Genomic DNA, 72,089 nt, shown 5'->3' on the forward strand with positions numbered 1-72,089 from the left:
CGCTCCACGTCATGTGGGATCTTCCCCGACCGGGGCACGAACCTGTGTCCCCTGCATCGGCAGGTGGACTTTCAACCACTGCGCCACCAGGGAAGCCCTTAATGTTGTATTTTTATCATCTTTCAGTTCAAAATATTTTCTATTTTTTTTCAATTTCTTCATTGATTTATGGATTATTTAGAAGAGTGTTACTTAATTTCAAATATTTGGTTTTTTTTCCCCTAGAAATGCTTTTGTTATTGATTTCTCTTTTTTTAAGATTTATTTGTTATTTATTTATTTAATTTATTTTTGACTGTGTTGGGTCTTAGCTGCAGCACACAGGATCTTTGTTGAGGCATGTAGGATCTTTTGTTGCAGCACACGGGCTTCTCTCTAGTTGTGGCATGTGGGTTTTCTCTTCTCTAGTTGTGGCGCGTAGGCTCCAGAGTGCATGGGCTCTGTAGTTTGAGGCACGTGGGCTCTCTAGTTGAGGTGCGCAGGTTCAGTAGTTTTGTCGCACAGCCTTAGTTGCCTAGCGGCATGTGGGATCTTAGTTCCCTGACCAGGGATCAAACCCACGTCCCCTGCATTGTAAGGCAGGTTATTTACCACTGGACCACCAGGGAAGTCCCTGATTTCTAACTTAATTTCACTGTGGTCAGAGAACATATAGTCTCTGTGCTTTCAATCTTCTAATTGTGTTGAGATTTATTTATGACCCAGTATTCAATCTATGATGTTAAACACTCCAAGTGTACTTGAAAACAATGTATGTTCTGCAATTGCTAGATAAAGGGTCTATAAATGCTAGCTATGTCCAGTGGAGGAGAGTTGTTTAAATCTATGTGCTCTTTTTTTTTTTTTTTTTTTTCTGCTTGGTCCATCAATTACTAAGAAGGGCTGTTAAAATCTCTGACTTACCTATTTTACTATTTCTTCCTTTAGGTCTGTCAGATTTTGCCTCAGGTATTTTGAAACTCTGTTACTAGATACATGCACATTTATGATGATTATATCTTTATGCTTAACTGTCCTTTTATCATCATGAAATGTCCTCCTTGATCTGTGACAGTTTTTGTTTACTTCATCTGAAAAGACAAAGCCACACCAGCTTTCTTATGCTTATTATCTGTAGAGTTTACCTGTCGTTCCCCTCCATCCCCACCCCGCCCCAGGGCTCCTCTGGCCACTTTCATGACTTTCTACTTATCTTTAGTTTCTGGCAGTTTGATAATGATATATCTAAGTGTGTATCTCTTTTTGTTTGCCCTGCTTGGGATTTGCTGATATCCTTAGATATGCACAATGATGTTTGTCTCCAAAACTGGGGATTTTTTAGCCCTATGTCTTCAAATATATATATTTTTGGTTGGCCCATTCACTCCCTTCTCCTTCAGGAACTCCAATTATGTGTATGATAGATTATTTTGTCCCAGAGGTCACTAGGCTCTGTTCATTTTTTAAAAATATTTTTTCTTTCTATTCATCAGAATGAACTTTTTATTTAAGATATTGTTTCAGATACTGTTTTTCACTTCTAGAGTTTCCATGTAGATCATGTTTATAGCTTCTATTTTTTTTTTTTTTTGCTGACATTCTCACATGTTCCATCATTAAGACCAACCCTTCCTTTAAGTCCTTAAACATATTTATAATAGATTCTTTAGTCTTTATCTGCTAAATCTAACCTCTGGGTCATCTTGGGTCCATTTTTCTGGGTCATATTTTCTGGCCTTTCAGGTGTTTGGCAAGTTTTATTATATTGTACACTGGGAATTGTATATGACACATTGTAAAGAGCCTGAATTATGTTGTCTTCCTTTAAAGAGTTGGCATTTGTTCTTAGGGTACGGCCCTTTCTTGAGGGAACGGTTCTTATTCCTAGGATGTGGACTCTCTGTGATCTCAAGTGAATGCCCACGTTGTTCAGTGGGGTTTCCCCACCTCTGCGGTGGAACTCCCTCCAGCATCTCCTGGCACTGGGCAAACTCAGGTTTCTCGTCGTGGGCTTTCCTCTCCCCGGTTACACCTCACAGGAGGTGTATGTGCACAGCCCAGGCCTGGGCCACAGACCTCAGATAAACACCCACACAGATTTTGGGAACCCCTCTGAGCAGCTTCCTCTTCTCCAGCCCCTCTATCCACAAAGTTCAGCAGCGCCAAACCGCAATTACTGCCTCTCAGCTCAGCAAGACCACTGCTTTCTCAGGTTCCCCCTCACTTCTCCACAGTCAGGAAAGATCCCTGAACCCAAAAGCCGGGGCAAACAAGGGCTCCTGTCCTGTGCTTCTCTGCTCAGACTGTTGTCTAACACCTGCAAACAGCTGCCTCATCTATTCTGTCTGCTCCGTAGCTGTTTATGGTAGGAGGATTACTCTGTTGTGGTCGGAAGTGCAAATGATAGCCCTCAGTGTTTTTCTTGTGAGAACCAGCCCGGCCCAGGAATGTTAATGACTAAATGCCTTCGTCTCATTACATCTTGCTCCAAGAAGACTTTTTGGAGCCCTGACAAGTCAGCTACATTGTCTTCTCTCTGAGGGGTTCTGTGTTACACTTACTTGTGGCCAGTGAATCTCTTCTTTTTTTTTTTATTCTTTTTTTTTTTTAAAGATATTCAGTAGAAATGTTTTCTTTAATAATTATTTATTTATTTATATATTTTTGGCTGTGTTGGGTCTTCGTTTCTGTATGAGGGCTTTCTCTAGTGGCGGCAAGCTGGGGCCACTCTTCATCGCGGTGCGCGGGCCTCTCACTATCGCGGCCTCTCTTGTTGTGGAGCACAGGTTCCAGACGCGCAGGCTCCGTAGTTGTGGCTCACGGGCTTGGTTGCTCCACGGCATGTGAGATCTTCCCAGACCAGGGCTCAAACCCGTGTCCCCTGCATTGGCAGGCAGATTCTCAACCACTGTGCCACCAGGGAAGCCCCAGTGAATCTCTTCTGACTTTCCGGAGAGATCTCACCTTCCTTTTTCCTTTTGCTCTTGTGTTTGGGCACCATCACCAGTTTCCCAACTGCATATGACTGCACATGCCGAAGTTTCTCCTAACACCCTCTGGAGCTGAGGGATCAGTGGCTGTCTTGGAAAGGAACAGTCAGCATCAGATTCCAATCTTCCTCTCCTCTAGGGTCTGCATCTCTCACAAGAGAAGAAAGATGCCAGGTCCACCTAGTCCTTTCCCTCGTGAATGCAGCTTGACACCAAACTCTCCCAGAAGAGTGGAGGTGCCCACTCCACAGTCCTAGGCAGTTCTGAGACTGTCCAACACATACTGGGGTCTGGGATGAGCCAGAGAACAAGTGGTCACTGAAGTCCCCTTTATGACAATAAGGGGAGGACAGGATACACACTAAAATGCCCAAATTCTGGGCCTGAGGGGCTTTTGCTTGGAATCGAGAGTTCTTTACCTTCTTCTCCACTATGGGAACTTTCTCACTTATTACAGATCTGACTTTAGGAGGGTGAGTCATATCTACCTTAATTTCTGGTTCAAAAAGGATCTCATATCTGGTCTCTGTTAATCTGATTCAAGAAGGCTACTGAGTTTTCCTCCTTTTTTTTTTTTTATTGTCAACCCCAATCTGCTTCACCAAGAGCAAAAACTCAGGCCTTGCAGGTGTGTGGAGAAGCACAGGTTATGCAGTAAGTGAACTACGAATGCCTCTAGTATGGACCTAGTGCAAGCAGACACTCCAAACTGAATACACACAGAAAACCTTTCTCTCTTTCCTGTTAAGCAGCTAAAAAAAGTCCAGTGGGGAGGAGAACTGGATGAAGGCAGTCAAAAAGTACAAACTTCCAGTTATAAGATACATCAGTACTAGGGATGTACAACATAATAAGTATAATTACCACTGTTGAATACTATATGTAAAAGTTGTTAAGAGAAGAAATCCTGAGTTCTCATTGCAAGAAAAAAAATTTTTTTTCTATTACTTTAATTTTATACGTATGTGAGATGATGGATGTTCACTAAATTTACTGTGATAATCACTTCATGATGTATGTAAATCAGATCAAGATGCTGTACACCTCAAGCTTATACAGTGCTGTGCGTCAATTATATCTCAATAAAACTGGAAGAAAAAAAAGTCTCAGGAGTGCTCTGTCCTTCCACATGCATTGTTTTAAAGCAGAAACACAGTCTACCCCAGCAGAGAGGTCCTGCTAGCTTTGGTCAGAGGCTAAGAGCACAGACACGGACAGTCCCTGTCTACATCCGTGAGATCCTCTGCACAAACTGAGTCTCTCTCCCTTGGTCTTTTGTACATGCTTCCTTTCTCTGGGGTCTGGAAGAAAGCTGGCTGTACCAGTGCTTGCAAAGGCTGCCTAATTGCAAGCTCCACAAGAGTGGCCCTAGAAGAACAACTTCCTGTTGCTGGTACAGGGCAAAAGCCTGTCTCCAAGCATCCCCATGACCACATCCTGCATTTTCTCCTTCCTCCGGACCCCCTCACTCCCCCATCTCCTTCCAAAAGCTAGTTTCTAGACCCTGCCTGCTGCTCTTCCAGTACAGTCCATCTCTCTCCCTAAGACCACCCGTGTCACAGGCAGGACCTCTGGGGTCTGTTCAACAGTATCTCTCACTCCATATGGATTTGATCTGGAATTAATCTTGGCGAGCAAGTTGAAAGATGAGAAAGTTAACACTCATATAACCTTAAGAGTAACTTCTCAAATACCTAGATTGCAGGATTTTAGCGGTAAAAATGCAGATTTAAAACACTCCTTTAATGTGTGAAATACATTCTTTAAAACCACATTAATAATATCTCACTTGGACTGGCTGCTCTGAAAAGCCATCTTTGCATTGTTCCCTTGTCCGGCTCCCCACGCGCCGCAGCCGCCTCCGCCGCGGACTCCGGCATCTTGATTGCCAGAGTCGTTGAACTCCTGCTTTCTTCTGAATCCGCTGCGTCGGATCACCGGCGTGCCCCATCATTGTCAGACGCGGCCGTGGACACCAGCTCCGAAATCACCACCAAGGACTTAAAAGAGAAGAAGGAAGTTGTGGAGGAGGCAGAGAATGGGAGATAGGCGCCTGCTCATGGAAATGCTAACGAGGCAAATGGAGAGCAGGAGGCCGACACTGAGGTAGACGAAGAAGAGGAGGAAGGGGGGAGGAGGCAGAGGAAGGCGATGGTGAGGAAGAGGATGGAGATGAAGATGATGACACTGAGGCAGCTACAGGCAAGCGGGCAGCTGAAGATGATGAGGATGACGATGTTGACACCAAGAAGCGGAAGACCGATGAGCATGACTAGACAGCAAAAAAGGAAAAGTTAAACTTAAAAGGCCACCCTGACCTAGTCACTCTCCACTTCCTGTCTCAGAATCTAAACGCGGTCACCTTCAAGTAGAGAGTCCCGCCCGCCCAGTGCGGGCAGCGCCACCCGCAGATGACACGCGCTCTCCACCACCCAACCAAAACCACAGTGCGAATTTGCAACAGGGGAGGAAAAAGGAACCAAAACTTCCAAGGCTCTGCTTTTTTTCTTAAAGTACTTTAAAAAGGAAAATTTGTATTTTTTATTTACATTTTATATTTTTGTACATATTGTTAGGGGGTCAAGCCATTTTTAATGATCTCAGATGACCAAACCAGCCTTCGGAGCGTTCTCTGTCCTACTTCTGACTTTACTTGTGGTGTGACCATGTTCATTATAATCTCAAAGGAGAAAAAAAAAAACTTGTAAGAAAAACAAAAACACCAACAAAAAAACAATGTTATTCCGAGCATTCCCGTAACATTTTTTGTGTATATACTTATATGTACCATAAGTAGTTGATTTGTATGAGATGGTTAAAAAGGCCAAAGATAAAAGGTTTCTTTTTTTTTCCTTTTTTTTTCTATGAAGTTGCTGGGGTTTTTTGTTTTTGTTTTTGTTTTTTTTTTTGGCCTGTTTGATGTATGTGTGAAACAATGTTGTCCAACAATAAACTGGAATTTTATTTTGCTGAGTTGTTCTAACAAATAAATAAATAAATAAATAAAATAATAATATCTCATTTGCAACCCAGTGATTACTCCAGTTTAAATATTACTATGGTGACTGAGCTATGTTTAATGAACAAATTTAATAAGACTAGCACTAAAATTCTATCTAGGTTTCTTGAGGATAAACTTCCATAGGAGACCAATCTATAATTCATATATGTTGGGCAGGGAAAATGCAATATACTGGCCTTTCCTAATATGGGCCATCACCATTTTCGTACACTACTTCACTTCTTTAAACGAGCCTAAGGTTATAAATAGAAGACTTGGGCTTCCCTGGTGGTGCAGTGGTTGAGAGTCCGCCTGCCGATGCAGGGGACACGGGTTCGTGCCCCAGTCCGGGAAGATCCCACATGCCACGGAGCAGCTGGGCCCGTGAGCCATGGCCGTTGAGTCTGCGCGTCCGGAGCCTGTGCTCCACAATGAGAGAGGCCACAACAGTGAGAGACCCGCGTACCGAAAAAAAAAAAAAAAATAGAAGACTTAAGAGTTATAAGGAAAATTCAGTTTCTAAAGAGTTGTTTTTAAAAGCACAAAATAGCTCATTATGAATCATGGAGCTCTCTTTTTCCAAACTAATTCTGTCTTGTCAACATTGGAAGTGAAGAGAAACCACAGCAAGCCTCTAAAGGAACATCTCTCTGAGTACAGAGAAGGAAGTCAGCTCCCTTCCCTCTGCTGGAAAGAAACCATGCTCCACCCTCCTTAGACCTCAGCCTGCCCTGGAGCGGAGACTGGGGGTGCTCCCCTCCCCAGGCCTGCTGCCTCTTGCAGCTCCCTGCCCTCGAGTCATTGCATGAAGTTTCCACCTGCCTGGCTGCCTGTGAATTGAGATCTGGAATCCCAGAAAGGGGGAAGCAGGGGCAATGCTGCCACGGAGAGGAAGGAACTCACTTGGGGTCCAAATTCAATCTGTATGTGTCTGTCAATGAAAAGAGCTTCCTCTAACACTAGTTAAATTTAAAATCTTAGGCACACTTGATATGCACTAGGTTGTCAGTCAATTTAATATTTCAGCAAATGGATGCTTCTTTTATTTATTTATTTATTTGTTTGTTTATTTATTTTTGCGGTACGCGGGCCTCTCACTGTTGTGGCCTTTCCCGTTGTGGAGCACAGGCTCCGGAAGCGCAGGCTCAGCAGCCATGGCTCACGCGCCTAGCCGCTCCGCGGCATGTGGGATCTTCCCGGACCAGGGCACGAACCTGTGTCCCCTGCATCGGCAGGCGGACTCTCAACCACTGCGCCACCAGGGAAGCCCTGGGATGCTTCTTTTAAAACAGTCCAACACACCTTTGTAGGGCCAAAATGTGGAAGATCATTTCAATAGCCCCTTCTCCTAAATCTTCAATGCATTCTTCATAAGACAAACCAAGTCCTCTGAAATAAGGACAGTGTCTGGTATATAAAAAATGTTCAATACGTGTTAGCTATTACTATTAGGATCCTGTTGAATAACTGGAACCATCTGGAATGATAAAATTGAAACTGAGCTCCCTGAGTAGGAACACGGTCTTCTTCAATACAGGGCCTTATTACAACTGTGTATAAACTGTAGATGCTCAATAAATGCTTGTCAAAAGGCACACAGGTAAGGAGGAAGGGGAAGGGAAAGGAAGAGAGGGAGGGAGAATGGCAGCAAGCTAGTACCTACCAATGCGATTTCTACACTGAGTGGAAGTTGGGAAGGAAGTAGGTTTATTTTAAATACAAGTCTATGAGTCTAAAAGGATTGTAGCATCATCCAATCACTTTAGCCAAATTGTTCCTAAAACATGTCCTATCTCTGCACTTTGGCCCATGACGTTTTATAGTCCTGGAATGTTCACTTCTTCTTTCCCAACAATGAACACTCTACTCATTCCTTAAGCTCAAATGCAATTACCCTCACTCCATGCAGTGTTTCATCTTCCAATTGCATCTTCCAGAAGCAATCCCTTCCTGTTCTCAAATATAAGTGTTAGAGTGTACTAGACTTTTATTACTGATAACCAGTTTTATGTTGCTAGTTATGTTTTCATAAACTTATTTTGGATCACTTCAAATAAACTGTAAGTGCCTTCAAGGCAGAATCAATATGACATCCGAGATCACCAACCATTGTATATAATGTTCCATTTCCCTCTTGCTCTGGATGTCTTCCATGCTCCTCGAGACCCATGCTCCTCGAGACCCACACTGTCCATGTTTTTCCCCCCTGCTCTGTTCCCTGGAAGGCTGACTTGTATGGACTACATCATCCAGCTCCCTCGCCATGTGACGTCCAGTGGGTTAGGCCAGTGGGGAGCCCGTGCGGTGGACAACTTACTTCCTCAGTTCCATCCCCACAGAGACCCAAGGGCTGGCTGAGGCCCGCACTGAAAGTCAGAGCCTCTGTACAGCGGCCCTCTCCACCTGGTCCTCTCCATCTTTCAGGAAACTGGGTCCTCCAATTCAGGGTTTGCCTCTGTTTCCAGCCTTAAAGCACTATATTAATTTCCAAGGTTTCCTTACTCATCTCCTGCCCATATCTTTATAAATAGAACTTTTATTAAACTCTTCTCAGTTATAATTTAAGTACACCTCTGTTTCTTGCTGAGACCCTGATAAATACCTCTGCTTTATTTTCTTTTCCACACTTAATATCTGAAGTAATCTTATTAATTTGTTTATTTACTGAGTTTTGTACTCTTCCCCCCACCGAAAAAATAAGAATAAGCTCCACTGTCTTGTTCACCATTATTACCCTCAGCTTCTAGAACAGTGCCAGACAGAAAGGAGGCAGTCAATGAATATTCGTTGAATAAATAAACTATATATATATTCCAATTCAGAGTAACATTGCTACGTGTTTAAGAGATGATTCCAAAGCACTGTCAGTTATTAAATCATTTTTTCAAAGTTTAGAACAAAGTGTTAACTCAGCCTGAATACAGCATTTCTTTAAACCCAATAAAAATACAAAATGCTTAACCCTGTACATTTTTTTAACATCTTTATTGGAGTATAATTGCTTTACAATGGTGTGTTAGTTTCTGCTTTATAACAAAGTGAATCAGTTACACATATACATATGTTCCCATATCTCTTCCCTCTTGCATCTCCCTCCCTCCCACCCTCCCTATCCCACCCCTCTAGGTGGTCACAAAGCACCCAGCTGATCTCCCTGTGCTATGCGGCTGCTTCCCACTAGCTATCTATTTTACGTTTGGTAGTGTATATGTGTCCATGCCATTCTCTCACTTTGTCACAGCTTACCCTTCCCCCTCCCCATATCCTCAAGTCCATTCTCTAGTAGGTCTGTGTCTTTATTCCCATCTTGCCCCTAGGTTCTTCATGACCTTTTTCTTTTTTTTTCCTTAGATTCCATATATATGTGTTAGCATCTGGTATTTGTTTTTTCTCTTTCTGACTTACTTCACTCTGTATGACAGACTCTAGGTCCACCACCTCACTACAAACCCTGTACATTATTTTCCTGAAGTTGAACTTCTAATATTAGCAGAAGCAAAGCAAAAAAATCCCAGAGAGTGTAATACAGGATGAAGACAAAAAGGCATCTCTAAACAACCTTTTCTTGCCAAGGGAAACATGATACCTGCCAAAAAATTAGGCAGTAATTCAAGAAGTATCTCTGACATCACTGTATACTTGTTTCCCTACTCAAAACAAAAATTTATCACCTACTGTCATTGGCCTGCCATCCAAACACAACCTCCCCATTTCCTGCCTAAAACTGTGCTTTGAAAGTACTAGGACATTAATACTTACCAAGAAGGGGGTAGGCCTTTTCTTACATAAATGCCTAAAAATTAATTTAGGTATTCAAGATAGAGAAGTGAAGGGAAGTGAGACCCCACTCACCTCTTTCCTAAATGAGATACGATGGATGATGGGGAAAAGCAAGAGTGGATGGACAAAAGGGGGTGGTTTAGAAAGATCTGAACCTGCCACAGCGGTCACGCCATTGGGAAGGCAGCAGTTCTGCAGTGGGAGCCCTTTCCCAACAGCTGCCAATAGAGTGAGGTTGGGTCCACAGTTCCCACATGAGCTCATGTGGGTGTGGCAAAATGCTTGTCCCCTGTGCTTTGTCTCCAACAAGCTTTAACAGCTGTTCAGTTGCCTAACAAATGGCTATTTTCTTTCACTAAATGCCTTATCACTGAATTATCCTAGTGAGAATCGTGAGGTCCTAATGAAGCCATATTATCTGCAGATTAATAGATGAGGAAACTAAGCATAAAGATAAACAGTATTTTCAGGAATTTGCTATTAATTTGAGAGCATTTTCTATCACTTAGCAGGATTTATCTCTAATCTTTTATCTTAAATACTGATGACACATTTCATAAGTTGTTCTGATCTATGCATAGATTTCACTGCATATACGTTTGATTGCAGCCCATGACCCATTTGTAACAGAACTTCCTAACTTCTTCCTCATTTTCAATATCCTCAGGTTTCTCAGAGACTCAGCCTCTCCCACTTCCCAAGGGTTCCTGACCTCTGGGGGTGTCACCACATTATCACTTGGAAGCATTCCCCCTCCCAGATCTACGCTTGATTCGGGCATGCGCCAGAATCCCTCCTTACTCAGAGAAGCAAGCAGAGGCAGTATGAGATTACTCGGGTATTTATCACTTACTCCTGTACTGAGGGCAAGCCAGAAAGTCAGTGCTTTTAGCTAAAGATTCTCAAGTCAGTCGGACCCTGTATATTGGGGCACTGAGCTCCAGGCCCTGCACTACAGAAAGGGGAGCCAGTCAGGAGCTGTCGGAGGCTGTGAGGGAGGCTGTGACTATGAGACCAGATCAGATTCAGGCTCAGGTGCACTCCTGTCCAGCAGGGGTCTCCCAACCACACAGATGCACTCCAAGATTTGGCCAAGAGGACAGATGGAATTGTGGGAAAAAAACATACATTTATTTTAATAATTTTTTGACCTCTTCCATTTTTTATTTTGATATTTAAACATTTTATCTTATATATATTTTATATTTTATGTATTTATTTATAAATTATAAGTAAAATTGTTATTTATCAATTTAAATGTTTTATAATTTATTTATAAATATTTATATAATTATATATATATTTCTGGTATTATATAGATTTGTTTATAATTCCATATATTTTTACATAATTATATACTTATATACATAATTTTATATATATATACAAAATTCATATATATAGTCTATAAGGAAATAAATGTATGTTGGAGACGAGTATGTGACAATTTTTATTCACAGGTATATTCAATCAAAAAAGTTGGAAGGCTGATTCTGCAGAAATGAGATGCAAGCAGAAGGACAAGCAGGAAGGGGGTGCTCACTAAGACAGGACTAGCTCCGTGGGGTTTGGGGAACACCCACAGGACACAGGAGGAGAAGGGATCTGGAGACCTGGAGCCTGGAAGGAGGGTCCACCCTGCCGACACGGAGGACTGTGACCACCGGGAGGAGGCAGTGTCACTGCCTGCTGCCGGGTTTTCTATTTCCCGCTGGGATAAGAAGCCAGAGGGTCAGGGCTGCCCTCACAGCTCCGCACGTGGTCATGAGCAGTTGGCTGGCCAGGGAGGCTGTGTTCACCCCGCATCTTCTCTTTTCCTTCAGGCCTCTGGTGCTGTTCCCCACGCATGAGGAAATAGTCTCCCTTCCGATTTTGTCCTCACACTGAGTCCTCTTACTATTGCTCCCCGTTCCTGCCATCTGATCCTCGAATTCCTCCTTGTTCCCAGCTCTAGAGGCGACGTCTCTGACACCTCGACACACGCCGATTGAAGGCTCTGCGCGTCCCACGCTCTCAGATCACACGGTAGCTCCACCCACTTCCAGAGCAACCAACTTACCACACAGGGGAACTGAGGAAAATCAAACTTAATAAACGTTTATAAATCTCGCCAGTGTTCCCATGTGTAACACTGTGCTTTCTCTGTTGTTTTTTAAATCTCAAAGCTGGAGGCCGAGAAGAGGGAAGGCAGTATCTGCTCCAGTTCCTCGCTGCACCTTCTTACACAATCTTGGCAAAGGTTCACATTTGCAGTCAGCTTCATTCATTTTATTTCCCAGATGATTTTTACACTCCAGGGCCAAAACCAACACACTCCTTCTCTGTCCACCCGGACTCTGTCTGTCCATCCCTTCTGCACTGCCCGTCCAGCCCCCGGGGGCAGGTTTATTACCATATTTATGCGCTTGCCTGGGCGGCCTCTGTCAGAAGCCACCACCTTCAGACCCTCATGACAGTCCGGAGTGCGTGGCTCGTCAGCGGGGTGGGGACTCAAGAGTCATTCCTTCCCATTTACACTGTGGACTCCCTGGTGTAACTGTAAGCAGATTTCTGACAGTTTGATGTTCGAGATGAGTAGCCCTTCCCAGACTTTCTTAGCTAAACTAGGTAACTCTTTACAGTCAAGCCAAAGCACTCTGTTCTTACCAATGGTTGCTGGACTTAACTCCCTCATAGCAACTGTGGCCCCTGTGAGCTTCTTTCAAGGCTGGAACTTTGTGATATTTTTTGGACCTCAGACAAGAAAAACCCTCAAACATTAGCAGACTGCTAACATTAACGTTTTAGAAGTCACATTGCTCCACACAATATTTGGAACATACTTATACTTTAAAAAATTGTTGTTTAGCTGAAATTCAAATTTAACTGGGTGTCCTGTATTTTTATTCGCTATATCTAACAACTCTACCATGGCCTAAAGAAAAATAATGTCCTAGACTAGGAGGACCTGCACCAAAAAAAACTCTGAATAGTAAAAACAACCTTAATAATCAGACTTTCAGTTCTCTTTCTATCTCCCACCACCAAGACAGAACCACGTGCTGTTTCCCAACTTTCAGAAAACAAAATAAGTTAATAAAAAGAATTTTCTCAATTTTAATCTTTTCTTTTGCAATATTTTCCCTAACCATTTCAGCCAGCAAACCCCAGTGGCTGGCAGAAAAAGTGAACAACTGTTAATAGGAAAAGCACCTGACCATTCTTGATTTGGGAGTTTGCCTTTCTCATGGTCAACTTCATATTATACTTTCAAATTTTCCGGTAGTAAAATTCTTCCTAGTAAACAGGATAGTTTTAAATGCATCTGTGTTTCATAGTATTTTTCCTGGGACACAGTTATTGGAACAAATGTGAAAAACATCAAAATAATCAAATCTATCACTTTTATTTTAGATTTGTAGAAAATGAGGCTCAGACACCTCTAAGAACTTGCCCAAAGTCAAGCAGATGGTCCTGGTGTATGTATGACCCAGATGCCTCAGTGCCCAGACCAGGGCCCGACAAAGGACAGGACACAACTTTTCCATCAGCTGAAGCCCCTTTCAGGGCTCCCCGAGTGGGTGAGTGCCTTTCATCCATTCACTGATCCTCCCTTTCCTTCTTTCACCATTTACAAAACAATGATTATCATACCCCTGAAGCTAAAACAAGAAAAAATATATCACAGATGTTTAAAAAGTATTTTATTAATGTGTCTATTTTAGAAAAGTCGATGTAACAGAATAAGACCCTATGTATTTTGACACTAAATACCAATGTTCTTCCCCTTTTAGATCCATGCCCTCCTTTTATAGTAAACATTTTGTAATACATATCCTTTCTATCTTTTGTAAAATCAATATAAATCTCCTATCTGTGATATAAAAGAAAAAATAAAAGGAAAGTAATTTATAATAAAATAGCACATATTTCAATATATAATGATTCAGGTATGACTATACAAGGACACATAATGAGGGAAATATGTGCACAAATTTTTTATTGAAGTATAGTTGATTTACAATGTTGTGTTGGTTTCAGGTGTACAGCAAAGTAATTCAGTTATACATATATATGTATATATATGTGTATATATATATATAATTTTTCAGATTCTTTTTCCATATAGGCTATTACAGGATATTGAGTAGAGTTCCCTGTGCTATACAGTAGGTCCTTGTTGATTATCTATTTCATATATAGTAGTGTGTATATGTTACTCCCAAATTCCTAATTTATCCCTCCCCCACCACCTAATGAGCAAGTATGGAATTATGAGAAATAAGACACCATTCAATATGCCTTTGTATATATTTTATAATTTGAAATAAGGGCTACAAAAAGATATACACACAGAGAATCAGCATAAATGTTGCACCTGAATGCTTCATATTTGACATTTTAAAATAAGGGGTAAATCAGTGCATATTCATGTGCACACACACCCACACAAAGTCAGCATGCACAGGCCAGCTACAAATGCAGACTGACACAGGCCTCCTGAATTGGTGGCGTGATTTAGCAGGCAATGCTGGCATCACTGATGTATTTTGCAAAACAGTACAGTTACAGAGACAACAAAGTATCACCTTCCCTCAACTTACATGGTAGTTGTATTCTTGGGTAATTCAGAGCATATTAAATCAGTGCACAAATGATTTTGTGTTTACATAGGAAAGAGTAAGGTTCTAGGCTTAGGTGATTATAAGTAGATTTTTCATCTACTTGAATATTGAACTGTTCAGTCAAAATTTATGAGGAACTCAAGCAAATTCTACACTGTGTGGGAAATTGAGAAAAAGCAATTATACCAAAGAGGGCAGGATGCATTAGGAAGTATGGACACGGCACTATAGGAGCAGAGAGGAAAGGAAGCAACCGACTCAGTCTGGACATGTAGAGGGGTTTCCAGGAGAGGAAGTGCAGTGATGCTTGAACCAAGTCTTAGAACTAGAACAAAAACAAATAAACAAAGCCAGAGAAGACAGTGTAAGTGGACAGGTATTTTGCTATGAGTGAATGTGGGGTGTAGGGGAAGCTGGGGGTGAGGCTGGATAGATGCAGGCAAGGAGGACATGACAAAGGGTTGAAGTGTATCCTGAAGTCTTTTCACCCGGGAGTCACACCCACTTGCCTTAAGAACACTCTGGGAACAGTGTAGGATGATGACTTGGAAGAGGGTAAGTCAGATGGGTTAGGTGACTGTTAGATCAACACAGGTGAGAAATAGTGAAGGTTTAAAACAATGGCCATGGGGGCTGAGTGAATAGGATGGACTTGACATCTACCATAGGTACAGGTAGACTCAATGGAATGGGGAGACTAGATGGAGAGGGGAGGGGAGGGACAAAAAGGAGTGGCTTGTGGGAGATTCTAGGGGGTTGGTAGCTATGGAGGGAAATTCTTTTGGCATTAGTGAGTGGTAGGTACTTACTAAACCTAATCCTTATCATTGCCTATCACTGGTAATTACTACTAAGTATAATACATATGCCACCATTATTGAAACAATCACCCCCAAATCACACCTACTGAAAGTGGGTTTAATAACACATTTCAGCAAAATTTATTGACATCTTTTGTATGACAGGCATTATCTAGATACTGGTAAAGCAGAGTGAAGACTAAGAACCTGGTCTTAAGGAACTTTAGCCACTAGGAGGCGTCATGGGAAGTAACCAATGGGCAGAAACTCCTTGTCTTTGCTATAACCCTAGTTCCAGTATAATGCCTGGCACAAAGTGAAAGCTCAGTAAATATTTACAGAATATGAAATATCTGATTAAGCATCAAAATACATCATTAAAGCATCACTTCTTTCCCTATAAAAATTTCCCCTTTTTACTAGACCCTTCTCATCAGTGTTTAAATATGCTTAAGTCCTTTAAAATGCTGACTTGAACCCACTTTTTTCCCTTCCAGCCACAGCCCTTTCTCTCTCCACCCTGTTGCAGCTAAACAGTTCAAATGAGTTTCCACACTCTTTCTACTTCCTCACTTCTCACTCCCTCCTTAATCTGCTCCGATCTGGTTTACCGCCCCATCACTCCATTGAAAATGCTCTTGATAAAGTCACAAAGAGCCTCCTTGTTTGCTAAAGCCAATAAACACTTCCATCATCATTATATGTAACCTCTGAGCATCATTCAACAGAGCTCCTACTCCTTACTTCATGATACATTCTCTTCTTATTTCACTGACCCATACTTTTGGTTTCCCTCCTATTTCTCTAAATACCCCTCTCAGTCTGCTAAGTTGACTCATCCTCTTCCATGCAACCTTTCGGTACTGGCATTCCTTAGAGGTTTGGTCTTCAGTCTCTTTTCATGCTATGTTCTCTATTGAAGCCATTTCATCTTCACCCATGACTTTAACTACCACCCACATGCTAACAACGCTTCAATTTCATCATCTGCCCAGAACACTCATTTGAGTCCTAGTCCTTTAAATACAACTCTTCAGCATTTCCATGTGCATGACCACAGTTCCCTCAAACTAAACATGTCCAACACTGAACTGATGGAGATGTACAAGTCAGAAACCCAAGAGTCATCCTTGATTCAGCCTTTTCTTTACCCAGTCCCACTCCATCAGTAAGTGTTGACTCTACATTCAAAACATATCCTGAAACATCCATGATTCCCCTCCACTGTGACCACATTCGTCCAAACACTGGACTATACAATAATCTACAAAGGTCTTCCATTTCCATTCTTGGTCCCTACCCAATCCATTCTCCACCCGAAATTCAGAGCGATCAAAAAAAAAAAAATCACACCTGTTCATTATTAAAGCTTTTCAGTAATTTTCTATTGTCTTAGCGTAAAGACCTTTACATCCTGAAGACCCCTCATGACCTGGGCCCCACCATCTCACCAGCCTCACCCATGACACTCTCCTCCCCTTGGCCCCTGTGCTCCGTCACACTAGGCTTTCAGGTCTTCATTTGTTGTGGAGTCTTCCTACCATAGTCCCCAGGCAATGCTGTTCCCTCTACCTGGAATGCTCTGAATCCCCCTGCCCTTGCCCAGGTGATTTCCACTCATTCCTCAAAGCTCCGCTGAAGGGACACCCAATCAAAGAAGCCTTTAGTGTCCAGGCCTAAAGCCCTCACTATACACACTCATAGCATCCAATACTCTTTCTCTTGGTCCTCCCCAAAATAATCGTTAACATTCTAATCATTATAATTCACATAACATAAAATTCACACCCATAAAATTCACACATTTAAAGGGTAGAATTCAATGGTTTTTAGTATATTCATAGATATGGACAACCATCACCACAGCCAATTATAGAACATTTTCCTCATCTCCAAAAGAAACATACCCTTTATCTATCACTGCCCTATCCATCCCTGGCCCCCCTCCCAAATACCCTTACTCTAGCCCTAAGCTAACACTAAATTACTTTCTGTCTCTATAGATTTTCCCTGTTCTGAACTTTTCATATGAATGGAATCATATAAAATGTGGTTTTCTATGACTGGCTTCTTTCACTAAGCACAAGGTTTCAAGGTTCATCAACGCTGTAGCATGTATCAGAACTTCATTCCTTTTATGTCCCCAAAATAATTTTTATAATTGAGTAATTGGTTGTCTCTCCTGCTAAAATGTAGGTTCCCTGAAACCAGGATCTATGTCTCATTCCTGCCTACATCATACAGAGAGATGTTTCAAAAATGATTTGTTAAACTACCAACAAATCAAAAAAGTGAGCTTGGCTCGAAGCCCCTGCAATATGTCTCTCTGATTTTGAAAGAGAGCTTCTTTTCATCACTGAGATAATAAAACTCAGTCTGTAATCTGTATTTGTACATGTTATCAATAATTTGCAAATAATTAAAATGTACTAATGCATCCTTAACGTTTTTATACACCACTGCACACTCTTCTTGAACTTTAAGATGTATGCAAATCACCTGAGGATACTGTTTCAATGCAGATTCTGGTTCAGTACATCATGGGCAGGGCCTGAGCCTCTGCATTTCTAACAAATTCCTAGGTGATGCCAATGTTACCACTCCAGGGACCACACTTTCGGCAGCAGAGTCTAAAAGCATTGCACTTTATCTTCTTCAAGCTTGATGGCCTTATAAAAATATGTTCAAATCATCGTTGACAAATTATTGTACTGTAGAAGCACATAGTAGGAGGTTAATAAATACTTGTTGAATCAATAAATGAGTAAATGGCATCCAACTATAAAAAGGCTCCTTTAGAAAAGGGAACCTTCCTACACTGTTGGTGGGAATGTTAAGTTGGTGCAGCCACTATGGAGAACAGTATGGAGGGTCCTTAAAAAACTAAAAATAGAGTTGCCATGTAATCCATGAATCCCACTCCTGGGCATATATCTGGAAAAGATGAAAGCTCAAATTTGAAAAGATACTACACCCCAATGTTCATAGCAGCACTATTTATAACAGCCAAGACATGGAAGCAACCTTAGTGTCCATCAACAGACAAATGGATAAAGAATGTGTGGTACATACAATGGAATATTATTCAGCCATAAAAAAGAATGAAATAATGCCATTTGCAGCAATATGGGTGGACCTAGAGATTATCATACTAAGTGAAGTAAGTCAGACAGAGAAAAACCAATATTATATGATATCACTTATACGTGGATTCTAAAATACACACTGGGCACTGGTGGGGGACCTCAGACACCTAAAGGGATGGGAGGAATCCCCACACAACCAGGTAGGATATGGGAGGGAAGGAGGTGGGGAAAGGGTGGAGGCAGGATGGGACCAGCACCCCTGAAGGGGGGCTGGGGAGAAGAGAGGTTCCCACACTCAGAGGGGCCCACTCACGAGAGGGTGTTGGCAGGGACAGAGAGGGACCTTCAGAGGATCTGGGGATCAGAGGGGAATGCAACCAGGGTCTCCCCAACCTGCATGGGCCCCAGTGAGCATGCTGGGTTCCCAGGCCTGGGCCCCCAGGGTCCCCTCCAGCCATGCAGATTCTGGGCCTGAGCCCCTAGCTCAGGGGCCCCCTCCAGCCACGTGGGTCCCAGGCCTGAGTCCCACCTCCATCAAGCCACTTCCAGCTGTGTGGGTCCCAGGCCTGGGCCCCCACCCAAAACCCCCTCCAGCTGCATGGGTCCCAGGCCTGAGATACCCCCCAGGGCCCCCTCTGGCTGTGCAGGTCCCAGGCCTGAGTGTTCCTCCATCCCAGGGACCCCTCTGACAGCGTGGGTCCTGGCCCTGAGCCCCACCTCTGCCAAAGCAACCTCTGGCATTGTGGGTCCTTGCAGTCCAAGTGCTGCTCCTGACAGGGCTTCCTCTGGCCATGAAGGTTAAGGAGGGATGAGTGCCGCCCCCCTCCAAGGCCTCCTCCAACTGCGCTAGCCCCTGCAGGCATGCCTGTGGACGCCTGTGCCCCAGCTGGCCTGCACAGGTATGTGTGCTCTGGACCACTTTCAGGAGCAGATGCGGGTGAGATGGCAAAGATGGGGCTGACACAACAGGCCCAGAGACCTACATAGAGGTCTTGGAGGGCCTTTTGGGAGGCAGGAATAGGGTGTAGCTCACCATGGGGGTAAGAACACTGATAGCAGAGGTACCAGGGAATTTTTTATTTTCTTTTTGCTTATTTTTTTATTCTAATCTTTTAATTTTATTTTTTATTTATTTTATTATTTTATTTTTTTGCTGCTGTGGTTCTGTTTGATATTTTTTTTGTTTTATTTTTTCTAATATAGTTTTCATTTTTCTAATTTTATTTTATTTTTTATTCCTTGTTATTGTTCTGCTCTTTTTTGTTGTGGCTTTTTTTTTTTGCTGTGTTGCATGTATTGTGAGATCTTTGTTCCCAAGCCAGGGGTCAGGCCTGAGCTCCTGTGGTGGGAGCACTAAGTCCAAGCCACTGGACTAACAGAGAACTTCAGGGCCCAGGGAATATTAATTGGTGTGAGCTCTCCCAGAGATCCTCATCTCAGCACCAAAACTCAGTTCCACCCAACTGCCTGCAAACTCCAGTGCTGGACACTTCAGGCCAAACAACCAGTAAGAAAGGAACACAGCACCACCCATAAAAAGAAAGAGACAACAAAAAAATATGTTACAATTGAACAAGCAAGGTTCAAAAGCAAGGTAAAGATGATCCAAAATCTCAAAAAAAGAATAGAGGCATGTATTGAGAAAATACAAGAATTGTTTAACAAAGACCTAGAAGAGCTAAAGAACAAACAAACAGTGATGAACAGCACAATAACTGAAATTTAAAATACACCAGAAGGAATCAACACCAGAATAATTGAGGCAGAAGAAAGAAGAAGAGAGAATGGTGGAAATAACTGCCAAGGAGCAGAATTAAAAAAAAAGAATGAAAAGAAATGAGGACAGTCTAAGAGACTTCTGGGACAACATTAAGTGCACCAACATTTGAATTATAGGGGTCCCAGAAGAAGAAGAGAAAGAGAAAGGGCCTAAGAAAATATTTGAAGAGATTATAGTCGAAAACTTCCCTAACATGGGAAAGGAAATAGCCACCCAAGTCCAGGAAGCCCAGAGAGTCCCATACAGGATAAACCCAAGGAGAAACATGTCAAGTCACATATTAATCAAACTAACAAAAATGAAGTTCAAAGAAAAAATATTAAAAGCAGCAAGGGAAAAGCAAAAAAATAACATACAGGGGAATCTCCATAAGGTTAGCAGCAGCTTTTGCAGCAGAAACTCTGCAGGCCAGAAGGCAGTGACAAGATACATTAAAGTGATGAAAGGGAAAAACCTACAACCGAGAATACTCTACCCAGCAAGGCTCTAATTCAGATCCAATGGAGAAATCAAAAGCTTTACAGGCAAGCAAAGGCTAAGAGAGTTCAGCACCACCAGACCAGCTTTACAACAAATGCTAAAGGAAGTTCTCTAGGCAAGAAACACAAGAGAAGAAAAAGACCTACAAAAACAAACCCAAAGCAATAAAGAAAATGGTCATAGGAACATACATATCAATAATTACCTTAAATGTGAATGGATTAAATGCTCCAACCAAAAGACACAGACTGGCTGCAAGGATACAAAAACAAGACCTGTATATATAATGCCTACAAGAGACCCACTTCAGACCTAGGGACACCTGCAAACTGAAGGTGAGGGGATGGAAAAAGATATTCCATGCAAATGGAAATCAAAAGAAAGCTGGAGTAGCAATACTCATATCAGATAAAATAGACTCTAAAATAAAGACTGTCACAAGAGACAAGGAAGGATACCACATAATGATCAAGGGATCAATCCAAGAAGAAAATATAACAATTATAAATATTTATGCACCCAATATAGAAGCACCTCAATACATAAGGCAACTGCTAACAGCCATTAAAGGGGAAATCAACAGTAACACAATAATAGTGGGAGACGTTAACACCCTACTTACACCAATGGACAGATCATCCAGACAGAAAATAAACAAGGAAACACAAGCTTTAAATGACACAATAGACCAGATAGACTTAATTGATATTTACAGGACATTCCATCTGAAAGCAGCAGAATAGACTTTCTTCCCAAGTGCACATGGAACATTCTTCAGGATAGATCACACCTTGGGTCACAAATGAAGCCTAGTAAATTTAAGAAAATTGAAATCATATCAAACTTCTTTTCTGACCACAATGCTATGAGATTAGAAATCAATTACAGGAAAAAATAACTGTAAAAAACACAAACACATGAAGGCTAAACAGTACGCTACTAAATAACCAAGAAATCACTGAAGAAATCGAAGAGGAAATCAAAAAATACCTAGAGACAAATGACAATGGAAACACGACGATCCAAAACCTATGGGATGCAGCAAAAGCAGTTCTAAGAGGGAAATTTATAGCAATAAAATCCTACCTCAAGAAACAAGAAAAATCTCAAATAAACAATCTAACCTTACACCTAAAGGAACTACAGAAAGAAGAACAAACAAAACCCAAAGTTAGCAGAAGGAAAGAAATCATAATGATCAGAGCAGAAATAAATGAAATAGAAACAAAGAAAACAATAGCAAAGATCAATAAAACTAAAATCTGGTTCTCTGAGAAGATAAACAAAATTGATAAACCTTTAGTCAGACTCATCATGAAAAAGAGGGAGAGGACTCAAATCAATAAAATTAGAAATGAAAAAGGAGAAGCTACAATGGACACTGCAGAAATACGAAGCATCATAAGAGATTACTACAAGCAACTCTATGTGGATAAAATGGGCAAACTGGAAAAAATGGACAAATTCTTAGAAAGGTATAACCTTCCAAGACTGAGCCAGGAAGAAATAGAAAATATAAACAGACCAATCACAAGTAATGAAATTGAAATCGTGATTTTAAATTTTCCAACAAACAAAACTCCAGGACCAGATGGCTTCACAGGTGAATACTATCAAACATTTACATAAGAGTTAACACCCATCCTTCTCAAAATCTTCTAAAAAATTGCAGAGGGAAGAACACTCCCAAGCTCATTCTATGAGGCCACCATCACCCTGATACCAAAACCAGACAAAGATACTACAAGAAAAGAAAATTACAGACCAATATCACTGATGAATATAGATGCAAAAATCCTCAACAAAATACTAGCAAACAAAATCCAACAACACATTAAAAGTATCATACACCATGATCAAGTGGGATTTATCCCAGGGTTGCAAGGATTCTTCAATATATGCAAATCAATCAATGTGATACACCATATTAACAAACTGAAGAATAAAAACCATATGATCATCTCAATAGATGCAGGAAAAGCTTCTGACAAAATTCAACACCCTTTTATTATAAAGACTCTCCAGAAAGCGGGCATAGAGGGAACCTACCTCAACATAATAAAGGCCAGATACAACAAAACCCACAGCAAATGTCATTTTCAGTGGTGAAAAACTGAAAGCATTTCCTCTAAAATCAGGAACAAGACAAGGATGTCCACTCTCACCACTATTGTTCAACATAGTTTTGGAAGTCCTAGCCATGACAATCAGAGAAGAAAAAGAAATAAAACGAACCCAAATTGGAAAAGAAGAAGTAAAACTGTCACTCTTTGCAGATGACATGATACTATACATAGAAAGTCCTAAAGATGACACCAGAAAACTACAAGAACTAATCAATGAATGTGGTAAAGTTGCAGGATACAAACTTAATGCACAGAAATCTCTTGCATTCCTATACAAAAACAACAAAAAATCAGAAAGAGAAATTAAGGAAACAATCTCATTTACCATTGCAACAAAAAGAATAGAATATCTAGGAATAAACGTACCTAAGGAGGCAAAAGATCTGTACATAGAAACTATAAGATACTAATGAAAGAAATCAAAGAGGATGCAAACAGATGGAGAGATATATCATGATCTTGTACTGGAAGAATCAATATTGTGAAAATGACTATACTACCCAAAGTGATCTACAGATTCAATGCAATCCCTATCAAATTACCAATGGCTTTTTTCACAGAATTAGAAAAAAAATTTTTACAATTTGTATGGAAACACAAAAGACCCTGAATAGCCAAAGCAATCTTGAGAAAGAAAAATGAAGCTGGAGGAATCAGGCTCCCTGATTTCAGACTATACTACAAAGCTACAGTAATGAAGACAGTATGGTACTGGTGCAAAAACAGAAATATAGATCAATGGAATAGGATAGAAAGCCCGGAGATAAACCCATGCACCTACAGTCACCTAATCTATGACAAAGGAAATAGAATATACAATGGAGAAAAGACAGTCTCTTCAATAAGCACTGCTGGGAAAACTGGACAGCTACATGTAAAAGAATGAAATTAGAACACTCCCTAACACCATACACAAAAATAAACTCAAAATGGATTAAAGACCTAAATGTAAGCCCGGACACTATAAAACTCTTAGAGGAAAACATAGGAAGAACACTCTTTGATATAAACCACAGCAAGATCTTTTCTTTTTTGACCCACCTCCTAGAGTAATGAAAATAAAAGTAAAAATAAACAAATGGGACCCTATTAAACTTAAAGGCTTTTGCACAACAAAGGAAACCATAAACAAGATGAAATGATAACCCTCAGAATGGGAGAAAATATTTTCAAATGAAGCAACTGACAAGGGATTAATCTCCAAAATATACAACGAGCTAATGGAGCTCTATATCAAAAAGACAAACAACCCAATCCAAAAATGGGCAGAAGACCTAAACAGACATTTCTCCAAAGAAGACGTACAGATGGCCAAGAGGCACATGAAAAGATGGTCAACATCACTAGTTATTACAGAAATGCAAATCAAAACTACAGTCAGGTATCACCTCATACTGGTCAGAATGGCCATCATCAAAAAATCTACAAACAATAAATGCTGGAGAGGGTGTGGAGAAAAGCAAACCCTCTTGCACTGATGATGGGAATGTAAATTGATACAGCCACTATAGAGAACAGTATGGAGGTTCCTTAAAAAACTAAAAATGGTATTACCATATGACCCAGCAATCCCGCTATTGGGCATATACTCTGAGAAAACCATAATTCAAAAAGACACATGTACCCCAATTTTCATTGCAGCACTATTTACAATAGCCAGGACATGGAAGCAACTTATATGTCCATCGACAGATGAATGGATGAAGAAGTTGTGGTACATATATACAATGGAATATTACTCAGCCTTAAAAAGGAATGAAATTGGGTCATTTGTAGAGATGTGGGTGGACCTAGAGTCTGTCATACAGAGTGAAGTAAGTCAGAAAGAGAAAAACAAATATCATATATTAACACATGTATGTGGAATCTAGAAAAATGGTACAGATGAACCTATTTGCAAAGCAGAAATAGAGACACAGACATAGAGAACAAACATATGGACACCAAGGAGAGGGTGGGCTGGGATGAACTGGGAGATTGGGATTGACATATACACACTACTTTGTATAAAATAGATAACTAATGAGAACCTGGTATATATAGCACAGGGAACTCTCCTCAGTGCTCTGTGGTGACCTAAATGGGAAGGAAATCAAAAAAGAGAGGATATATGTATACGTACAGTGATTCACTTTGCTGTACAGCAGAAACTAACACAATATTGTAAAGCAACTATAACTCAATTTTAAATTTTTTTTGAAAATAAATAAAAATTAAAGATAGTGCCAATGAACTTATTTACAAAACAGAAACAGACTCACAGACATAGAAAACAAACATATGGTTACCAAAGGGGAAGGTAGGGAAGGATAAATTAGGAGTTTGGGATTAACAGATACACACTACTATATATAAAATAGATAAACAAGGATTTACTGTATAACACAGGGAGCTATATTCAATATCTTCTAATAAGCTACAATGGAAAAGAAAAAAAAGGCTTCTTTTACAAGCAATAGTAGATAGGGCTGCAACAGCAAGTAAAAGCTTTGAGAATCAAAGCATTCAAGAAGAAGAAAGAAGTAAATTGGATCCTGAATAACTACAATTCAGGGCATAAGTAGAAGTAAGTCACTGAGCAAATGTAAACGATAGTACAACTGAACCAAGAAAAGAACCTGTGAACATATGAAGCAAATGTGTACAATATCTGAAAAAGAAAATGAAAAGCTTCACTAGTCTTTACACACTGATCATAAGGAGCTAAAGAAAACAAGAAAATACAGGCTGTGGAAAAATGAAAATTTACAGTGGATAGAACAAAAAAACATATAAGAACAGAAAATGAAGATGAAAGCAAGCTACAGATCTAAACAACTAAAATGAATTTTCTTTTGAGAAAATGAATCATGCAGGCATTAAATTGAATTACTAAATCAAACTAAAATCACTTAGATTTCAGGATAAACAGCCCAACTGCACATTGTGAAGAAATATATGTACACTGGCACTAAGGGTTTTAAAAGCTGCAACTTGTCAGAAACCTTATGAGCTCTTAGTAAATTCGTTACGCCTGCGTGCCTGAGGCTTTACCTCAAATCAGATGCCTCACGGAAACCAGGAAGGTAATTTTCCTTCAAGCCTGTCCTATTTAAGATTCAGGATTGCGTTATCTGCAAATACCACCTCCTCCTCTGCCAGGTAGTGAATGGTCTCTGGAGAATGCCCACAGTAGGACCCCTCCCTCCCCTGTGATAATGACATCTAGGATAGGTAGAGAGTCCAAAGATAACCATGGAACTCAATAATTCACTTTCGACAGCTCTATTTCCATTTTAATTAACAACTTATCCAAGCAGGAGAGAAGACCTCACTGCGCAAAGCAGATTCCTGATAAGCATACCTTGACAGTGGGAGATAAACAGGATCTCTGGGCTCAGGGACTCATGACCAAGTAACAGGTGACAGCAATTATTCACTGTGCTGTGCAACAGGGCCTGCTGGGGTCTATCATTTCAGTAAGGAGACTGACCACCAAAGTCATCCCAAAGTCCTTGAATGAGAGGACTAAAGACTTTTTGAAAGCTCTAGTGCCATCAGGGGGATAAGTAGTTTTGTGGTCCATCCACAACATGCAAATACTTGGAAACAGCAGTCCCAGCTATTGTGGTCCCTCAGGTGGACTTTGGAGGATGCCTCCCTGTTCAAAATTCCTAAGCTAAATAAAAGCTACATTTCTTCCAGATAGAATAATTTAATCGACCGACATCACTTGTGAATGTTGCTGAAAACCATCTAGTAGGAATACAAAATCCCTCCTCTATTTAGAAGCCAAATACCAATTAGCAGGTCCCCTTAATCATTAAAATTGGAACTCTGAAACTGACATGGTAGTTAATTTGGAGAACTTAGCATTTTAACACTTAGCAGGAACTGAATTTCCATTCCACCAGGTCTCTACATCCTATAATAGAAAATGCATTTCTGCTTCATCAGGCTCCATTTAACTAAGGCAAAACACAGAGCTGTGAGCTAACTCCCAAGGCCACAGGGCTTCAGTGAACCATAACCAATTGTTAAACAGGGGGCGAAGGGTAAGCTGTGACAAAGTGAGAGAGTGGCCTGGACATATATACACCACCAAACGTAAAATAGATAGCTAGTGGGAAGCAGCCGCATAGCACAGGGAGATCAGCTCAGTGTTTTGTGACCACCTAGAGTGGTGGGATAGGGAGGGTGGGAGGGAGGGAGACACAAGAGGGAAGAGATATGGGAACATATGTATATGTATAATTGATTCACTGTGTTATAAAGCAGAAACTAACACACCATTGTAAAGCAATTATACTCCAATAAAGATGTTAAAAGATAAAATAAAAGTAATCCTGTCGTCAGCTTCTCAGCCCACACACCACAGGCCACTCACCCCAGCCAAGCATGTCTATTTGCTTCTCCCCTGTACCCACCCACTCTCTGGGAGCCATTCTGGCCTTGGGGAAAAAATAAGGAGGGGTTCAGTATCCCACTCCACTCAACTAGTGAGACATTCTGCCATCGATACCCCACCTGCTCCCCTGGACTGGAACACCTTGGGGCCCAGGCAGGGGCAGGGGGATCCCTGGCCCTTCCTTTGATCCCCAACGATGCCTTGTGTTTCAGTTTCCTTCCTTGGTTGACCTCGTGGCCTCTGTTTTCCTCAGGATCAATGTGCAGCCTGCCTAGATCAAAATCACATGCCAGACTCTTCCTGGGGCCCCAGACCTGCCTACCCACTCCCAACCCCAACCCCAGTTGGCCATCCAACTCCTCCTACAACAACAAGGGAGAGAAATTCTATTTTATCTTATCTCGTCTAAATATACACTTCAACTTTAATTACTTCTTGGTGGCAGACAGTGAAAGGTAGTTGTGAATAGCTAACAGAGAACAGGTGTCCTTACTTGGTGACTACTGATAACACAGATCCTTTAAGACCACTGTTTTTACATTTCGTGTTCTTTGGATCAGGAAGCATTCTGTTCATCAGTGCTAATACCTGACAATGTAAGGGAAGAAGCAGGAAGTCACATATGACCCCTCACATGACCTGTATATGAAGGACCATAATGCAAAGTGTTGACCTATAAAAGAGATAAAACCCATGGGGAACCAGTGGTTACTCAGAGCTACAGTGATTCAAGAATGTTTCACTGAGAAGGTGGCATCTGAGTTGTCGTGAAAGATGGAGAAATTTCAGTCACATAGAAATAAAGGGAAAGGGGATTCCACACAGAACTGAAAACGCAAGTGCAAAGAGTTGGAGACTGTCCTGGAAAGAACAATGGCCTCGGAGCTGGAAAGACTCGGCTTGAAGCTCAGCTCCATCACTTACTACAGAGCGACCTAGGGAAAGGCTCTGTAAAATGGAAAGAATAAAACCTATCACATAGGAATTTTGTGATAAAATATATAGTTGAAGCCAATCAATCATCCTACACATTGTAAGCAGGCAACAGACAGAATATTCTAGAATATTCACGCCCAGATTGGCTGAGGGAGTGTGGATGAAGGTGGTAAGTGAGGAGCTAGGTTGGGGATGTGGTCTGGGGCCATATCACATGATGCTCTGAACTCAAGTTCAGGAACCATGAAGAGTAGGGAGCAAGAGAGCAATATGGCCTGAGCTGTACTTCAGAGGAACTTAATTCAGTAGCAGATTGGAAGAGGGAAGACTGGAGATATGAAATCCAGTTAGGTATAAAGGTACAAACATATAAGAAGCGTGAAAACAAAAAGAGAGGGACAATTCCAGACATTAGAAAATACAGATGTGTTAAGGTTTGGTAAATATCTGGTGTTGGGGTCCAAAGGAATGGGAAAGAGAGAACTGGGTAAAAGGACAACGCTGCTGATGTTTAGAGAACCACGCAAGTTTGAAAAGAAAAGCAAATGAATGCAATTAAAGTATGAGGTTCTAGCAGGACATCTAATTATGATTCTAAACATTCAGGAAACTCTTAGAGAAATCTTAGAAACATGCGGGCACAATCTGGCAATGGCACAGAACCAGGCATGGCACGCTAGTGCCCAGTGGGCCCCTCTGGGTGTGCAGGACTGGCACCACAGGATGAATATGCTCTAGCAGACAGGAGGGCTGTCGTGACTGTTCATCATTTTTTGGCTGCACAACATCTAAGCCCCCTTCCCCCCGCGGGGAAGCCTTCAGCTTGTGGGTTTGGATGGGAAGCCAAGTTCTACCTCGCACTGCAGAAGCCAAAGGAGGCCACATGCTCCCTCTCCTCACCCTTGGCAGATGGAACACACACAGGTGTCTGAGACTTGGCTAAATGGAAGTTTTCACAAGAAAACAAACTTTTGAGCTAGTGAAGCAAGAACGAGGGGACAGTTTAAAATGCAGCCTTGGCACGGCACCCAGAGCAGCAGATTCTCAGACCACTTCTGCAACGTGACCCAGCTTGTCTGGGTTTCTGCCCACTGTCCTACACTATTGTTTCCTAGACTTTGGATCAATTTGTTGAACTATCCAATATGCTTCCAAGAATTTTCATCTACTTAAGTGAGCCAGGGTCAGTTTCTGTTGCCATAGAACTTCAAAACTTCTCTTAATCAGTTTCTGCTGCATATAATAAAAAACTTTATCCCGTAGTGAGTAGCCAAGACTTTAGAACAGGATTCCCATGGGGGTGTCCCCTAGCTCTGCTCCTGACTGGCTGTGCGATCTCCAGCATATCACTTTACATCCTGTGCCTCAACGTCTACCACTGCAAAATAGGGATTCTAACAGTTACCCACATAATGGTGGTGTCTTGGGAATACATTTGATGATACAAAGTACCTATCATAGGGCTTGGCACATAGAAGCATAAATGTCAGCCATGATTACGATAATTTGATAACAATAACAGTGTAGGTGCCCCTCGAATAAGCCATGATCCCTGTCTTTAGCACTTTGGACTCTAACTAACAGGCAGGAGGCATACACAAAAATGCTCCATAAGCAGGAGAGGATGGCCTGGCATGCATGTAAAGGGCACAAATGGGAGCCTAAGGCCTGTTATGTCAATTTATGAAATGCTCTTTTTTTAAACTAGCCACGTTTATGCCACTGAAATATTAGGCCATACCCTAAGGCCCTGAAAAGTTTTCAAGGTTCACCTAAGAACTCACGACAGGCTAAAATTAAATACGAAAAGGAGAAAAGGACATTTGTTTTAAGCCTGGGCAGTGTCAGAAATTCAAAAGCACTCCCCAGGGAAGTCTGTTTCAATGTCCCCTAGGGGTTCTGATCAGATACTTGGAGATTCCAGGAAGAATAAAAGTAAGATGTGACCTCATAGAGAAATGGAGCAGGACCCTATAGTCCTTCCCGCCATGTCCTCCACCTGCCTTTTGCCTGTGGAAAAACTTTAGTCAAAGAATAAATTTAATCAGAGAAGTGAGAGAATGCAGAAGCAAAGGAAAGCAGTCAAAGAGGACAAAATAATAATAGTTTAGTCATTAAGCAAAGTCAAGGACCTTTAGTTCCTCCTCAAGGACTGTAGGTAATATTCTGAGCCACATCCTTCCAGCTGTTTGTAGAGACTGAAATCCTCACCAGGTGGAAGAAGTTAACTACATGCTGACCAGACTGTAGCCATGACATAAGCTCCACAATTCCAAGAACTGGCCTCAAAGAAATGGGAACAAACCAACCCTGGAACTGAAGATTAACTGTACTTAAAGCAATCAAGATGACACTGATCAGACCACTGCATGACCAATTTCAAGGTGACTGTCAGAGTTCATTGTGCTGTTTCTACTTGTAGCACCCTCCTTCCAACTATACACCTCAAAACTCCCCCTTTAAAAGCTCTTGCCCGCTGTCGGTGAGGGAGTCGGCTTGTGGACATGAGTCTGCCCTCTCCCCTCGTTGCCGGCCTCCAAAATAAAGCAAAATTTCCTTTCCGCCACCCTTGCCTCTCAAGTATTGGCTTTTGAGCGGCGAGCAACTAGACCCCACTTTCAGTAATGACAGTTTCCTTCCTGAGGACAACTGAGAACTAATCTCCCAGGATAAGGAGTTAACTATATAGTCCAATGGTCTCTTCCGAGGAGCAGAGGATGCTATACAATTCTTGGACCTGTTCTCGCAGCTACAGTCTGAATTATGGATCTTTTAACTCTAAGGATGAGCTGTGTGCTGTAGCATCTATCAATAGGCTTCAAAAATGTATGCATCCTTGTATCAACACAAACAACTACTTTTAGGGATTCAATTTCAGCATTATCTAGTACAACTGCTTTTGGGGGATTCAATTTCATTTTTTCTCTATAAATTTCCAATTGTCCCAGAACCATTTAATGAAAAAAGACCACCTTGCCCTGTGGCTCTGCAGTGCCACTGGTGAAATAAGTAAGTGTCATACGTGTGAATCTGTTTCTGGGCTCCATGAATTGATTTGTCCATTCCTATACCAGAGATATGCTATCTTAATTATTATGCTTTAATTATGTCTTCTTTCCTGGTAGCTCAAGGCCCCTGACCTTGTTCTGCAAAAGTGCCTCTTCATTCTTGGTGCTCTTCATGTTTATATGCACTTTAGAATCAGCTTGTCAAATTCCACCGATAAGCCCCACTGGGACTTATATTGGGATTGCAAAGAATCTACAGGTCAATTTAGGGGAGCATTAACATCTTTACAATATTGAAAAAGAAAGAGTGAACAGACCTCAGCTAGAGTGCATGGAGAGATTTAACACTAAATTACATTTTGAGTTTTGTCTATGATGGGAGACCGGGTGTTCTATTTACTGAAATAAGACTGTGTGTGCAACTTAAAGGGAACATGAGACCTGGTTACCCAAGAGTCACCAGAAACGATAGTGCAAGCTGCAATTCAGGTGTGGGGACAATCTCCTCTTCCTCTTTTAAGGGGAAGATAAGAGACAAAATTAAAGCTGCATTTTGACTATATCCTAAGTGGTACTTGTTCAACTTGTATCACTCAATACCAATTTGAACTTTTCTCAGAAATTTTCTTGAATATATTTTATTAGATATATTTTGTTAAAAGGTTAGTTATCTTCTCTTACAATTTCTCATTGTTTCTTACTGGTATATACGAATGCTTCTGAGTTTTTATGTCAATCTTGTACAGTTCAGAGAGGTCATCTAATAATTAGTTGACATATTTTCCTGAATTTCTCTATGCAGACAGTAACATTGATCAGCTGAATCTCTTCCAGGATTGTAATGGCATTTCAAGGCTCCTATCCCATGGGGACACTGAGATATCATATTCCCAACTTCAAAGCCCACAGGAAGCCTGGCTCCCTTTTTAGCCACCTGGCTCTGAGTCCCCAGGCTGCCTAGATCAACAGTCCTCTTTATCTGCAGAAGCTGAGCTCCTAGCCACTACTTCCTGCTTCCAGACCATCCCAGAACCAATGCCCAACAAGCCTAGGGCTTTGGCTTCAATTACCATCTTCATTTGTTCCACAGAGAAGAAGCTGTTCTTTTGAACATGGATATATATTTTTGGTTACCTATATTTAATATTTCACCGGCCATCATTTGCGTTTATAAAAGGAAGGTGGCCACTAAAAGAATAGGTGTGGAGAATAAAACTTTTAGGACAATAGGGGGAGTGATGGGATAAAAAAGGAGTGGGAGGGCTTCAATCAATCCAACACTTATGCCCCCAATCCTGTCTCTACATTTGTCCACCTTGCTCTGTGCCTTCAAGTCTCTCGTTGTACGGATCACATCCTGAGGCTCCCTTGCTCTCTGGACTCCCAGTGAGCTTAGCCAATAGGAGGCAGAGTAGGAGATGAGAGGGAGAAAGTGAGAGCGGGGCATCTATTCCCTGGCTCCATCTTCATAGGGTCATCAGCTTCTGAAGGGAGGCCTCTACAGAGCTATCCACCCCCATCTCTCTCTCTCTCTCCCCTGGCTCCAGTAACTGATTCCTTCCTATAGTGGTTTGAATGTGTCTCCCCAAAAGATATGTTCAAGTCCCAACCTCTGATACCTGTGAATAAGACCTTATTGGAAATAGGGTTTTTGCAGATGGAACCAAGTTACGATGAGGTCGTGTTGAATTAGGTGGGCCCTAAATCCAATGACTGGTGTATTTATAAGAGAATAGGTAATGGGGAAAAGACAGTCTCTTTAAATGGCATTAGGAAAACTGGACAGCTACAAGTAAAAGAATGATACTAGACCATTTTCTAATACCACGTGCAAAAGTGAACTCTAAATGCATTTATGACTTAAATGTAAAACCTGAAACCATAAAACTTTTAGAAGGAAACATAGGCAGTATGCTCTTTGACATTTATCTTAGCAATATGTTTTTGAAGCTGTCTCCTCAGGTAAGGGAAACAAAAGCAAAAATAAACAAAAGGCACTACATCAAACTAAGAAGACTTTGCACAGCAAAGGAAGCCATCAACAAAACAAAAAGGCAACCTACTGAATGGGAGAGGATATTTGCAAATGATATGTCTAATAAGGGGTTAATATCCAAAATATGTAAAGAACTCATACAAGTAAATAGCAAAAAACAAACAATCTGATTAAAAAAATGGACAGAGGACCTGAATAGACATTTCGCCAAAGAAGAGACACAGGTGGCCAACAGCCACGTGAAAAGATGCTCAACATCACTAATCATCAGGGAAATGAAAATAAAAACCACAATGAGCTATCACCTCACATCTGTCAGAAAGGCTATTATCAAAAAGACAACAAATAACAAGTGTTGACGAGGATGTAGAAAAAGAGAAACCCTCAAACACTGTTGGTGGGAATGTCAATTGGTGCAGCCACTATGGAAAACAATATGAGGGTTCCTCAAAAAAACTGGAAATAGAACTACCTTATGATCCAGCAATTCCACTTCTGGGTATTTACCTGAAGAAAACTAGAACACTAATTTGAAAAGATATATGCACCTCAATGTTCATTGCAGCGTTATTTAAATAGCCAAGATATGGAAGCAACCCAAGTGTCCATCAATAGATAAGTGAATAAAGACATGGTGTATATATATATATATATATATATATATATATATATATATACACACACACACAACGGAATACTACTCAGCCATAAAAAATAATGAAATTCTGTTATTTGAAACAATGTGGATGGAACTAGAGAGTATTATCCTTAGTGAAATAAGTCAGATAGAGAAAGACAAGTATTCTGTGTTATCACTTACACGTGGAATCTAAAAAAGAAAACAAATGAATGTATATAACAGAAAAGACGTAGGCTCACAGATGAAGAGAGCAAACTAGTGGCTACCTGTGGAGAGAGGGAAGGGAGGAGGGATGAGGTAGTGGAAGGCAATTAAGAGACACAAACTACTCTGTAATAACTTTAAATGGAGTATAATCTATAATAATATTGAATGACTATGTTGTACACCTGAAGCTAATATAATATAAATCAACTATACTTCAATAAAAAAAAATAAAATAAATTAAAAACCCCAAATCCTTTATCTTAAATGTTATACAGCAGAGGTTCAAATTTTATTTCAAAAATGACCCTCCTCAGTCCCTCTCTACACCAATATGTGCCCAGGCAGGCACCCACAGCACCCTCCTCAAGGAGACTACAGTAACAAGACATTTGCCCCTAAAATCACCTTGGCAGGTAAACCCAATGAAATGGTCATCCTTTGCCTGCCATATGTAATAGAGTACCAAACACTGAATTGATACAAATTGTGGTAGGAAGGGCAGATACCAGTCAAGGCTGGCTATGGCCCATTGTGGGTAATCATAAATGGCTCGGCAGGCTAACTGTGAGTCTCCAGTAGATAAATGCCAATCAATGACCAAGAGATTGTAGTGGATAGCCAACTAATTTCTGGCTTTCCATTCCGTTAAATGGGTCCTCTTGTCTAATCATGGGCCAAGTACTCATTATTTCCATCACTTAAATTTTAGAATTCTCTTTAATATCTGGCTGCCCAGGCACATGTTCATTATTCTTTTCAAGATTTCCTAAGCTATTCTTGCCTATGATTCGTATTCTTGCAGAAGAACTTTAGGATCATTTTGTCAAGTTTAATTTCCCATGGGTTTTGACTAGATTTACACTAAAATCTATACACATATATTGAATCATCCAAGTCAAGAATACGGTACATCCTCCATTTATTTGGGCTTTCTTTTATATATCTCAATAAAATTTAATAGCTCTCTTTCCACAAGTCCTGCACAGTTCCTGGTGGGTTTATTCCTAAGTCATCTCTATGTTTGTTGTCATTGTAAATGTAGTAATTTTCTAGAATTTTCTTCCTTTTAGTTAATTATGCAGTAGTACATGAATAAAAAGGTCAATGTCACAGAAGAGTAACATCAAACTCCTTCATCATTCATTCTGCCAACCCTGACTCCTCCCATCAGCAGAAATATCTATGAAGACTTGGGCTTGTATGCATCAAGACAATTTTCCATGCTCTCGACTTTGTTGAGTTTTTGGCTTTTTTATGTTCTAAATAAACAAGATTATACTACATATTTTCCCTGTGACTTTTCCTACAGCAATATGTCTTAGAAGAGTTTCCATGTCAGTAGATATAGCTATACCTATCCAGAGTTGCATATTATTGATACATCATTATATGAATTTGACAATGCAGTCAGTTAATTTCCCCACTAATGGACCTTTAAGTCACTTCTAGTTTTTCACAATGAAAACACTTCTTTGCCAAACATTCTTGTACATATATTTATGTGCATATATGCCAGTATTTTTATAGGAGAAATTTCTGAAGATGACATTTCTGGGTCCACAGTAATAAACGCATTTTAAAAAACTAAAAGCTACTATCAAATTGTCCTGAAAAAAGGATTTACCACTTTGCACCAACATTATGAAAGCGTTCATTTTCCTACACCTATTATACTTTACACCTTCACCCTTAGTTTTTGGCAACTTGCCAAAGTATTGTTAAATAATTGTTTTTTAAATTCATATTTCCCTGAGGACCTGAGAGATATTTTTATATTTGAATTGGCTATATCAATATCTTCTTCTAGAACCTGTCTTATCATAACACTTCTTTGATAAGCCATGAATTTTCTCCTTAATCCCATGAATCTTCTGTAGGAGCTTTATTTTTGTTATGAATATGCATCTCTTGTGTTATATATTTTCCTTTTAATTTTGTGGTGCCCTTGTTAAATAGAAGTTTTCAATTTTTATACAGTTAAATATGAGATTTACAAAATAAGGTAATTTATTAACATGTTAAATAACAAAACCTAGAGGTGGGTCTAGTAACTACTGTAATTTCAAAGTAGTTATGACCATAAACAATATTTCAAGATAGTGGCAACAACTATAATGTGCTATGAAAATATCTACATCTTTTGGTGAAAAAGTCCAGATACTGCTAATTCTACTGTGGTTTGCCACATCATAGTGGAAGGAAACAGTAAATTTCATATGGAGTTAATTGAAAAATAAAGACATAATTGTTTCCCATCCAAGTTCATAAACTCCTTGGTCTAAAGTAATTTCTTTAATCAATTGTTTCCTAACTACCTTCCGGCAAAGTTAACTATTTCTTCCTTTGTGATCCCACAGCTGTCTACGCTTGCGTTCATGCCAAGTGCTTTACTTTCCTTATCTCATTTCCCCCCAGAGAGAGTCAGCTGCTGGAGGAAAGGACTAGGGTAAAACAAAGCTGAGCCAGACAACACTCCGCTCAGAACCCTGGCATATAACTAGCCAGTGTGACTTTCTAAGAGGCTGATGTACTGAAAACTCAGTGTAAGATAGATGGTTAGCAAACAAACGAAATTATACTTGGAAAATATGCAATTGGAATTTATTTTCAAAATCTACCTATATTATCATGTCCGTGGTCCTCATTTTATCTTGGTACTGAGCTTCTATCTCCAAAGACTAAATCAGTGTTTCGCAACCTTTTTTTTTTCTTAATAGACCTTCACTGGAGTATAATTGCTTCACAATACTGTTAGTTTCTGTTACAACAAAGTGAATCAGCTATATACATACATATATCACCATATCCCTTCCCTCTTGAGCCTCCCTCCCACCCTCCCTACCCCACCTCTCTAGGTCCCACCCTCCCTATCCCACCTCTCTAGGTCATCTCAAAGCTCCAAGCTGATCTCCCAGAGCTATGCTGCTGCTTCCCACTAGCTAACTATTTTACATTCAGTAGTGTATATGTATCGATGCTACTCTCACTTCACCCCAGTTTCCCCTTCCCTCCTGCCGTGTCCTCAAGTCCATTCTCTATCTCTACGTCTTTATTCCTGCCCTGCCACTAGGTTCACCTGTACCATTTTTTAAAATTCCATATATATGTGTTAGCATATGGTATTTGTGTTTCTCTTTCTGACTTACTTCACTCTGTATGACAGACTCTAGGTCCATCCACCTCACTACAAATAACTCAATTTTGTTTCCTTTTATGGCTGAGTAATATTCCACTGTATATATGTGCCACATCTTCTTTATCCATTCATCTGTCGATGGACACTTAGGTTGCTTCCATGTCCTGACTATTGTAAATAGTGCTGCAATGAACATTGGGGTACATGTGCCTTTTTGAATTATGGTTTCCTCAGGGTATATGCCCAGTAGTGGGATTGCTGGGTCATATGGGAGTCCTATTTTCAGTTTTTTAAGGAACCTCCATACTGTTCTCCATAGTGGCTGTAACAATTTACACTCCCACCAACAGTGCAGGAGGGTTCCTTTTTCACCATACCCTTTCCAGCATTTATTGTTTGTAGATTTTTTTTTTTTTTTTTTTGCGGTACGCGGGTCTCTCACTGTTGTGGCCTCTCACGTTGCGGAGCACAGGCTCCAGACGTGCAGGCTGAGCGGCCATGGCTCACAGGCCCAGCTGCTCTGTGGCATGTGGGATCTTCCCGGACCGGGGCACGAACCCGTGTCCCCTGCATCGGCAGGTGGACTCTCAACCACTGCGCCACCAAGGAAGCCCTGTAGATTTTTTGATAATGGCCATTTTGACCAGTGTGAGGTGATACCTCATTGTAGTTTTGATTTGCTTTTCTCTAATAATTAGTGATGTTGACCATCTTTTCATGGCCCTCTTGGCCATCTGTATGTCTTCTTTGGTGAAATGCCTATTTAGATCTTCTGCCCATTTTTTAACTGAATTGTTTGTTTTTTTGATATTGAGCTCCATGAGTTGTTTGTATCTTTTGTAGATTAATCCTTTGTCTGTTGTTTCATTTGCAAATACTTTCTCCCATTCTGAGGGTTGTCTTTTTGTCTTGTTTATGGTTTCCTTTGCTGTGCAAAAGCTTTTAAGTTTCATTAGGTCCCATTTGTTTATTTTTGTCTTTATTTTCCCTACTCTAGGAGGTGGGTCAAAAAAGATCTTGCTGTGGTTTATGTCAAAGAGTATTTTTCCTGTTTTCCTCTAAGAGTTTTATAGTGTCCAGGCTTACATTTAGGTCTTTAATCCATTTTGAGTTTATTTTTGTGTATGGTGTTAGGGAGAGTTCTAATTTCATTCTTTTACATGTAGCTGTCCAGTTTTCCCAGCACTATTTATTGAAGAGGCTGTCTTTTCTCCATTGTATGTTCTTGCCTCCTTTGTCATAAATTACGTGACCATGTGTGCGTGGGTTTATCTCTGGGCTTTCTATCCTGTACCATTGATCTATATTTCTGTTTTTGTGTCAGTACCATACTGTCTTGATTACTGTAGCTTTATAGTATAGTTTGAAGTCAGGGAGCCTGATTCCTCTAGCTCTGTTTTTCTTTATCAAGATTGCTTTGGCTATTCGGGGTCTTTTGTGTTTCCATACGAATTGTAAAAATTTCTGTTCTAATTCTGTGAAGAATGACATTGGTAGTTTGATAGGCATTGCATTAAATCTGTAGATTACTTTGGGTAGTATAGTCATTTTCACAATATTGATTCTTCCAATCCAAGAACATGGTATATTTCTCCATCTGTTTATTATGTCATCTTTGATTTCTTTCATCAGTGTTTTACAGTTTTCTGAGTGAAAGTCTTTCACCTCAACCCTTTTTTAAAGTATCGTCCCTCTAAGGAGCTCTTTTTTTTGCAATTTTTTCTAATCCTTCTCTTCATGAAATATACAGATATTCTGTATCTCTATTTATGTACAGTGACCCTTTGAAAGGCCAAAAGAATTGTCATTTTTTTTTACTCCCCCCAAATCAATTTTTGCCTTTTGGGGCAAAACCAATTATCACCCCAGTTAAAGATTTAGAGACTAGATGAAATTCTGTGAATGTTTAAACATATTTGTATTCTGAGACACAGAAATCACAAATCATTCCATTAGTTGCCCACAAACAGTTAGGTTTTATCCTCCTTATTCCTACAGGCCAAGAAGTTATAAAACCAAAGAACACAGTATAAAGAGAAAATAGAGACATTTTAAAAAAATCACAATTGAACCCTGTTCTTGCCACATAATTCAGACTTTCTCTCTTTCATCAAATAATGTCTTTCACATGTTTATGACTCCATATGTCATTAGCAAAAAACATGGGATGCCTGGAGTTATAATGGGCAAAAGGCACACACATATATATCACCAGTTTGAAAGTTACTATGAAGTCTCTTTGAACTTTTCCAGCATTTTAGAAAAATGACTCACACTCTTGCTGGCAAGAGCAAAAATGAAGAGGCATTGCAGCACTGACAGTCGTTTGATATTTGGGTGCTTTTAAAAAGAAAAAATGCTAAGTCTTTTTTGGAATCATGTGCTAAAATAGAATGGAAAACATCAATGACTTAAAAGCTGGATGGAAATTGGTTTGATCATAGTTTAGAACTTTAGCCAAGAGTTCTTCAATATGTAACATGGTATGTTCAGAAGATTTCTGCATTAACAGTAGTAGTAACCTGTTGATGTTCTGAGACCCCAAAAGATAAGACTCTGAATCAGCTGTCTTAGAAGCAGAGATTATAATAGTTCATAAATTGATGAACATTTTTCTGTATTTTTCCCAGGTTACTTAATACATATAAAGTTCATTTTTAAAAATTTTTATTTATTTATTTTTGGCTGTGTAGGGTCTTCGTTGCTGCGCACGGGCTTTCTCTAGTTGTGGCAAGTGGGGGCTACTCTTCATTGCAGTGTGTGGGCTTCTCATCGCTGTGGCTTCTCTTGTTGTAGAGCACAGGCTCTAGGCACGAAGGCTTCAGTAGTTGTAGCACACGGGCTTGGGCTTAGTTACTCCACAGCATGTGGGAGCTTCCCAGACCAGGGATTGAACCCATGTCCCCTGCATTGGCAGGAGTATTCCTAACCACTGCACCACCAGGGAAGTCCCTAAAGTTCATTTTTAAAACCACACAAAGTACTAAATATATGTCATAAAATAAAACTGAAAAAATGGTAAAGCTCTCTGTATTTGCTAGCAAATAGTATCACATGCATAAAAGATTTTCAGAGAAGTTCTTTCTTACTTTCACTTTTAAGGTCCTTTGTAGCAGAACACCCCTTTTCCAAATTAAAAAAAAAACTATAAATACACTTATCAGAGTTAACACAACTTGATTTGCTTACAAATTTTTAAATTTGTACTGAAAGAATTACATTATTCTTTATCAGGCCGTTGTTTTCTACTTGAGAGTCTCACTGTTTATTTATAAAGCATTTTTACTTTATAAAAAATAGTTCTTTATTTACTAACAAACATAAATACCCTTGTATGGCCAACAAGTTCTTGTTTTAAGAGTTGGGGAGAGGACAAGACATAAGTAAGGGCCACAGCGGGTTGTGTCTGGGTGACATTCTCATGAGTTATATTTTTGGGAGGGAAGGAGTCTTGCTCCTCATTCTCCACACCTGATGATTAATAACCATTGGGTTAATGGGTGAGCAAATTTTACTTACTGCTAATCCAGACAGGTGGAGTCCTTACTTCTCCATCAAATACAGCATACTCACTCAATACTCCAAACATTTTTATTCTCTTCATCTGAGTGATCTCAGACTCATTATTGCCAGTAACAGAATTTGGGGGGCAGGTACACAGAATTCTATGTGTTCTGGTTGAGACCACTATTTATCCTTCTACCTCATGGTGCCCTGTGACACAGCATAAATGGCGGGTCCCATGGAGGATGCTAGAATTATCTGATCATCTGTCTCCTCTAAGCGACCTTCAGGCAGATCTCATTATCATGCTTCCCATGCTGACCTCAGTCCCCATAAGAAGGCAGAGCCTCAACTCCTAGACTCCCTTCCCCCACAGGGCTCTGAGCATCCCCTAACTGACTCAGACATGCCCTTCCTGGATCCCCCAAACCTAAAATCCCCTTGTGCTCTCACCGTCTTCTCTGAATGTTCCCTTCACCCTGGTGAAAACTGTATGCCTTTCACACCAGGACATGCACGCTTACCTAGGCCTCATTCTTATTCCCCTTATTTCTCTGAGAAAATAAGAACTTCTCTATCCTCCCACCCTCTTGAGTGACAGCTGTTTTTCTCCCACAGTCCTAGTGCCAGCAGGCTGGGGGTGAGACACATATCCCCTCTGCTGCTCCCAGGCTGTTTATCCTTCCTCCCTCTTAAAACCCGAGGTCATTTTGAGGCCATGTCTCCAGATACGCAAGCTTATTACAGAAGCTTATTACAGTTATCCACTATATCCAGAAATACTCCCCCCTTATTTCTAGAACCTTTTGCTATGGTTCTTTCTCTTGATCACTAGTCTGATTGAGTTTGGAAATTTCACATAAATTACTCTTCCAAAACCCAGATGCCAGAGTCCACACCCTCCTCACATCCAAAGATGCTGTCTTCCAGTGCTCCTCAGTATTCAGGTCTCTGGTCATCCTGTCACTGTGACTGCTGATGACCACACCGCCTACAAACATCTCAGCTTCAACTACCCCTGTCCTGACCACCACCCCCCTCCCTCCAGCCCACCCACTCCAGTATACCCACTCCAACCACCTCCAACAGCCACCACCTCCTCCCTGCGCCCTCACTTCCCTCCTCACAGCACTTAGATTCCATGGCCCACTGTTAAAAACACCTTGCTTGCCCAATCCCTTAATTTCATTGCTCCAAAGTTGGTTAAATCCAATTCCACTTATTATAGATGTCTCTATAGAACAAAATGACTAAAAACAATCACAATTACACTGGTTCATCTCCCTTAAAATGTATTACTACCACCTTAGTGGCATCAGAGCTGCCTGGCATCCAACATCTGTCTGCCACGTGGACATTCCCATTCGAGGAGACCCACTGGAGATCTACTCTCTTTAAATGGCCTCATCCCCTCCACGACCGGCACCCTGCTAATGACCTTCATTCTTATTTCCCTTATTTCTCTGAGAAAATAAGAACTTCTCTATCCTCCCACTCCAAACCCCCAACCCCTCTGCACACATGCCCACACTTCTATGCATTTCCTGCTGAGTTCTGGGTCCCAACGTCCCTCCCCTACTCCAGGGCTCTGCTCCTGCAACTACCCCACGCAACAGGCATCACTGATTGTCCCTTTTATCCAGATAATTCCTTCAGCATACAAACACGCTGTTAGTTCTCAATCAATCAATCAATCAATATCTCCAGTGAAACCACATTCCCGTGCACCTACCCCACCATCCCCCCTGTTCTGCAGCACAGCAAAATTCCCTGGATGAGTTGTATGTAGTTAGTCGTCTCTTCTCTTTATATTCTACTCCATTAAAACTGCTCATCAAGATCACCAATGAGCTGCTCACTGCTTGTGGCCAATGCTTAGCCTTCATCTTTATCCAGGTCCCATTTGACAACATTTATCACTTCTTCCTTCTTGAAACATTTCATTCTGCTTGCTTCCAGGACACAGCACTCTCCTGGTTTCCATCCTCCCTCTCCAGCTCTTCCTTCTCAGGCTCCTTGCTTACTTCTCCTTCTCTGGATAGGCTATCCCAGGGCTTAGAGCACACACTTCTCCTCTACCACATTCAATACACTGATGATGTGTCTAGACTAATAGTTTTGATGACCCTCAAATGCACATCTCCGGCTCCAATCTCTGAACCTCAGAAAAGTGTTCCAAGTGCCTTGTTGTCATCTCACTTTGATGTTTTGTAGGTATCTCAAACTTGACATGCACCCGAGTCAACTCCTTACTTCTTCCCCTAAACCTACTACTCTCAGGTCCCATAATTTAGCACCTGCACCTTTATTCACCCAATTACTCAGGCCAAAATCCTTAGAGAGTGCTTTCCTGGCACTGCCCACATCCAATCCATCAGCAAATCTTGTCTTCCCTACAATCAGCATAGATTCTGAATCTGAATTCTTTCCACATGGCTGAGCCACCACCATCTCTCGCCTGCATTATTGCAACAGCCTCCTAAGAGCTCTCTGTGCTGGGGATCTTGCCTTATCACCACTACCACCACCACCAGAGCATCATCCACACAATGCCTGGGGATCCTTTTAAAAGATAAATCAGATCATATTACTTTGCTGGTCTCAAAAGCCTCCACTCACTGTGGTTTACACTCAGGGTAAAATGTAAACTCCTTCCCATGGCCTATGAAGCCTTCCCTCAGCTGGCTCTTGACCATCTCTCCAAACTCATCCACGCTTACTTTTCAATCCTCATTCAGCTCCTAATCCTGCCACAGACACAGCAAGCACTCTCCTACCTCGGGGTCTTTGCACTTGAGGTCTCTTCTGCCAGGATGACTGGTCCCACAGAGACGGCCACGGCAACTGGCTCTTCCCTCCACTCAGGTCTCTGGTCAGTGTCACCTCCTCAGAGAGGCCTCCCCTGACCACCTCATCTGAAAGGGCAACACCTGTCTCTCCGCCTTCTCATCCTGCTTTAACTCTGCTCTCAGCGTTTGTCACTACATATCACTCATTACTTGGTTCTTTATTATCTTTCTCACCCAGTAGAATGGCTCCCTGAAGGAGGGGACTTGGGCCCATTGTTATCTCCAGGGCTTAGAATAGTGTCTGGAACCTAGCGGTGCTTCAATAAATAAATATCTGCTGAATGAATGTATGAATCTCTCTTGTCTTCTTGCCTGAGAAAATCTACCCCATGTAAACAGGAACTCCATTTCTCCAGGGTATTTGGGTTAGGAGGCAATGTCCCATGTCACTTTCACAAGTAAGAAAGGAAAACAGGTTGTATTTTTTAATACATATAATTCATTCTTCATGTTCCTCCCTGGATGCCCTAGGATGGCCTCAAAAAGCTGGTTGTTGTAAGCACACCTCCTCCTACAACAAAAGCACAGGCCACCTGCCCTTCTGTCTGAACCTGTCCATGTCCCACAAGGAGAACAAAAAACCTGACCATAGAATCCTAAATGAAAAAAAAAAAAAAAGCATCATCTCTCCCTCAAAGAGGACTCAAAATCTCTCGGTAAAATCAGGAAAAGAGATTCTTTACTAAATTCATAGAGGATACAAATATTTCTTAAATAATTGTTTCTACAATCTCATCTCCATTTTCCTGTCAGGAAGAACACCACCTTTTTTCCAAAAATCAGTCTAACTCTCCTATATCAGACAGGTGGTATCAGCTCTTAATAAATCACTAAGATTTCTCAGGAAATAGAAATGATCTAAAAGTCTAATCCATAATAGTTTACATTCAAAAGTTAAAGAGTTTATCTTTAAAGCTTTCATCACAGCTCTGAAACTGAAATATTTTATCAGGGCCAATACATCCCTGGGAGACAAATGTAGAGCTACACACTCAGATTCACACCAAAGCTTAAACACATACAACAGTTACCACAGACCTTCTGTCAAGAGAATGTCTTGCTTTGCACAGAGTGAAGCTAAGTGCCAGAATGTGCTTCTGGAATTTTCACTGACAGATGATAGTAACTTACACAATGTGCTATTTAATCCTCAGAACAACCTTGGAAGTAGGCCCTGTTGTCACCTCCGTTTTACAAATGAGGAAACTGAGTCAGAGAGAGGCCAAGTAGCCTGCCTGAAGCCACACAGAGCACAGGGGACAGGGCTGGGACCTGAGCCCAGGCGGTGCAGCTCCAGAGGATGCATCTCCACTTGGCCATCCTGCAGCCACGCCATGGGGCCCATGCTGCGGCCTCTCAAAAGACACTGGGAAACGACCAGATTTCAAAAGTAAAGGGCAATACTGGCTAATGAAAAGAAGTCAAATAAATTGGCTATCGTTTCTCTTTGACCACTTCACATATAATTGGTTATCAACTATTCCAAATTAGAGGGTTAACTTTTCTTTCATCCAAAATTTTTTGGCTGTGGTGGTGGATATGCAAACCTACACATGTGGAACACGTGACAAATTCCCACTGGACTAAACATACACACAGTGAACACAAGTACAATGAAAGAAATCTAAATAAATGGATGCTCTCAATGTCAATATCCTGGTTGTGATATTATATTACAGTTTTGCAAAACGTTACCATTGGGGGAAACTGAGTAAATGCCACATAGATCTCCCTGTATTATTCCTCACGACAAGTACATCGACGATAGTCTCAATAAAAATTTCAGCTACAAATTATTAAAACTTCATATCTTTAGGGGCTCTTGTTGTTTTGGAAATCTATTTTGCAACAGATCTGGATTTTCCCTGCTGAACTTCAAACTGCATTTTGTTCTTAACAAGATGCAGTTTCAGGAAACTCCTGCCAACTTCTCTCCCTGCCCTCAGTCTTGCCTCCTCCCTCCAAAGGACCCTTTGTTTAAAACATTTTGGTGGCTTTATATAACAAGGTCAGAAGTCCTTACACGGCCCCCAGCTCTCTCTCTCTGGCCCCAGAGGCCTCTCCTCTGTCCTGTTCCTTCCAGCTCAGCCAGGCTTTCCAACTCTTCTGCCTAATACATTTCTGCCCACCCTGCGGATTTCAGCTCCATAAACAGCACTTTCCCAGGCAAGACTTGCCTGTCCTCGCCATCCTCAGGTATTGCCATAGAACATTCCCTGTAGTGCTCATTGAAACATAAATTTAACTTCCACCCATGTGACTGGCCGGTCAATATGCAACTCCTCACTGGACCTAAACTCCTCGAGGAAGGAATCATGTTTATATGTCCTCATCACTGCACTCATGCATGAGACACTCCCACTGATACACCAGTTTTGGTGAAGTAACATCAAAAATAAAAAGTAGGTTTAAAAAATGGCATCTCTAAAAATAAAAATAAAATAAAAATAAAAAATGGCACCTCTGCCTTTCTATTTCCCCCTGTCCTGGCACACCCTGGTTGGAGAAGGGGATGGGATTTTGCACATATATGCATGATATAATTTGTCATTTAAACATCTCAAAAACTGAAAAAAAAATCATTAATATCATTATTTAAGTGTCACTATTCATGTTTTTAAATTGAATTACCTTCTTCTAAATTCATCTTATTTATTCCCTATCTCCATTCCACAGGTAATAAAAAAGTAAAAATATGCATAAATAAAATCTTTTTTAAAATTAACTTTATTTCTTCTCACACCTTTAATCCACAAGTAAAAAGATGAAAATGTGTATAACCAAGGATTTTTATATTGTTAAAATAATAATAATAAGTGGAATTTTCAGACTTTAACTTGTATTAAACAAATGGCAATATTGAATATTCTCCTTACAGCAATTTGTCTTTGCTTTTGTGATCATCACTGTTATATTTTTATTAGCCTCTTTATGGCATTTGTAACTATACAAAAATCATTACCATGCTAGTGTCCCAGCCTCTCCTCCCAGCCCCCACAAACACAAGAGCATGACAAGCTTGGCTTTCCCTTTTATCTTCTCTGAGCACAGAAACTGCAAAATCAATGCAAATGGATATTCCAGAAGAAAATGGTTAGAGAATATCTATATTCCTCATAAGCTGAAGACAGAAGAAGCATGACCTATTGGGAGGAGGTCATCCTGGGGGAACAGTACGGAGGTTGCTGGGAATCCAAAGAGAAAGACAGTGAGGAGGGGAGAGTAGCACAGATGAAAGCAAAAGTTCTTTTGGTGTAGGAAAGTTCCAGTCTCCCAAAGTTACAGGGTGTCAAAGAATAGGGAGGAGACTAGGATCCTCATTGACATTTGCCTTGGACTCTGTACATGGATTCTCTTAAATACTGGAGAGAGTTCTAGGTAGATTGGAATTCCTGCTCAGACTGTGCTTCTTTGAATGAAACATACTCTCAACAAGCTTTCTTCACCAATCACTGGTAATAATGACAAAATAACAGTTATTCTGTACTTACTATGCCTGGGCACTCTTCTAAATATTCCATAGAAAGCTCCTGGTACTAGCAACTACTCTAGACTTAATGGTAAGACACTTGTGTGTTAGAGCATGGAACAGACACCAAACAAAAATTCAGGAGTCCTCCTCTTCAGTGAAATTTCTAGGAGTCCAGGAGCATGGGGAATGTCAAGACATCTCCTCTAAAATGAAGGATTAGTTGTTGAATCTGCCCCTCCTGCAACTGAAAAAGAGTCACAATGCCTAGCAGACCCCTTTGAATTTTGGAGGCAGCATATTCCTCATTTGGCTGTGCTACTCCATTCACCAAGTGACTCAAAAAGCTGCTAGTTTTGAGTGGGGTCCAGACAAGAGAGGGCTCTGCAACAGGTCCAGACTGCTGTGCAAGCTGCCCTGTCACTTGGGCCACATGACCCAGCAGATCCAAGGCTGCCTGACGTGTAAGTGGCAAATACAGAGACTATTGGCAGCCTTTGGAAGGTCCCCTACAGGTGACTCACAGCACAGATCCTTAGGATGTTGGAGCAAAGCTCTGCCATCATCTAGATAACTACTCTCCTCTTGAGAAACAGCTCTTGGTTGCTGCTGGGCCTTAACAGACACCAGACATTTGACCATGGGCCACCAAGTTCCCATGGGATCTGAGCTTCCCGTCATGAACTGGGTGTTGTCTGACCCTCCACACCATAAAGTAGGGCGTGCACAGCAGCACCCATCATCAAACGGAAGTGGTATATACAGGATCAAACCAGCCTTGAAATGTCCCAAATACCCATGGCCCCCACCCCACTCCTGCTTTGTCACCTCCTCTCTCCCAGCCCACACCTGTGACCTCATGGACCATTCCATTCAATCCTCTGACTGGGAAAGAGAAAACCCAAGGCTCTTTCACAGATAGTTCTACATGATATGCGGGCACCACACAAGAGTGGACGACTGCAGCCCTACAGCCCCTTTCTGGGACACCTAAGTGGTGAAGGGAAATCCTGCCAGTGGACAGAATCGCAAGTAGTGCCGCTAGTTGTTCCTTTTGCTTGGAAGGAGAAACGGCCAGAGATACGAGTCCATACTGCTTCATGGGTTGTAGCCAATGGTCTGACTGGATGGTCAGGAACTTGGAAGGAATATGATGAGAAAACTGGTAAGGAGGAGGGAAGAGGTATGTGCCTAAAAACTTAAAAGATATTTGTGTCCACATGAATGCTCATCAAAGGGTTATCTCAGCAGAGAAAAATTTTAATAATCAAGTGGACAGGATGACCTGTTACATAGACACCAATCAGCCTCTTTCCCCAGCCTTTCCTGTCAGTGCTCAAAGGGCTCAAGAACAACGTGGCCACAGTACTAACGCAGTGATCTAGTACTTGTGACACACACGTACAACACAAACACAAAATCTATCAAGCCAATTGTCATCACAGCTTTTGTGCTCATGTTGATACATATCACTTGTTATATAGCCTGATACTATAATTCAGCATAATCACTATGCAGAAGAGAAAGAATACAAATATTTGTTGTTTGCATATTTAATAGAAAGCAGAACCAAATTTCTAACAAATATTAACTTGTCGAGAACTTAAACTAGCTCTACTAAAGAAGCTCAAAGAATCAGAAGTTGGGTTTCATTTCATGTATCTCAAAAGGGAAAAATCTAAATTCATCCAAATAACCCTGAATCGTTTTTGAAACTAAACAGGATCTACATGAGTGTGCCAGGAAAAATTGTTACAAGAAAAAGAAACAGTATTTATCACTTATTACAAATATGAGTATGATGGATCTAGGCAGCTGGAGATCCTTTTATTTGCTGATCCTAAAAGCATCATCCCCAGGATAACAGTTTTACAATCATCTGAAAGGACATGGGTAAGCACTCCCACTTCAAGCAGTATGGAAGACTAGGTATTCTAAAAATCCCTTAGGCAATAGTTCAAACAGACATGGGGCTAACCACAACAAGCACGATGATTGCTTATCTCACAGTGAGCTGTTAGGTGAAGCCCAGGCCTGGTGCTAGAGGGCAGTAAAAGCAAGGAGACAGAAGCCGGCTCCTTGGATGCAGCCACAATTGCAGCCCTTGCAGGCAAAGGTGGGGAATCAAACCTGAGAAGTCTGCATCAAGCCACAACTCCGGGAAGAACCGTCTTTGTATTTAACAGGGTTCTTACGGGACTGAGGCTTCAGTGCACTGCCTCGTAACGGAACATGCCTAGGGGCTGTGCGGTGTCCAAGATGTAAAAAGGGGGAGGGGGAGTCAAAGATAACCTCAAGAGGGTTATATTTTTGGAAATCACAAAGGTTTGTCTACCTTTTCTAGCAAAAGAAGGGTTAGAGACTGCTTCAAAGGTTCCAGAAACAATTTCGTTCAGCACAAACCCAGGATCACACAACAGGAGCTGGAGATGCTCTTATGGCTGGCAGACCCTCAGGTCAGGCATTGGGACCTAGTCAAAGAAGGACCTGCACACTTCAAATCGTCCTCCCACCATGAGATGTAAGGATTACCTTAAGCAGCAACAAACTACACAGTGATGGGGACCAACAAATCCCTTTTACAGCAAACAGAATTGTATGGCTCCTTTCACAGTTAATTCTTTATTCCAGCTGGAATTAATTTTGACATGTGGTTTAATTTTGAGACTCCAACTTGATTTTATTCCAAGTACTTAACCAGTCGTTTTTCATCCAGGGATGGAGGATCCAAGTCACAAAGGAAAAGAGAGAAAGATCTAACCACACACATCAAAAACAAAAAAACAAAAAACAAAAAAACTTTAAACTTCTATACATTAAACAAATATTGCAAATAAAATGAAAAGGCAAAGGACATACTAAAGAGAAAGAGAGAACAAACACAAAGGTTGAAACTCATAAAAAGAACTCTTTCTGATCAATATGAACAATGCTGGCATCTTGCAAGAAAAATTGGCAACAAGAACAGAAGACTAAATAGAAAAACACAGGAAAAAATGTTCAACCTAATTGGTCAAAAGTTTAAGCAATCTAATATTTTCACATATTGTAAATCTTCAAACAAAATAAGATTAGCCCCTAGTTTTACAGAGAAAATGCAATTTCATGTTGGTTATTCCAAATTTCACCTGACTCCAGTGTATTTTTAACAATCTGCCATTATCAGTAATAATATTTACATGAATAAATATTTAGAAAGTCAATTTTAAAGATCGATGTTTAGTGAGATTGTTTAGAACATTGCATGACTGTGGCAGCCATGGGAGTGGGCTTCTCGGGCCTCCCTGGAAAGAGAACCTGCCGTGAGGAGCGTAGTCACCTCATGGCCTCCAGCTCCTGGACCCTCAGGATCCACCTCGGACCCTGGTCAAGGTCACACTCTCCTCAAGCTGCTCCCAGCCAATGACTGGGAGGGGCCGTTCCTGCCCAGTGGGGAACCCTGGGCAGCCTTTGCTTTGGGGCACCCCGATGGTCTGGCCAAGACTCTTTCAGAGCTTATTCAGTCTGAGCCTCTTTCCATCCAACCCTGCTTCCTTCCCTCTCTCCCTTCACCACTATCAGTCCTCCACACCAGTAGGAGTCTCTTCCCACCTGCACCTGCTCCTGTGCCCATATCCTTTAGAGGCTTGTCTCCCAGTGAATCTATTGGCTGTCCAACTCCACCATAGATCCTGCTTCTCAGAGCACCTGAACTGGTTTAATTACCAGCAATGCTATTTTGTGTTGGTTTTTATCTGGTTTTATAAGAAGGGAATACTGTTATTGTAGATACACAGAGCTTTAAACTTCATGAATGCTAAGCAACTGCTTATTTAGAAAAGAATTCATGTAGCAAATACTAATACACTGCTTAGCTTTCATACACTGAGATTAAACTGATATGACAAGTGTAATTGATGAGCATGAAATATTAAGTAGAAACTATATTTGTGTTCATACAGTACAATAATTCTATATATTCTCATGGTTCAAACAGCATTGATATACGTATACACACATACTTTCCAGGCTACTGATGTACTCACCATAACATGCTTAGGTCTTCCAAAGGAAATGATTTTGATCGGAGAAATAAGTCAGCAATCTAGCTAATAACCACAAATCAAGGCTTAAATGTAATCAAGTTCTACATATGAACTAGGTAATTATCATATTTGTAATTTGAGTTATGTTAATTATCGTCAGACATTTATTTATTTTGTTTCTATAGCACCATGGACACAACAACCAGACAAAACTGCAAAGCAGGTAAAGCTACCCGTGACAGCCCCCGACTCAGTTTCAGTCTTTCAAAGTTCTCTGAGACGCCTCTCTCCATCTCACTGCCGCTTCTAGATCGGAACCAGGCTCTTGCCTCGTCATTCACATCAATGTTCCTTTCAGGCCACCCTCATCTCCCTAAAACAGCAATTTCAGGCTTCAGGCTTTTTCCCTCAACCAGTCCCCAAATCCAGGTGTTCCATTCTCTTCTGAGGATTTTTCTTTTTGATAAATGTGAGGATCATTTGTGTCCTCTAAGGTGTTATTACCGAGTGATACCAGCTCACAATACACTTGTTTTTCATGAAGAAAATAATCTGAGCTCCGGTTATAATTGTCCTGCCAAGCTAACCCTGTGACCTGGAGCTGAAGGGATTAAAGGCAAAGCCTCATTGATTTGATAAGTGAAATACAGCTGACTTCAGCTTTTCTGCCAAACCATGGCTTTCTAACTGTTCCTTGTCAAAATGTGTTACTGCATGCTTTGTCTCCAAAAATGTTAATGGGAGGCAGCTGCTAAAGAACTGTGTGAAGACAAAAATTTCAACTAAGAGAGATGTAAGATAAACATTCAATTTGTCTATAAGAATGTCAGAAGCCCAGTGTAGTAAACACTCTTTGTAAGCCTTAAGAATCCCAGTCACTGTTAAATTTACCAGGCCTAGACCTACTTTCTTTTGATGATGCTCATTGAATCACATCTGATTTCCTCCTTGCAATTTATGATTAATTTACCAACCATTTAATCTCAGTAACAAACTTACTGGAGAAAGGTCCAGGCCAGCTCCTGAGAACCATTGGATTTGGGCCATTTAATATAAACAAAGAATCATCTGACTTCCTAAATTGTCATGGGAAATATTGTAGGAAGGACGAGAGGGGAATGGAAAAATTAAAGACTTTCGGCAATGGCTTGGATCCTGTCTTTTAACATATAAGATATTTTGTGATATAAGTTCCCACCATCTCTGTAAGTGATCCTTGCTTTTTAGATGCTTTGCACACACATCATTTCACTTAATTGTCAAAACAGTCGTGGGCTGTAGGTTTGTATTGGCTCCACTTTGCAGATAAGGAAACGTCTGCTGATGGGATTTTAGTGACTTAGGCGAGACCCACATTTACTATGTGGCCGACTGGGGGCTAGACCCCAAAGAAGATGTCTACCGCACAGCTTGGCTACGCCTCACACTGGCTTTCCTTCCTCTTATCACTGTATGTCACAGGAGCATTAATGGCTGCTCAATGGCTACTTTCTTAATCCTGTAATGTGGTCAATCTTTTGTTTCTTAGCCACAAAAGATTACCATATTAGAGGATTAAAAAGGCTAAAAGTAACATAAATGAGGAAAAATATATGCATATGTGTCTCTCTAAAGCCTAAGAAAGTACGTTTTCTCTAGCTGAACTATAAGGTGTAATATTTTCTCCTGGAAGAGAAAGCTAACTAAAACTAATGAAAACTATAATAATCCTTATGATAAATGTCGCTACGTACAATCATATTCGAAATCTGGATGGTTTCCATTTTTAGGCAACCACTTCTGTAAATCTTAAATATGTGAATACATTTTAGTCTTTCCTTTAAATTGAACATTAATTCTCTGAATTATAAAGTAATTAGTCTTTGTTGTCCAGATTGCTGCACTTCTATGCTCTTTTTTAAAAAAAAATAGGTTGAGTTTTGTCCTTTGTTGTTTTATCAAGTCCCTCCTCACTATTACATCTACACCAGGAAACTCTGTTTTAATTTGCTCTTTCTGCAGGGCTGTGGGAATCAGAAACCAGACTCCCACATTAAATTCATTAATGAAGCAAACATTTCCAGAGCCCCTTGTATTTGTCAGCAGTAGTCTGGTGGGTGCTGATGACACAAGTTCCATGAGATGTGTTCCCCATCCTCCAGGAATCCACAGTCTCATGGAGAAGATGAGTGCAGAGAGGGAGAAATTCAATAACAAGACTCCAGACTCTACTGCAGACCAGACTAGCTGGCCAGAGGCACAGGAGATGGAGAAACTAGCTCAGCCTGAGAAACTGGGAACCAAGGGGTCCCAGGAGCACAATTTGAGCTGGATTTTGAAGAATATATGTGATTTTCTTAAGCAAATAAAAAAGAGAAAGTAGGGGCATTACAGGCACAAAAGAAAAAAGCATGATAAAAGGCAGTAAGTAATGAAAAGATCTTATGGATTTAGATAGAGCAAAGAAAAAAATTGAGTCAAATAAGGCTTCTGTAAAATGAACTTTGAGTCAGAGCTAGAGGGAAAGAGTATGAGTGTTAGCAGATGGGCCTGTTGACATCTATTTTGGGTTCTCAGAGGCCTGTTTTCTTACTTTCAGATTAGATGTGTTTGAAATTACCACCTAAATGAGCTATAAGTAGGTAAATTGTCATCGCTACATGAGCCTATTTTGAACTGTAAGTTTTTCTACTAATTAACCTCAGCTTGCTTGTAAGAACCCATTTACAGCTTCATTTATAACATATACAGACTTAGATATAACTGTACCTCCCGAGAATGAGTTCCAGGAGGACATGGACTTGTATTTTCTTCACTGCTGATTCCCCAGCACCTACAGCCCTGAAATGCTGACTCAGCAAATGCAGAAGTCCATTTATACTGAGCTTTCCAAGTTGCAAATCATCTTCATGTCTATTACATTCATTTATCCTACTAACACAACCCAAATGAAAGCAAGTCCACTTTAAATCAAGAAGTCCTCCCCGTACCTGCTTCCTCCACCTCCCATCACTATGGCCCGGGGTGCTCCAGTGACAAAAGTTAAGAACAGTGTACACATCCCTGCCTTTAGAACTGCCACTGCCTTATCCCAAAAACAGTCATGCAGGGCTTCCCTGGTGGCGCAGTGGTTGAGAGGCCGCCTGCTGATGCAGGGGACACGGGTTCGTGCCCCGGTCTGGGAAGATCCCACGTGCCACGGAGCGGCTGGGCCTGTGAGCCATGGCCGCTGAGCCTGCGCGTCCGGAGCCTGTTGCTCCGCAACGGGAGAGGCCACAACAGTGAGAGGCCCGCGTACCACCAAAAAAAAAAAAAAAAAAAACAGTCAGGCAAATTTTTCTCCACAAGAAAGGACTTTTACAAATGAAACAACCAACATCAGTAGCATTGATTTTGTTTTTTAGAGTATCTGTGCCAGATCTTACACCTGGCTTTATAATAGAGTGATCTGAAGTGGAAAGTTACACTAACTTACAGTAATTATTCTAAGGTCCACGGAATCACCTGGTGAGCTTGTTAAAACGCAGGCTGCTCTCCCTTCACCTCCTACTGAAGGTTTCTGTTTCAGTAGGTCTGGGATGGGACCCAAGAATTTACAGCTCTAACAAATTCATTGATGCTGATGCTACAGGTCTAGGGGCCACACCTTAAGAACTACTGATCTGGAAAATCAGTCTATTGATACCAGATGCAAAAACATAATAACACCAGCATAATTCTATTATTGCAATTACATCAGTATGCCCTGTGGCTTGTTGTTTTTTTTTTTTTTTAATTTTATTTATTTTTTAAAGTCTTTATTGAATTTGTTACAATATTGCTTCTGTTTTATGTTTTGGTTTTCTGGCCACAAGGCATGTGGGATCTTAGCTCCCTGACCAGAGTTCCAACCCACACCCCCGACAATGGAAGGCGAAGTCTTAACTACTGGATGGCCAGGGAAATCCCTGCCCTGTGCTTTTATGTTTAACTTTTTTTAGTAAGTGTTTTTACCCCACATAAATCCTCAGTCATGCCCAGAAACAAATGTTTGTTCAGATGAATTATTTTATGAAAACTACAGTTTTATTTATCCAATTCAAATGAGTTAAAATAAAAGAGTTAAAAGAAAAGAAAAATACATAACACAGAAGGGGGTGGGTAACTGTAAAGAATTAGGATACTACTAATCACTTAAAAATTGCATATTTCATTTTAGAACAAATTTCTTTTGCCCAAACAGAAAGAGTAATTTGCTAAAATTTTAAATAAAATTTGCTAACTGTTTAAACAGCAAGTCAGACCCATATTTCCAAAGGATTGTAATTTTCATTATAGAATGGTTCATAAACGTAGTATGTAGAAGCTCCAAACTTCTGAAAGACAAACTGGAAAACAGCTCTGGGATACTTCTCCTCCTCTAAGCCTTAATTTCACCTAGAAGAGCCAATTTTTATTATTTAGAATATAAGTGCATCACAGTGTTTCCCATTACAAAATGCCGTGTTGTTTTGAAGTTCAAAAGGTGATGGTTGCCTGTCCAGGTCAGGGCTCATGATGTTCTAGGTGTTGGTGAGCTCAATTCTGAGATAAAATGCCAACTCTTGCACATACCATACTAATAAAATCTAGAAATCTGTATTTAGATATTTGTTAAATGATCCTCCATGTTACAATCAAAATATCTACATATAGTATATGAATATGTGTGTGTGTGTGTGTGTATATATATATATATATATATATATATATATATCCTGAAAAATCTAAAGAAAATAAAACAAACTTACTCCTCTGTTCAAAAATGTTGATAAATTACAATGCTCACTGATTCTAAAGTTCTTTGTACGGGGTGTGTTATCAGTCCAAAAACTGTCCCCTAAGGTTGCAGTCTCTCAGATGCACACACAAATACTCCATAGATGCACACGAAGCAAATCCAATCCCTACAAAACTATTTAAACACCATTATTATAGTACTGTGAGTTACTAAATCTTTTCCCCAAAAAAGGCCAAATGGAAACTCAACAACAGAAAATACTATAATGATAAACTGTTTCCAAAATTGCAAAAAAATTATATATATAATATATATAGTATCTATTAAAATTTATATATATAGTATGTTATATATATAATATACCATATGAGAGATTTCTAAGAAGAAAACATCTCTGCAGTTAGCTAATGGAGGCTAGACTATGAAAAATCATGAAGAATTCCTATCTACCGTGTGTGGAAAGAAGCTACATCAGTGCAGCAGCTCCCATCAACATGACACTGTTTCACAATAAGGTTTGTCAGGGGTGATGCTTCCTATGAAGCACTTTCTCATCACAAAATGGAATCCCCTCAGCAGAGTCCGTTTGGGAAATCATTTTTTTGTTTGTTTGTTTGGGTTTTTTTTGCGGTACGTGGGCCTCTCACTGCCGCGGCATCCCCCGTTGCGGAGCACAGGCTACAGACGCGCAGGCCCAGCGGCCACGGCCCATGGGCCCAGCCGCTCCGCGGCATGCGGGATCCTCTCGGACCGGAGCACGAACCCGCGTCCCCTGCATTGGCAGGCGGACTGTCAACCACTGCACCACCAGGGAAGCCCCGTTTGGGAAATCTTTGTTTGGAAATCCTGGAAGGGAAGGGTAGAATTGAAGCAGGTGCCCAGGAGATAAGACTCCTCCCTTCAAAGATTTCACCATTTTAAAGAAGAATTTCATGTTTCATAAAGAAGCAAACAAATGAGACTTTAAAGGACCATAAAATATTTCCTAAATCAGGAGTTCGTTCTCTTGTCCTATCACAAAAGGGAGAACAAAGGCACAGGGTGCCGATGCTGCCCCCACAAATGCAGTGTGTGCACAGCACATGTGTGTCTGCACCCCACCCATGCCCGCGCCCGGCCCTGCTCTGCTGTGAGTCTCACAGATTCCCTGGACAACTGGCTTCTCGTTAGAGCTGCATAAAGGGACATGGCAGGAGACTGGGGGGCAAAGAAGGGGTGAAACCCAAGGTGTTTCTCAGCCTCCAGTGGTGTCTCTAGCAGTGGTCTTAGCAACTAACACCCATACCCTCACACACATACACACACCCACACACACATACACACCATGCCTACTGTTTCCAACTTACAAAACACAAACCAGATGTTAAAGTACAATCTCCGGGACCTAAATGAACCTAATTAACTCAGCAGGTACTAACCTGGTACTTAGTAGGGGCTTCCAGACCACCAATTTTACACCTGTTGAACTGGTAGTTGACTGGGGCGTGTCTTTTCATATTAAGCAATATTGTTATGAAAAATTGGGCAATACCACTGTTGCACATGGACCACTAATACATTTCTGCAGACACAAAGACTTATCTATAAATCTGAGCTACAGTTTCCCCATCTATTCTGACATTAATTATATTGATTTAATTTACAAAAGTCCCCCATGGTTTAATTAGAGATGCTTGCAGGGGAAAAAAAAAGTACAGACACTAAGTGTTATTTTGATGACCTCCAACCACACACCCCCCCTTCTTAGGCATACATCTTGTTGAATGATTTACTCAATGCTGATATAAAATTTTACCATGTGAAGTGGAACTCCTTCCTAAGGGAGGTTTGTACCTGAGAGAGTTGTAAACCTCTATAGTATCCCCAATACAGGTATCCTGACTCTACCATTTATGATCTGTTTGACCTCAGACACATTACTTTACTGCTATAAACCTCAGTTTCTACATCTATAAAATGGCTTAATTACAGGACCTACCTCATGGGATTGCTGTGAAGATTAAATCAGATATTCCATATAAAATGCATGGCATTACCTAGCACACAGTAAGAACACAATAAATGTTAGGTATTGTTTTATTGCCAGCTACAGGTTCATGCTAACAGGAAAGGAATAAAATGGAAAAAAGTTGCCGACTTATAGGTTATTTGATTAAAATAATAATAATAGTAATAAACTATCAGCCTAAAATATCCACATCACATGTACAAACCCTATTTTTAACCTCAGCTTTCAACTAAAAGTTATAATTGAATTACTGTGTGTCAGTGTTTCCTAATCGAGCTTCCAGACCAAGAAAAACTAAAATTATTTAAAAGGGAAAAAGGAAAAGTAATTCAGTGAGCAGAGGAATAACATATGAAGCATGAGGTTCTAACACACATCAGATTCTTAGAAAACTCTTTTCACCAGCCTTATTAAGCCCTGAAGGGGGCTCAAGCCAGAGGCTTTCCAATCCAAGTCTCAGGCCCACACCAAGGAGTAGCATGGCTAAAGTTTGCAATGGTCTGAATGTTTGTATGGCCCCAGAATTCATGTTTGAAGCCCTAACCCCTGGTGTGATGGTATTTGAGGGTGGGGCATTGGGGAGGTAATTAGGTTAGATCAGTCATGAGAGTGAGGCCCTTTCTATAAGAAAGGGGATTAGTGCCCTTATAAAAAGAGAAAGAGACAAGACAGCTCTCTTCTCTCCATCACGTGAGGGCACAGCAAGAAGGCAGCCGTCTGCAGGCCAGGAAGAGGGTTCTCATCAGAGCCTGACCATGCTGGCACCCTGCTGTTGGACCTCTAACCTCCTGAACCATGAGAAATAAATGTCTGTTGTTTAAGCCACCCAGTCTGTGGCACTTGTCATAGCAGCCCAAACTGACTGAGATGAAATTCAAATAGAATTTTAGACCTTATCATCTAAGAATCTAGAGTTTTCCATTAAAGACACTTTTATTCTTTTCTTCTGTCAAGTACCATTTTCTCTTCATTTTCAGTATCACTTTGTTATATATCCAATGCATAGCTGCTCAGGGCCTAATTAAATAAAGCTGATGGATATAGTTTTAAGAAAAAATATATTTCTAGAACCATGAAAACAAATAATTCTACTTTATACCTCAAGATATAACAGTATTTAGTATATTTCAATAGGAACTTCATATTTACCCACCTTTAAAAGCTAACATTTATTTCTTTATCCTACTGGGTATATTTTCCGAGAGAGAGAGAGAGAGAGAGAGAGATACATAAAATGGAAAAGACCGTGACATGGTGTAATGGTACATCATAACTCAGAATAGATTATAGTAGGTAATTAAATAGAAAATATTTTTATAAACAAAGTACACTATCAATATTCTGGTTTAAGTCTGTATATAGTAAGAAGAGCTAAAAACATTGCCTTTTTCCCTTGTGCTCTTAAGATTGTTACCATCTGGTCATAGCTGATAGATCCTTAAGTAACTGTATTTATCATTTAGAGAAACATACCAAGAACCTGGAAGTTTTTAGTGGATTGTCCAAGGGATAGGTGAGGAGCGGAAGTTTACCAGAGGAACATTTTCCCATACTTGTGTAATTTCTACAGCTTCCCAGAAAGTTCTCCCTGAGGTCAGGAACTGATATTCAATGCCCTGCACTTGATGTTAAACTAATCAAAAGCACAAGAGGTAGGTCACGCTTTTAAAATCCAGAGGAAGGAAAGGGACAGAAGCCGCCTGGCAGAGCAACCCTCACCCTCTAAAAAACGAGAGGCCTCCACTCCCTTCCCTTAAGCACAACCAACACACTTTATTATCCAGAAGGTTTATCCCCTTAACATAAAATATTTTCTGCTGCTCTTTTTCTTGAGTTACAAATGATATACTTAACAGTTTTCTTCAGATTTTTGGCCTCACAGATACTATCTGATTCCTTCAACATCTTTTCCTTTTTCAAAATATGGAAAATTGGACATCTAATACAGTGGTCTATCTTTGACACTTTACAATGCAGCAAAGGACTACAAATAATCAACCTTACATTTGCATATTGTTGTACAGCTTGCAAAAGCTCTCGTGCATATTATCTTTTGTTCCTCATCACAAACCTACAAGGTAAGTGAGAAAGATGTTATCGTTATTCATGTTCTCAGACAGAAAACTGTCTGGAAAACAGTTGTTAATACTGACTCTGTGAGCATGCGTGGGTGGAGGGAAAGATAAGCGGGAATGTTGGTTAAATTTCTTGTACAAGGTTTTAACAACTATTAAGTGGTAGAATTGAGATTCCTTCCAAAATTTCTGATTCTGGATTTTGTATATACTAATTGACAACTGTTCAGGTCTGAAGTGTGACTTAGGGAGATTTAACAACTCTAATATGTATAACCAAAAAGCATTATACGTTCGGATGAAGGAAAAAATATGAGACTTAGTATGCATACTATTCATAACTTAAAACAATTAAATGTGTAAACTGAATATCTAGTTGAGACCATGAGAAAGAGAAATAATAAAACAGGATGATAAAAGGAAATCATTGTATACCATTCTTTACAACTAACATGAGATTGTGCTACTAATATGTGTCCACTCAGGGTTTAAATTAACTAATTAATTAATTGGGAAAATGACATGTGAAATGAGAAAAAGTCAAACAATTCAAAGATGTACAAGGGAAAAGTAAGAGTTCCTCCCATACCAAATATTCAATCTTCTTCATTTCTTCTGTATCCTTTTAAACATTTTGTATACATTTACATGTACACACACACGCACACGCACACGCACACACACACACAGGAACCTGGGGTATACAGCTACTTTTTTTCAGTAAAAATGCATCTTGGCTTTTTTTCCAAATCAGCATGTATAGATCTACTTTTAAAAATTACATAGGCTTTTCCACCAAAATAAGAGCTAAAGATTCCCAACTATTAATTCCCCTATCATAGCATTTTTCAGAGACATATGTACTCCATGTGATTTGGAGTTGGTACTTAACTCACCCAAGGTTATTTACTTCTTTACTAGAAAGCATATGTAAAAATAAAAACCATCAAGATTAACTGTGTGGAGAATAACAAATATTCAAACAGATAGAATATCATAGTAGAAAATACGCTGTTTCACTCTCTATTACCCAAGTGACATCAAAATACAACCCTTGCCTGCCAGAGTAAAATGAATTAACGTCAGAGTTAACCCTTACCGCCCATCCATGTGGACTGGAAAACAGCAAGGTCACCATGTAAAATTGGCAAGCAAGCTAAATCAGGTTGGCCACCAGAAAAGTACCCTCCAGAGTATTAGATGGAAAGTACAGCACGAAATTCTTAGAGAATTCAGTAAACTATCATACTGAAACCTACAGCTGAATATGCTTGGTGACTTAAGATGTATGTGCAACAAGAAACTTCCTTGATTTTTAACTTCTCAGACAGAGAAATGAAGTTTGACTTCTACTTCCAGTAATGTAGACTCAGTAATTCAGTCCAGTCCCCTCACAGGATGACTAAAAAAATGGAACAAAATATTTAAAGAAATAACCAATTGAAGGCATCAAAGAACTCACGATATAGTCAAGATTTACTGAGAGGATGGCAGGGAAGGAAGTCCAGGTTAATACACCCCAAGTTTAGAGAAACTTCTTCCCAGGGAACTATACCAATTCCAGAGGGGAGAGCTGGGAGGCTGGTGGCTGAGCGGGACCTGCAAGCTTCCTAGTGCTTGGGTCACAGACACTGGGATCCAGGCCTATACAGGGTTGGGAGAGCCCTCCTAAGTCCCCGACTTTGGGCTGTCCCTTAAAGAAGAACACCCTGTCACTCAGGGTGAACCACAGGTAGGCCCTCCAAGGGGCTGCAACTCAGCTTTGAATCATCTCAGTGCCTGAGACTGGAAACAGGTGATTCTGGGCTACTAGTCTCTGGAGGTATCCTAGGGGGCTAGCACCCCCAGGCAACTTGCAGAAGCAAATAGAAATCCTCATTATTAAAAGAGATCATCATCTTTATTAGTTATCGATTACTGCATAAAAAAATTATTCCAAACTTAGTGGCTTAAAACAATAAATACTTCTCATCTGACAGTTTCTGTGGGTCAGGGATCCAGGAGCAGCTTAGCTCAGTGGTGCTAGCTCAGGATTCCAACAAGCTTCGTTCACAGGGTTGGATGGTGCTGCGGTCACCCAAGCTTTGACTGGGTCTGCAGGGACCTCTTCCAAGTTCAGTCACGTGGCTGTTTGAAGGAGGTTTCAGCTTGTCACCTGGTGGGCCTCTTTACAGAGCTGCCCACAAGGTGGCTTCTCCCAGAGCCAGGAGCCAAGAGCAAGAGAGGGAGACCAACATGGAAGCCACAGGCTCTTATAACCTAATCTGGAAAGTGACATACCATTACTTCTGCCATTTTCTATTAGTAAGAGTGGAGTTATTAAGTACAACCCACACTCAACAAAGAAGATTATGCAAGGATGGGGCCCCCCATCTTAAGGCCTGGCTGCCTCCTCACCCTAGCCTCAAACTATTTTTACAAACAGTTCTACAAATACAATATCCACATATAATCAAAGGTAACCAGAGATAAGACAAAAATACAATAGAACTACAAAGCTTCAGATACTGGAGATCAGCTGTCAGTCTTTAAAGTTGTATATTTGTTTCTTTTGTTCTTTTTCATCCTTATTTTATTGAAATATAGTTGCTTTACAATGTTGTGTTAACTTCTGCTGTGCAGCAAAGTGATTCAGTTACATATATATATAGATAGATATGTATATATATACACATTCTTTTTTTTTATATTCTTTTCCATTATGGTTTATTATAGGATATTGAGTATAGTCCTCTCTGCTATACAGTAGGACCTTGTTGTTTATCCATTCTATATATAAAAGCTTACATCTGCTAACCCCAACCTCCTACTCCATCCCTCCTGCAACTCTCTCCCCCTTGGCAACCAGCAGTCTGTTCTCTATGTCCGTGATTGTTTCTGTTTCATAGATATGTTTATTTGTGTATTATTTTAGATTCCATATATAAGTGGTATCATATAGTATTTGTCACTCTCTTTCTGACACACTTCACTTAGTATGATAATCTCTAGTTGCATCCATGTTGCTGCAAATGGCATTATTTCATTCTTTTTTATGACTGAGTAATATTCCATTGTGCACATATACCACATCTTTTTTTTTTAGACATCTCTATTAGAGTATAATTGCTTTACAATGCTATGTTAGTTTCTGCTGTATAACAAAGTGAATCAGCTATATGTATACATATGTTCCCATATCCCCTCCCTCTTGCATCACCCTTCCACCCTCCTTATCCAACCCCTCTAGGTGGTCACAAAGCACCAAGCTGATCTCCCTGTGCTATGCAGCTGCTTCCTACTAGCTATCTATTTTACATTTGGTAGTGTATATATGTCAGTGATACTCTCTCACTTTGTCCCAGCTTCCACTTCCCCTTCCCTGTGTCCTCAAGCCCATTCTCTACGTCTGTGTCTTTATTCCTGTCCTGCCCCTAGGTTCTTCAGAATCATTTTTTTTTCTTTCGGATTCCATATATATGTGTTAGCATACAGTATTTGTTTTTCTCTTTCTCACTTACTTCACTCTGTATAACAAACTCTAGGTCCATCCACCTCACTACCAATAACTCAATTTTGTTTGTTTTTATGGCTGAGTAATATTCCATTGTATATAGTGCCACATCGTCCTTATCCCTTCATGTGTCGATGGACACTTAGGTTGCTTCCACGTCCAGCCTATTGTAAATAGAGCTGCAATGAACATTTTGGTACATGGCTCTTTTGGATTATGGTTTTCTCAGGGTATATGCCCAGTAGTGGGATTGCTGGGTCGTGTGGTAGTTCTATTTTTAGTTTTTTAAGGAATCTCCATACTGTTCTCCATAGTGGCTGTATCAATTTACATTCCCACCAACAGTGCAGGAGGGTTCCCTTTTCTCCATACCCTCTCCAGCATTTTTTGTTTGTAGATTTTTCTGATGATGGCTATTCTGACTGGTATGAGGTGATACCTCATTGTAATGTTGATTTGCATTTCTCTAATGATTAGTGATGTTGAGCATTCTTTCATGTGTTTGTTGGCAATCTGTATATCTTCTTTGGAGGATGGTTTATTTAGGTCTTCTGACCATTTTTGAATTGGGTTGTTTGTTTTCTTGATATTGAGCTGCATGAGCTGCTTGTAAATTTTAGAGATTAATCCTTTGTCAGTTGCTTAGTTTGCAAATATTTTCTCCAATTCTGAGGGTTGTCTTTTCATCTTGCTTATGGTTTCCTTTGCTGTGCAAAAGCTTTGAAGTTTCATTAGGTATGATTTGTTTATTTTTGTTTTTGTTTCCATTTCTCTAGGATGTGGGTCAAAAAGGATCTTCCTGTGATTTATGTCTGCCTATGTTTTCCTCTAAGAGTTTTATACTGTCTGGCCTTACATTTAGGTCTTTAATCCATTTTGAGTTTATTTTTGTGTATGGTGTTAGGGAGTGTTTTAATTTCATTCTTTTACATGTAGCTGTCCAGTTTTCTCAGCACCACTTAATGAAGAGCCTGCTCCATTGTATATTCTTGCCTCCTTTATCAAAAATAAGGTGACGATAGGTGTGTGGGTTTATCTCTGGGCTTTCTATCCTGTTCCATTGATCTATATTTCTGTTTTTGTGCCAGTACCATAATGCCTTGATTACTGTAGCTTTGTAGTATAATCTGAAGTGCAGGAGCCTGATTCCTCCAGCTCCGTTTTTCTTTCTCAAGATTGCTTTTGCTATTCGGGATCTTTTGTGTTTCCACACAAATTGTGAAATTTCTTTTTCTAGTTCTGTGAAAAATGCCAGTGGTAGTTTGATAGGGATTTCATTGAGTCTGTAGATTGCTTTGGGTAGTATAGTCATTTTCACAATGTTGATTCTTCCAATCCAAGAACATGGTATATCTCTCCATCTGTTTGTATCGTCTTTTTTTTTTAATCAGTGTCTTATAGTTTTCTACATACAGGTCTTTTGTCTCCTTAGGTAGGTTTATTCCTAGGTATTTTATTCTTTTTGTTGCAATGGTAAATGGGAGTGTTTCCTTAATTTCTCTTTCAGATATTTCATCATTAGTGTATAGGAATGCATGAGATTTCTGTGCATTAATTTTGTAACCTGCTACTTTACCAAATTCATTGATTAGCTCTAATAGTTTTCTGGTAGAGTCTTTAGGATTCTCTATGTATAGTATTATGTCATCTGAAAACAGTGACACTTCTACTTCTTCTTTTCCAATTTGTATTCCTTTTATTTCTTTTTCTTCTCTGATTGCCGTGGCTAGGACTTCCAAAACTCTGTAGAATAATAGAGGTGAGAGTGGACATCCTTGTCCCTTTCCTGATCTTAGAGGAAATGCTCTCAGTTTTTCACCATTGAGAATGATGTTTGCTGTGGGTTTGTCATATATGGTTTTTATTATGTTGAGGTAAGTTCTCTCTATCCCTACTTTCGGTAGGGTTTTTATCATAAATTGGTGTTGAATTTTGTCAAAAGTTTTTTCTGCATCTATTGAGATGATCATATGTTTTTTATCCTTCAATTTGTTAATATGGTGTATCACATTGATTGATTTGCGTGTATTGAAGAATCGCTGCATTCCTGGGATAAATCCCACTTGGTCATGATGTATGATCCTTTTAATGTGCTGTTGGATTCTATTTCCTAGTATTTTATGGAGGATTTTTGCATCTATGTTCATCAGTGATATTGGCCTGTAGTTTTCTTTCTTTGTGACATCTTTGTCTGGTTTTGGTATCAGGGTGATGGTGGCCTTGTAGAATGAGTTTGGGAGTGTTCCTCCCTCTGCTATATTTTGGAAGAGTTTGAGAAGGATAGGTGTTAACTCTTCTCTAAATGTTTGATAGAATTTGCCTGTGAATCCATCTTGTCCTGGGCTTTTGTTTGTTGGAAGATTTTTAATCCCAATTTTAATTTCATTGCTTGTGATTGGTCTGTTCATATGTTCTATTTCTTCTTGGTTCAGTCTTGGAAGGTTGTGCTTTTCTAAGAATTTGTCCATTTCTTCCAGGTTGTCCATTTTATTGGCATATAGTTGTTTGTAATAATCTCTCATGATGCTTTGTATTTCTGCAGTGTCAGTTGTTACTTCTGCTTTTTCATTTCAAATTCTATTGATTTGAGTCTTCTCCCTTTTTTTCTTGATGAGTCTGGCTAATGGTTTGTCAATTTTGTTTATCTTCTCAAGGAACCAGCTTTTAGTTTTATTGATCTTTGCTATTATTTCCTTCATTTTTTCTTCACTTATTTCTGATCTTGTCTTTATGATTTCTTTCCTTCTGCTAACTTTGGGGTCTTTCTGTTCTTCTTTCTCTAATTGCTTTAGGAGTAAGGTTAGATTGTTTATTTGAGATATTTCTTGTTTCCTGAGGTAGGATTGTATTGCTATAAACTTCCCTCTTAGAACTGCTTATGCTGCATTCCATAGGTTTTGGGTCATCGTGTTTCCTTTGTCATTTGTTTCTAGGTATTTTTTGATTTCTTCTTTGACTTCTTCAGTGATATCTTGGTTATTAAGAAGTGTATTGTTTAGCCTCTATGTGTTTGTATTTTTTACAGATTTTTTCCCTATAATTGATATCTAGTCTCATAGCATTGTGGTTGGAAAAGTTACTTTATATGATTTCAATTTTCTTAAATTTACCAAGGCTTGATTTGTGACCCAACATGTTATCTATCCTGGACAATGTTCCATGGGCACTTGAGAAGAAAGTGTATTCTGTTGTTTTTGGATAGAATGTCCTATAAATATCAATTATGTCCATCTTGTTTAATGTATCATTTAAAGCTTGTGTTTTGTTATTTATTTTCATTTTAGATGATCTGTCCATTGGTGAAGTGGGGTGTTAAAGTCCCCTATAATGATTGTGTCGATTTCCCCTTTTATGGCTGTTAGCATTTGCCTTATGTATTGAGGTGCTCCTATGTTTGGTGCATAAATATTTACAACTGTTATATCTTCTTCCTGGATTGATCCCTTGATCATTATGTAGTGTCCTTCTTTGTCTCTTGTAATAGTCTTTATTTTAAAGTCTATTTTTTCTGATATGAGAATTGCTACTCCAGCTTTCTTTTGATTTCCATTTGCATGGAATATCTTTTTCCATTCCCTCATTTTCAGTCTGTATGTGTCTCTAGGTCTGAAGTGGGTCTCTTTTAGACAGCATATATATGGGTCTTCTTTTTGTATGCACTCAGCCAGTCTACGTCTTTTGGCTAAAGTATTTAATCCATTTACATTTAAGGTAATTATCGATATGTATGTTTCTATTACCATTTTCTTAATTGTTTTGCATTTGTTATTGTAGGTCTTTTCCTTCTCTTGTGTTTCCGCCTAGAGAAGTTCCTATAGCATTTGTTGCAAAGCTGGTTTGGTGGTGCTGATTTCTCTTAGCTTTTGCTTGCCTTTAAAGGTTTTAATTTCTCCATCAAATCTGAATGAGATCCTTGCTGGGTAGAGCAATCTTGGTTGTAGGTTTTTCCCTTTCATCACTTTAAATATATCCTGCCACTCCCTTCTGGCTTGCAGAGTTTCTGCTGAAAGATCAGCTGTTAACCTTATGGGGATTCCCTTGTATGTTATTTGTTGTTTTTCCCTTGCTACTTTTAATATTTTTTTCTTTGTATTTAATTTTTGACAGTTTGATTAATATGTGTCTTGGCATGTTTCTCCTTGGATTTATCCTGTATGGGACTCTTTGTGCTTCCTGGACTTGATTGACTACTTCCTTTCCCATGTTAGGGAAGCTTTCAACTATAATCTCTTCAAATATTTTCTCAGTCCCTTACTTTTTCTGTTCTTCTTCTGGAACCCCTATAATTCGAATGATGGTGTGTTTAGTGTTGTCCCAGAGGTCTCTAAGACTGTTCTCAATTTTTTTCATTCTTTTTTCTTTATTCTGCTCTGCAGTAGTTATTTCCACTATTTTATCTTCGAGGTCACTTATCCATTCTTCTGCCTCAGTTATTCTTCTATTGCTTACTTCTAGAGAATTTTTAATTTCATTTATTGTGTTGTTCATCATTGTTTGCTCTTTAGTTCTTCTAGGTCCTGGTTAAATGTTTCTTGTATTTTCTCCATTCTATTTCCAAGATTTTGGATCATCTTTACTATCATTCTTCTGAATTCTTTTTCAGGTACACTGCCTATTTCCTCTTCATTTGTTTGGTCTGGTGGGTTTTTACCTTGCTCCTTCATCTGCTGTGTGTTTCTCTGTCTTCTCATTTTGCTTTACTTACTATGTTTGGGGTCTCCTTTTCGCAGGCTGCAGGTTCATAGTTCCCATTGTTTCTGGTGTCTGCCCCCAGTGGGAAAGTTTGATTCAGTGAGTTGTGTAGGCTTCCTGGTGGAGGGGGCTAGTGTTTGTGTTCTGATGGATGAGGCTGGATCTTGTCTTTCTCGTGGGCAGGACGGCATCTGGAGGTGTGTTTTGGGGTGTCTGTGGCCTTATTATGATTTTAGGCAGCCTCTCTGCTAATGGGTGGGGTTGTGTTCCTGTCTTGTTAGTCATTTGGCCTAGGGTGTCCAGCACTGTAGCTTGCTGGACGTTGAGTGGAGCAGGGTCTTAGCATTGAGATGGAGATCTCTGCGAGAGCTTTCACCATTTGATATGACATGGGGCCGGGAGGTCTCTTGTGGACCAGTGTCCTGTACTCGGCTCTCCCACCTCAGAGGCACAGGACTGACACTCAGCCGGAGCACCAAGACCCTGTCAGTCACATGGCTGCTAGTGTTGGAGGGTCTCCTGCAAGGGTGGGGTGCGGCCGTTCCTCACTGCATGGACAAGAACACTGGCAACAGAAGTTCTGGGAAGTACTCCTTGGCATGAGCCCTCCCGTAGTCTGCCATTACCCCCATCTACCACATCTTCTTTACCCATTCATCTGCCGATAGACATTTAGGTTGTTTCCATGTCTTGCCTATTGTGAATAGTGCTGTTATGAATAAAAGTTATATATTTGTTTTGTTCATGGAGAACAAAAAGAAAAGATGATGGATTTTAACAGATAAATCTAAACCAAAAGAATTAAGTCCTAGATTTCAACTTCCAGGCATGATGGTGTAACTAGGAGTGGACTTAACATTTTGTCATAAACAACTGGAAAACTGAAGAAAACATAGGAAACAACTCTTTCAGGGCAAAACTGACCCTTGAGTTGAGAGAAACAACAAGGTGATTGTTACAATCACTCAGCCTAGAGGCTCCAAGAAGAAACAAGACACAGGACTCCAGAACCAGAGGTGAAAGACTTAAGAGAAAAAGCGATAGTCCTAATGTCAGCACATTCAGATAGCTCCTCAAACCCAGGCACTAATGGTGAGGCAGAGGGCCGGATGATGCCTACACAGGCAGTAGGTGGCTTTTCAGGAGAGGAGCCCTGAGTTTGAAGAACCCATCATTTTAGGGCCAGCAGTTTGTCCTGAATGGAGACACTACCTCGTGCCACAAAGTCGCTTGCTGAAAACACAAGCTTGAGAAATAATCCAGGTAGAGAGCAGTCAGGACCTTACATTCATGGCACACCCAGCAGGACCTACAGGAAGACTGAACTAGTCTAAAGCTAAGTGCATTTCATTAAAGTGAAGCATGTTACTTAGGTCAGTGTCATAGTTCTAAAAACTGAACTATTCTTTGCCAACTTAAGAAACCAAACTGTTTATACTCAAAAGGTTTATTAATCAAACAAGTGAATTAATGCCAGAGCTAATGTTTAAGATATTGATCCAAGATTTTACTTTTTTAGCTCAAAGAATATAGGTAGTGTATTTATACTTTTATACAAAAGGCAATTTAAAATGCAGCTAGATTTCACTGTAATTCCTTTTTTACTACAACTTCCTTTACTGGCATATAAGTAATACTTCACCAACAAGGTTCTTGACTTTGTTGAGAACTTAACCATCTCTCTTTCCCATATTCACAGGTGTTAAACATTGTACACAAAAACCCTGTCAGTGTCTGATACAGAAAGAAAAGTTTTCTAAGTGTTCAGTGTAACATCTATGAAGATTACATGAGATTGCTGGTTTAACAAAATTTGAAGAAAATCCACAGCAAAAGGAAGTTCCAGTTATATCCAGAAATCATTCTAACTAATGTAGTACTGTGTCTGTTTTTTAAGAAGAGAAGACTGAAACTTGATCATAAATGTCAAATCTATTTGTATGCTTATGGAGTATATCGGTAAAGAATAAAAAGCAACATGGGTTTCACGTGCCATATGTGTGCTAGTTGCCGAGCTGCCTGATACTGTGGGTGGAGTTTATGCTATAAACTCATATGCTTAACTTGAGCGAGGCATGAGATGACACTGTATGATAGCTCCTATAAGGCACGCCTCAGCATTTGACTTTTATTAAAACTACATTTCAAATTATTTTAATTCTAAAAATATGTATATATATTCTGTAGCCATTGTAGTCATTTGAACATGGCAGCTTGTCTCTTAAAATTGCTAAAATAAGGCTTCCCTGGTGGCGTAGTGGTTGAGAGTCCGCCTGCCGATGCAGGGGACACGGGTTCGTGCCCCGGTCCGGGAAGATCCCACATGCCGCGGAGTGGCTGGGCCCGTGAGCCATGGCCGCTGAGCCTGCGCGTCCGGAGCCTGTGCTCCGCAACGGGAGAGGCCACAACAGTGAGAGGCCCACGTACCGCAAAAAAAAAAAAAAAAATTGCTAAAATAATGAAAATATTCAAGAGAAGTATCAGCCAACATTTTTTTTCTTTTTTTTCTTTTTTTTTTTTTTTGCGGTACGTGGGCCTCTCACTGTTGTGGCCTCTCCCGTTGCGGAGCACAGGCTCCGGACGCGCAGGCTCAGCGGCCATGGCTCACGGGCCCAGCCACTCCGCGGCATGTGGGATCTTCCCGGACCGGGGCACGAACCCGTGTCCCCTGCATCGGCAGGCGGACTCTCAACCACTACGCCACCAGGGAAGCCCCAGCCAACTTTTCAAACACTTTTAAGGAGTTTTCAGAAATGTCAAAAGATCTTCCCCAGTGGTCCAGTGGTTAAGACTTCACCTTCCAGTGCAGGGGGTGTGGTTTTGATCCCTGATTGGGGACCTAAGATCCCACATGCCTCACGGCAAAAAACCAAAACATAAAACAGAAGCAATATTGTAAAAATTCAATAAAGACTTTTAAAATGGTCCACATCAAAAAACAAAAAGAAGAAATGTCAGAAGATTATTATTTACTGTTCTTGTAATTAATTCCAAGAATAGTACTTAGAATATTTACATGTTTCTGAAAAAGTGTTTAATGAAAATAGATATTTATAGGTTGAATTATGATTCAAATACATGCTCAAATGATACTTAAAGGTAATTTTGAAGAAATATTTATAAAGCAAACAATATTTTTGTAAAATAAATGGATTTTCATAAATTAGACTTGTTTAAAATAAGGTATATCTTTATATGCCTTATGAATGCTTACAGAGTGATATTCAATATCATAATCTCCGAGGTCTGATGAAATCATTCTGTCATATGTTCATGCCAAGATTATTGAATAAGCTGAAAATATTTTAAGGATACAGGCACATTTTGTCACTGTGATTTGTAATATCTGGCAGGTACACTTTTAAATTAGTCTGACTAGGTAAAGTGTGTTTGAATGTCTGGTCATCATTACTCTGAGAGCAAAACCTCATCTACCTGCTCTCCTATTTGGTGTCCACAGTCTTCTCTGATTAGTTGTTTCATATACAAGGATTAGTAACTGTGAGCAGTACTCCAGCCTGACATTCTTACCCAATGACAAGAGATTTTTATTGCACATCCATGTTTCATGAACAATAATACCACATTTTAAATGTTTTAGCATGTTTCTTCAGCTCATTTAGATACAAATCATAAAACAATCAAGACTAGAATGTCTAGCAAGATTATTGGATGCATAAAGTATAATCATATATTGTTATACATACAAAAGTTTAAGCATTTTATTTTAAAAGTCTTCCAGAATTTTCTTAGACCATTGATGTCATCCAAAGCTCCCTAATGCAGAATATTCTCTCTCAGAATCATTCTTTTGCCAGGCCAATTCTCTATATTAACCTTCCAATTTATTCACTAGACAATTTCCTTATGAATGTTTCAATTCTCATCTGCCATATAGTATAGGATTTCATTTGCTCTAAGGTCATGTACTGATGGAATATCATTTTAATTTACGTTATAATAGCATTGAGTTGAAAAAAATAAATTAGTCCATTCCATAATAATATTGCTTTATTGCCATTGATACAATGGATTCTCTTAAAAAGAAAAATCCTATAGTCATTAACTCTTTCATTAAATTATTCACTGATTCCTTCTCTGCATACCAGGTATTACTTTACTAGGCTTAGGAATAATAATACTATACTTTATTCATTAAGATAGCAAATACCTATTGCCTATTATCTGTCAGCCATTTCTCTCCTAAGACTAATAAAATATAGACCATGGTATTGTGAAGCCATTCAGTCTAGTGGGTGAGTGGGTAGAAATGTAAAAGAATAATCATAACATCGGTGTT

General features: G+C 40.2%; 2 pseudogenes; both read left to right on the forward strand.

Moving 5' to 3' along the window:
- Nucleotides 1-4,742: 4,742 nt before the first annotated feature.
- LOC105748321 (prothymosin alpha-like) lies at nt 4,743-5,351 on the forward strand (annotated as a pseudogene).
- A 13,750-nt stretch (nt 5,352-19,101) lies between these two features.
- LOC125964292 (uncharacterized) lies at nt 19,102-48,143 on the forward strand (annotated as a pseudogene).
- The last annotated feature ends 23,946 nt before the right edge of the window (nt 48,144-72,089 follow it).

This window comes from Orcinus orca, chromosome 4 (genome assembly GCF_937001465.1).
Source record: "Orcinus orca chromosome 4, mOrcOrc1.1, whole genome shotgun sequence".
Classification (NCBI taxonomy): domain Eukaryota; kingdom Metazoa; phylum Chordata; class Mammalia; order Artiodactyla; family Delphinidae; genus Orcinus; species Orcinus orca.